Source organism: Moschus berezovskii, chromosome 6 (assembly GCF_049115385.1).
Source record: "Moschus berezovskii isolate FMDL1 chromosome 6, NW_MosBer_1.0, whole genome shotgun sequence".
Taxonomy (NCBI): Eukaryota; Metazoa; Chordata; class Mammalia; order Artiodactyla; family Moschidae; genus Moschus; species Moschus berezovskii.
In genome coordinates, this window is record NC_142465.1 from 114,330,213 (window position 1) to 114,391,160 (window position 60,948).

Below are 60,948 nucleotides of genomic sequence, written 5' to 3' on the forward strand. Positions count from 1 at the left end.
TAGTCCGTCTGTCTGGCCCCAATCTGGGCTCCCCCAGCATCTGGCCTGTTCCCAGTTTTCCTGGTGGTGGAACTGGACAAAACCTTCTCCTGCTAGGGAGCTCACGCTCCTCGCACGCACCCACCCCTCTCTGGGGGGACCGAGGTTCTGCCTTCCCTTCTGGAACCTCCCCACACTCGGGTGGAGATCTCCAGCAGTGTGGGGAATGTTCCCACGTTTTCACTCTATGTGACAGAGGCGGACATCGAGGAGGGGCTGTCGTGCCCCCGAAAGGACAGGACGTCTTTTCTTCCCTCTTCTCTCCTCATGGAGGTGAGCTGCACACTTTCATCTCATCATCACATCAGTGGTGTTGGGAGCTATTTTGGGCCCGGATGTTCGTCACCAGGTTCTACTAAGGCCTTTACCAAGCCAGCATCTCCCTGACCTCAGGGAGATGGCGAGGGGGTGCACTGGTCCCAGGGCTCCTGCTGCCCTGAGGGCCTTGGGCTCCAGGGAGAGCATGGGGAGGGTGATGGGGGTGCAGGGGGAGAAGACGGGGTGAGGCCCACCCAGATCTGAGCTGATAGCTCCTCATCCTCTTATCCCTTCTCTCTGCGACTTGGGTGACTCAAGACTTAAAACGTTGGCAAGAAGGTCAAACACTGCCACCTCTGATATCCCTCCAACCTTCACCAAACATGGATCCTCTCAGCTGCCTGTGCTGTGTGCTGGCCGGTCACTGGCACATGGACCCCTCTCCCCCGCCCCCCAGATGTGGAAACAAGCTAGGTTGGCTTATCTGCATTGGAGAGGGCAGCCAGGCCTCAGCAGGGAACAGAGGGTCCAGGGGTACCTGGCCAGGCTTGGGTATGGAGGGTGAGGAAGGAGGCGGTGTTGGAGAACATTCTAGAAAAAGAGACCTCAGAGCTACTGGATGAGGAGCTACACTGGCCAGGAGACCTCCTCTGGGGATGTGGGAGCCAGGTGCCTTCCCTGCAATGGACCCCTGCCTTGGTCTCCCCACGAGATGCTCCTGCCCAGCCTTGAGGGGCAATTGATGCTGGGCTGAGCTCAGAGAGATCCTGGCGCTCTGGCTGCTGGAGCCACCTGGGAAGGGGTGGGGCAGATTTGGGGGCTCAGTCCTCTGAGGGTACTCCAGGGCACAGGGGCTTAGCAATAAGAGCCCCAGACTCTTCAGGTCATCCTCTGCCCCCAGCACCAGGTTTCAGGCACCAGAGACCCTCCCTCAGAAACCTATGGGGGTGAAGGTGGGGGAGCCAGGAGGTGGGTTAAGTGATGGGAGGAGACACTGGGGATGCGAGAGCAGGGCTTGGTTTGAATCACGACATCTTCCGTCCCTGGAAGGCAAGAACTGGGGCATGGCGGTGGGGAGATTCTCAGGGACCCAGCCTGGTCTCTGCAACACAGGTCCTCGTACAGATGCCATCTCCTACTCAGAAGTGTCCCTCACTGCCTGCCTGATTGGCCGCTGCTTCCCAGATGACCTCCCAGACACCCTCCCAGACCACGCTGGTCCATGGTCAGTCCCGGTGGCATCCAGGTAGGGCCTTTATCAGAACAGGGAATTGGAAACTGAAGCTCCCCACGAGGGTGTGACATTTGGGTGGGGAAGTTCATGGGTGGCGTGAGTGGCCCAAGTTCAGGAAGGGGTGAGGCCCAACTCTGCTGACACAACAGCTTCCAGGCACTCTGATGATATATAAGGCTCCTGCTGCTTGAGCAACTTCAAGGAGGAGGCCACAGGCTGTGACTGAGCATAGAATCAGAGGACTCGGAGCCAGGGACGGTAAAGAAGTTGATTCATGGGGCCCAGCAGAGTGGGGCCAGATACCACACGACAGGGGACCCAGGATGGGGGCAGAGTGGCACGGAGAGGCCGTGTCCAGTCGGACTCCAGGCAGAGGATTGGGTCTTCTTCATCGAGGCTCTGAGCACCCTGCATTGCTTCTGCGGGGAGACCCTGACTCAGCGGGGGTCAGAGAGGGAGGTCTAGTGGCTCCAGCAGAGATGTGGGGTGCAGGAGGAAGGGGTGTGGCAGAGAGGGGAGCCCTGGGTGGTCCCAGAAGGAGCCCCGTGTCTTCTGGCCTCTCCCACCTCTGTCCTCAGACACCTGATGGACGAACACACCTTCATTGAGAACTTCAGCAATCAAGAATGGCCTTCCAAGACCTACCTCTGCTACAAGGTGGATAGGCTGGATGGCAACGCTACGATCCCTTTGGATGGGTACCAGGGCTTTGTGCGCAACAAGGTGACCGACCCAGCCTGCCTGCAGCGGGCAGGCCCTCCCCTTGGAGGGACATTCAGGGTGGAAGGTTCTCAGTTGCACACGGGCTGTCCCACAAGCTCTCTCACCAGGTCCCTGTAGCTGCTGCCGCTGCTCTGCCAGGAATCAGGTGGGGACACTTTCTGTGTCATTGACAGCTTTGAGCCACATGTCAGAAGCCAGTCACAGCCACCCAGGGCCTGGCACCTCCAGTCCAGTGTCACCCCGGAGTTTCATGACTTGGTTACCCCTCTCCTGCTCCACCTCTGGGGAGGGGTTGGGACAGAGGGTGACGCATGTGGACAAGGGGCCGGGTTCTTCCCTGGACTCTGCCCAGGGCAGGCTCTTGCCAGAGAGCCAGATCCTCTCTCAATCACCACGGGCTTGGGCGGCTGGGCAAGACATCCGCCCACTGCTTGAGAGATTCTGGCAAGGTTACTGATCCCCACAGCCCTGCTGCTGCCAGCTGTATTTAGTCCAGGAGTGCACTGGACTCAGCACAGGGTGATGCCCAGAGTAGAAGCTTGTAAAAGTTTTGGCACACACGTGGGTTAGTGGGGTAGGTTCGTGGAGGAGTTGGAGAGCAGAGTGAATCGCTCCAGGGAGGAAATGCCCACTTCCATGGCAGGGGTCCAGTGTCGGAGCTCCCTTGGCCTCCTCCCTCCCGGCACAGCTGGACTAGGTGAGGCTCCTGAAGGCCCTATCACAGGCACAAGATAAGAGACTCCAGCAAACTCAGAAATCGAGATGAGGCATACTTAATAGTTTAAAAATCAAAATTAACGCAATTCTGTGATGCAGGAAACTGCAACATCTGCCTAAAGACTGATCAGTTTCAGAGCTGTGCAGAGCCATAGGGATACTGTGTCTATCAAGGGGTTTGGCATTCCTTTGGATCGTGTCAATCCTCCATTGAAATAGCATTTCACTGGGTGCTGAGGCTTGCCCCCACTCTAACTTCGTGCTGGGGGCCAGCGCCTCACCTGCCTTCCTTCCATGGTCTTTCCCTCCGTGCTAGCCCGTACACAACAAAGGACAGGATGCTTGTCTTCCTCTTCTCTGTAGGGTTTTGATCAACTGGAGGAACCCCGCCATGCGGAGTTCTACTTCCTGGAACAGATCCGTTCTTGGAATCTGGACAAGAATCAGCGCTACAGGCTCACCTGTTTCATCTCCTGGAGTCCCTGTTATACTTGTGCCCAGAACCTGACTACATTCCTGAAGGAGAACCACCACATAAGCCTGCACATCTTTGCCTCCCGCATCTATACCCGCGACTGTTTTGGGTGCCATCAGAGCGGCCTGTGCGCACTGCAAGCGGCTGGGGCCCGAATCACCATCATGACCTTTGAGGGTCGGCAGGGGTCTCCTGGGGGTGGGGCAGTGGCAGGGAGAGGCCTGTGGGAAGTTGCTAGAAAGAGGTGGGCAGGGTGGGAATCCCTGGTGCAGAGGCCTTGGTGTGCTGCCTGGGAAGGGAGGGAGGCTAGACTCTGGAAAGAGCCTATGGAAAGAGAGAGTTCAGAGGGGCAAAGGTGGTTCAGGAGGGGAGGGTGGGGAGGTGAATATGCATGGACTAGGGGGCTTCCAGAAAGAAGGAGAACGGACTGGCTCAGATTCCAGAAACAAGAAAGGACCTGAGGGCTTGCTTCAGCTGCACATACTCTAACACTGGGACGATACAGGGAAGACTAGCATGGCCTCTGGGCAAGGGCGACACGCAAACTCGTGAAGCGTTCCATATTTTCCTCGGCTAAAAATAGGAATGTGTTGACTCAGTTCTAGGACCTATTATACAGAGTGAAGTAAGTCAGAGAGAGAAAGACAAATATCGTATATTAATGCATACATATGGAATCTAGAAAGATGGTACCGATGAACCTGTTTGCACGGTAGCAAAGGAGATGCAGATGGAGAGGACAGAATTTTGGACACAGAGGAGGAAGGAGAGGGTGGGATGATTTGAGAGAGTAGCCTTGAAACATGTACAATACATGGGAAATAGATAGCCACTGGAAATTTGCTGTGTGACGCAAGGGACCCAAAGCCAGGACTCCGTGACAACCAAGGAGGGTGGGATTGGGGAGGGAGATGGGAGGAAAGGTCAAGAGGGAGGGGACATGTGTTACCTATGGCTGATTCATGTTGATGTATGGCAGAACACTGTAAAGCAATTACCCTTCAATTAAAAATTTAAAAAAAATTTAAAGAAGAAAAAATTTGAGGGGTAAGCTAAGTCCCTGAAAGGAAAGAGAGAGGGGGCAGTGAAATGATGACGGGAAAAGCCCATCCCCAGACTGGAGCTCACCTTTCTTTCCCTGGCTCCATTTCAGACTTTGAGCGCTGCTGGGAAACCTTCGTGGACCACCAGGGAAAACCCTTTCAGCCCTGGGAGGGGCTGGAGGTAAAGAGTCAGGAGTTCTGTGAGGAACTGCAGGCCATTCTCACGGTGAGGGTTCCTCCCGGCTGCTTCCCTGGACCTCCCCCGTCCTCTCCTCTCCTCTGCCGGGGCCTTTATCTATGTTTGGGCCGCACGAGGTCTTCGTTGCAGCATGCAGGGGCTTCTCTCCACTTTCCGTGCACAGGCTTCTCTTGTTGCAGAGCAAGGGCTCCAGGGCAGGCTGTGCACTTTTCTGGTTGCGACGTGGGCTTAACTGCCCTGAGGCCCATGGGATCTTCATTCCCAGACCAGCAGTGGGACCCATGTCCCCTGCCTTGGGAGACAGTTTCTTAAGCCACCAGGGGAGTCCCTGCCTGGGCCTTCCTCCTCTTTTTAGAGCCACCTTTAGGGTGATCTGTTCCCTGCTGGGACACCGGCTCCGTCCCTTCTTCCCTTTCCCGAGGGGTCCCTCCACTTCCTCACGTGCTTCTGTCCCTCCTCCCTTCCCCATCTTTGTGACACTTCCCAGACCGCCTCTCTGTTTTTGTTTCATCTTCCAACTCTCTCATTCCCTGCTTCATCCTAGACTCAGCAAAACTGAAGGATGGATGCCAGCCTCTCGAAAGAAGGCTGCTGCTGCTGCTAAGTCGCTTCAGTTGTGTCCGACTCTGTGTGACCCCATAGACGGAAGCCCACCAGGCTCCGCCGTCCCTGGGATTCTCCAGGCAAGAACACTGGAGTGGGTTGCCATTTCCTTCTCCAATGCGTGAAAGTGAAAAGTGAAAGTGAAGTCGCTCAGTCATGTCCGACCCTTAGCGACCCCACGGACTGCAGCCTACCAGGCTCCTCCATCCATGGGATTTTCTAGGCAAGAGTACTGGAGTGGCTTGCCATTGCCTTCTCCGTCTAAAGAAGGCAGGAGACCTCTACTGAACAGCAGAACAAAACACCTTCTTTTAAGAAATATAAACATGCCATTTGCTACTGTCTCCAGACTGATCCAAATAGACCAGCAAAAAGCAAATGCCTCAGAAGAAACAGTTTTTTTAAAATAAAAATCTGAGTAGATTTACTTTTCATTCAAACCTATGTTGTGTTTCAAATCTACATCATTAAGATTCTATTCAATACTATCAGAATAGTTTCTGATTTTTAGATAAATGAATATTTTAATTGATTTTAAATGCAAAGCAATAAAATGAAATATTAAGAATCTCTCATTTGGTTTTTTCCCTTAGTAAATGTATCATGAACTATAAATAGTTTATTAAAAGTTGCAAAGATGCAGATGCCTTTTTCTTTTGCAGTGGATCTGATTCATGGCGGGGTGGAGGTATAGTGGTCACACTAATTCCTGCTGCTCTGAGTAAAAACCAGCTAAATCTTGTAGGAGGGAAACCTAGGATTCAAAAATCTGCAGCCATCAACAACCTATCACACTGCTAACACTACTGTTTTTGAAACGACAGACCATGCGGTAAGAGAAGAGAAAGAATGAGTCTCAATATTGAAAGAGAACTTTCAAATCTGCAGCCAGATAACTCCGGGAATTACTCCAGTCCCCACACCACTGCTCCTTCTACTGCCCTAGAGAGGAAGCCAGAGGGAGAGGCTGTTGTGCACAGGTGATGAACTGGCCCCTGCACAGTACGCGGACCCGAGCAGGACCATCTCAGGCACTAGACTGCTCTCCTGCCACTGACTCCGCAGGGACTGAATTGAGCTGAGTCAGCCTTGCACAAGGCGTCCAGACAGCAAAGTCTCCCAGGTCTCTCCTCTCAGACTTCTGCTCATGTGGCACGGGCCCCAAATGTGTCACAACCTCACACAAACATGTGACTTCAAGAAGCTGGAAGCAGAACCATTCAGTGATAGAATATTAGGGACAGATGATGATGCTGGTCGAGAAGGCAGGAAGGGACTGAATCAGGGAGGGCCGGTGCATCTGAGGGAAGGAAGCACAGGTAGAAGAAGGTAACCTGGGAGGGAGGGAGGAAGGGAGAGGTGAGGAGAGGGGAGGAGCAGGGCTGAGACCCAACAGTGGGAAGACAAGGCATCTAAGGAAAGGATGCTGGGATGAAGGCGGGTGGACAGGGTCAGAGCTGTCTGGAAAAGCTGAAAGTAAGGCTCGTTTCATAAAATAAACCATGTGGGGCGGGTGGGTTGGTCCAGGTGTGGCTTGGCTGCTCAGTGATGCTGTCAAGACATGGCCCACTACTGCTGTTCCCTCAGCTCAGCTCTCAGTACTGTCTCCTCAGGGTCTTGAATGGCTGCATGACTCCAGACATCACACCTCACTCCAGAGGGGAAGAAAGAAGATAGGACAAACCCCAGAATTTCAGAGCCCATATGTTCTTTTAATGGACACTAGCAGTGTCTTACCATGCATGAGAGGGGGCTGGTGGGAAAATCTCTGTTGGTGTTTCACTTGACCCAGTTTGGGCCGCAGAGGGAACAAGATTGGCTCTTGAGCTCCTCACCTGTAAGATATGGAGAATAATAGTGACTGGCTGAGGGCCGTTGGGCAGTTAAGCGTCAAGTACTTAGGAAGATGTTGACATAGTTATTCTTCAACAGATGATGATGGTACTATTTAAAAAAGGGGGAGAAATCGCCCATTTAAAAAATCACTCAATCTACAATAAACCATCAGCCCTCCAGCTCACTCTGGCTCACACCGTGCGCAGCCAGGTGCCAGGGAAGACGTGGGCGACAAGCAGCATCTGGGGCCTTGGCAGCAGAGTCATTACGGCCCAGACCCAGGCCAGGCCTGTTCCCCTCCCCTCAGTGCTGCTGATGGGCCTCACCTCCTGCCTCCTAGGGGCTCCTTCTCTGACCCCTGGGGGCTCCTCCTGCACTCCTGACTCTGGGCCTGACCTCTTCCCATGGGTCCCAACCATGTTCTCCGCCGATGCCTTCATTTCTGTGTCCCCTCCCCTCCTGCTGCATGCGTGTCAGGGAGTCTGCAAGTCCCCAGAGACGATGGAGTCATGCCCACGGGAGGGAAGATGGACCAAGAGGCGGTCCCTTTCACTTGTCTTCAACACCCACCTTTGGTTGCAAACTCACCAAGTCTCCCAGCTTTGACCAAGCCCTTTTCACACCCAAGCTCATAGTGGCTTTACCAAATCTCAGGGAATTACTGCTTAGCACCACTTGGCTATGAAGCCAAGTCCTCTTTCCCTCTTCCCAAGGTCTCACAGGTAGGTAGAGGCCACATTCACACCTGGGCCCCTCCGGCCAACCCTGAGAGACCTTCCTAAGGACTGTGAGTTATATCAGGATACACACAGGGAGGCTGAAGAAGGCTGCAAGCAAAGCCGGGGTTTCCAGCGCTGGAGTCTGGAGTTGACCTGGTCAGGCCTGTGAGCACACGTGGGAGACTTCAGAGCACAGGGGAGGGATTGAGACAGGACCCGATCCCTGGGGGGATCTGGGGAGAGGGTGAAGGAGGGGCAGGGCTGCGGCCTGGAGGAGGCCCGGGGTGAGGAGACAGGGCCATTTGCCACCTAGGGAGCCGGAGGGGTGCTCTCTTCCTCACCTGGGCCCCCGTGAAGGTGCGCGGCTCTGTGCTGTGTCCAAGGGTCCAGACACGGCACCGTACCAGAGGACTGCCAGTGGCTGACCACACGCCCGGTTTACTTTGAATTTCAGACGAACGATAAATAATTTGGAATTTACTTAACCAAAAACGTATTCACATTTCACTGGGGTCCTATATTTTTGTTTGCTAAATCTGGCTGCTCTTTTTATTTTTGGCTGTGCTGGGTCTTCATTGCTGCGAGGGCTTTTTCTCTAGTGGCAGCAAGTGGGGGCTACTCTCTGGTTGCGGCGTGTGGCTTTTCTTATTGGGGAGCACAGGCTCGAGGGTGCTTGGGTTTTGGTAGTTGCAGCTCGTGGGCTCAGTAGTTGTGGCTTCCGGGCTCTAGAGCACAGGCTCAGTAGTTGCGGTGCCCAGGCTTAGTGACTCTGCGACATGAGGGATCTTCCAGGACTAGAGATCGGTCTTGAGTCTCCTTCATTGGTGGTCGGATTCTTTACCACTGAGCCCCCAGGGAAGCCCGGGCTGCTCTTTTCATGCAGGAGACATTTACAGGAACTCCCATTCTGGTCGAAGCCCCTCTTGGGCTGAGTGGGTCCTGCACCCTCGCTGGGGGTCCTTTGGCTCCAATCTTCCCTCCCATGAGCTCCCTGGAGCACCCTGCCCTTCCCCCACAGTGGTTGCTGACAGGCTCCAAACACGATGCCAGTTAACAAGGGCATGCCTCCTGCCTGGTTGTGGGATATCGAAAGGGGGAAACCCTTTGGACGTGACACTGAGACTTTCCTTTGTGATGCACAAGCATCATTGCAACACTATGGAAGGAAGGATAACTGTTCATTCAGCAACAAATATTTGCACACTTTTTTCTTTGTTAAATGTTACTACGGGAGTATAATTGCTTTATAAAGTTGTGCGAGTTTCTGCTGTGTAACAAAGTGAATCAGATCCTGTGTGCACAGATACCCCTTTCCTCTTGAGCCTCCCTCTCGCCCACCCATCTAAGTCATCCCAGAGCACAGCACTGGGCTCCCTGTGCTACACAGCTGTTTCCCACCAGCCACCTATTTTACACATAGATGTCGTATGTCTCAGTGTTACTCTCCCAGTTCGCCACACTCCCCCTTCCCCACTGTGTCCGCATGTCCATTCTCTACGTCTGTGTCTCTATTCCTGTCCTGCAAAGAGGTTCACCTATCCTTTTTCTATATTCCGTATATATTTGTTAAGATATTTGTTTTTCTTTTTCTGACTTACTTCACTCTATATAACAGACTCTAGGTCCACTCACATCACTGTAGATGGTACAATTTCATTCCTTTTTCTGGCTGAGTAATATTCCACTGTACACTGCAGGAAGTGGTGGGTGTTTAAACAGCAGAATATTTGCTCTGAAATCTAAAATGAAAATCTGGAGCTTCAGGGCAGGTGGCCTGGCAGGGAGAAACATGGGGGAGGTTGAGTCCTCCCTTTATAAACATGGGAGCCAAGGGAGATATTCATGGTTGGCAGAATGAAAAAGGGAGTTACAGCTGAAGGTGGGGATGAGTTGAGAGTCTGAAAACAGGGATATCACTTCCAAGGCAGAGAAGAGTGATGGGAAGATCGAGCCGTGTATATTCTCCCTGATCAGAACTGATGTCAAAAGATGATGGATCAAGACCCAGAGCACAAGCATATCATGAAACCGTAAGAAACGATGGTGGAAGTTAGAGAGGTGGCTAAAAGCCATGGAGTCTGGCAGGCCTGGAGTCGACAGGAATGACACAACTTTGCTTTTGGTTTGGTGTTTCCTTGTCATTTTGATTTTGTCATGCTGTGTGTCCTTACATGTATATCTTCTGATTTCATTCGCAGCAGGGACAAAACCTGTAGAAAATGCTTTGTAATAAATTTAATAATAAATGAATAAGACTAAAGTAATATGCAAATTTAATAGAAGTCCACAGAAAAACACAATATTGCTTTTGCCTCCTTTTGGACTTGAAAATCTACTACTCAGGTAAAAATAGTAAAAGAAAGAAGTTAGATTTAGAAAGCATGTGATGGAGGGTGATACAGCCAAAAATCTCATGGGCCTCATGGGCCCGAAAGCACAGCAGGGGTCCAACCATGAGACCACTGGGAAGGGAGCTTGAACTTGCTCTGGGTCTATTGCTCTGGGTAAAACAGGCGATCAGAAAGCCCCAAGAAACCATGGCTGAAATCATCTAGCTCCTGGCCTTTCTCCTGGTCTGCAAGAGGCTCAGGTTAAGAATCTGCATGTCTTGGGGCTTTCCTGGTGGCTCAGTTGTGGACATACATTAGACCCTGGTCTGGGGAGATCCCATGTGCTGCAGAACAACTGAGCCTGTGCGCCACAACTACTGAAGCCTGAACGCCCTGGAGCCCTTGCTCCTCAGCAAGAGAAGCCACCATAATGAGAGGCCTGTGCAGCACGACTCGAGAGCAGCCCCTGCTCCCTGCAACTGGAGAGGTGAACTGCAGCTTCACGAACAGTAATGAAGACCCAGTGCAGCCACAAAAAAATAAACAACACAAATAAATCTTCGAAAAAATGCACACTGTTATTAAAAAAAAAAAGGATTAGTGTGTCTGTAAAGTTCATCTTGGGTTGTTGGTGCAAAGGAAGGTGAATTCCAAGCTGGATGTGAATCCCACACTAACCTCATTAACGCCAAGCATTTGCATGGATACTGATGGGAAATTTGTACTGAACCTGATGGCCAATTGGGAACTGACAGTTCTTGGAGGGTACTTAGCTCTCATTCATTTGTAGCTAAAATGTTTTTCTTCTGTATTATTAGATGTCCAGCATGCTCTCCCTACACTGTCTGGACAGTCAGCTGTTGGAGAAGGAAATGGCAACCCACTCCAGTGTTCTTGCCTGGAGAATCCCAGGGACGGGGGAGCCTGGTGGGCTTCCATCTATGGGGTCACACAGAGTCGGACACGACTGAAGTGACTTAGCAGCAGCAGTAGCAGCAGGCACACTGCATATCATTTGAAGAATATACTTTTGTTATCCCTTTCAAATTACTGATGAATTCTTCACAGAACTAGAATAAATAATCCTAATATGTATATGGAATCACAAAAGACCCAGAATTGCCAAAGGAATCCAGAAGAAAAAAAGAAAAAGCTGGAGGCATAACTCTCCCAGACTTCAGATAAGACTGCAAAGCTACAAGAATCAAAACAGCATGGTACTGGCACAAAAACAGACATATAGATCTATGGAACAGAATAGAGAGCCAGAAATGAACCCACACACCTATGGTTAATTAATCTTTGACAAAGGAGGCAAGAATAAACAATGGAGAAAAAGTCTCTTCAGCAAGTGGAGTTGGGAAAGCTGGACAGTGGCATGTAAATCACTGAAGTTAGAACACTTACACTCCACACACACAAAAATTTTAAATGGCTTAAAAACTTAATTATAAGACATGAAACAGAAACTCTAGAAAAGAACATAAGCAAGACATTCTCTGACATAAATCATACCAATGTTTTCTTAAGTTAGTCTCCCAAGACAATAGAAGTTTTTGCTTTTGCAAAAATAAGCAAATGGGACCTCATCAAACTTATAAACTCTTGCATAGGAAAGAAAATAAACAAAATAAAAAGACAACCTACAGACTGTGAGAATATATTTGCAAATGAGGGGACCAAAAAAGGCTTAATTTCCGAAACATATAAACAGCTCATACAACTCAATAACAACAACAAAAACCCCAAACAACCCAATAAAAAATGGGCAGAAGACCTAAATAGACATTTCTCCAAAGAAGACACACAGATGGCCAAAAAGAACATGAAAAGATGCTCAACATTGCTAATTATCAGAGAAATGCAAATCAAAACTACAGTAGGGTATCATTTCACACCAGTCAGAATGACCATCGTTTAAAAATAGAAACAATGAATACTGGAGAGAGTGTGGAGAAAAGGGAGCCCTCCTGCGCTGTTGGTGGGAATGTGAATTGGTGCAGCTATTGTAGAGGCTCCTTAAAAAGTGATACGATACAGCTACATGATCCACCATATGATCCAGCAATCCCACTCCTGGGAGAAAACTCTAACTCAGATTAGATACATGCACCCCAGTGTTCATAGCAGCACTATTTACAATAGCCAAAGCGTGGAAACACCCTAAATGTACCATTTCCAAGAGCCAAAGCATGGAAACAATCTAAATGGACAGATAAAAGGATAATACACACACACACACACTGCTGCTGCTGCTGCTGCTAAGTCACTTCAGTCGTGTCCAACTCTGTGTGACCCCATAGACGGAAGCCCACCAGGCTGCCCCATCCGTGGGATTCTCCAGGCAAGAACACTGGAGTGGGTTGCCATTTCCTTCTCCCAATGGAATACTACTCAGCCATAAAAATAAATGAAACAATACCACTTGCAGCAACATGGATGGACCTATAGATTATTATACTATGAAAGTGAAAGAGGAGAGTGAAAAAGTTGGCTTGAAGCTCAACATTCAGAAAACTAAGATCATGGCATCTGGTCCCATCACTCCATGGGAAATAGATGGGGTAACAGTGGAAACAGTGTCAGACTTCATTTTTTTGGGCTCCAAAATCACCGCGGATGCTGATTGCAGCCATGAAATTAAAAGACGCTTACTCCTTGGAAGGAAAGTTATGACCAACCTAGATAGTATATTAAAAAGCAGAGACATTACTTTGTCAACAAAGTTCCGTCTAGTCAAGGCTATGGTTTTTCCAGTGGTCATGTATGGATGTGAGAGTTGGACTGTGAAGAAAGCTGATCACCGAAGAATGTATGCTTTTGAACTGTGGTGTTGGAGAAGACTCTTGAGAGTCCCTTGGACTGCAAGGAGATCCAACCAGTCCATTGTAAAGGAGATCAATCCTGGGTGTTCATTGGAAGGACTGATGATGAAGCTGAAACTCCAATCCTTTGGCCACCTCATGCGACGAGTTGACTCACTGGAAAAGACTCTGATGCTGGGAGGGATTGGGGGTGGGAGGAGACAGGGACGACAGAGAATGAGATGGCTGGATGGCATCACCGACTCGATGGACATGAGTTTGAGTGAACTCCGGGAGTTGGTGATGGACAGGGAGGCCTGGCGTGCTGTGATTCATGGGGTCGCAAAGAGTGTGACACGACTGAGCGACTGAAATGAACTGAACTGAACTGAAGTGAAGTAAGTCAGACAGAGAAAGACAAACAGCATATGAGATCACTTATATGTGGAATATAAAATAAGATACAAATGACCTAATTTTCAAAATAGAAACAGACTCACTGACACAGACAAGAAACTTACGGCTACCAAAGGGGGAAAGGGGGAGGGAGGAATAAACAAAGAGTTTGGGATTAGCAGATACAAACTACCGCATCTAAAATAGATAAACAAGAAGATCTTACTGTATAGCACAGAGAACTGTATTTAAAAAAAGATATATTTTTAAAAATTGTAGTATAATACGCATATAAAATTTACTCAAGATTACACTTTCATTTCTCATCTCTGAATAATGTCCCTTGAATGTCTCATTTGCTCATATTAGATGGCTCTCTGCATGGGTTTGGGTAGACTCTGAAAGTTGGTGATGGACAGGGAGGCCTGGTGTGCTGCAATTCATGAGGTCGCAAAGAGTTGGACATGACTGAGCGACTGAAATGAACTGAACTGAACTGCTATTTTTTAATTTGATATTTAATATGTCAAATGTGCCCGAATATTTGTGAGTCCAGAACTCTAGATGGGGGTCCCAGACCCCCAGCAGTTGTGCCCCCACCTTGGTCAACAGGGCTCCATGTACAGGAAACAGGCGTGACTCACACATATATTCAGATGTTACTGGGTCTATGTATGAACACACCAGGCTGTTGTGGGATTTTTAATTGTCATTTTCATCAATATCATTAGATATAATCTCATTTATATTATTAAAACTAAATTTCAAATTAAAGAAAAAAGAAGAGAGCAGCCATACCTGAGAGGTGTCACCCAGGTCCTCGGGCTTTCATTCCCCTGCTATATGACGGCCCAGTTCAGCTGGATGCCTGCAGTCCCTTGGGCTGGACCCTGCGGTCACCCTTGACTCTCTCGTCCCCTCCTCCAGTTTCTGCCTTTGGTTTTCGTCTTTGGTGTTGTTGGCCCTTGAGTGTGCGCAACCACACATCCTGGGAAGTGACCCCTGGTCCTCACGACACTCTCGTGCTATAAACTAAGGACTTAAACTGAAGCAAAAATACTGAAAATAAGCAACACTTACTGCATGTTGAATGTCCACCACATTCTCATCCTCATGTCTGAATCAGAGTGAGTGGCTCACTTAAACCTCCGCCCAGCCCAGCAGTGAGGATCAATCCTTTACCTCCACTGCACGGGTGAGGAAACTGAGGCTCTCGGGGTCAGAGGTCGCAAAGCAGAGCTAGTCTGAGCCAGTCAGCACCTCTCATCCACGTGGTCTTTGAACCCTTTGCCTGGGATGATTGAAGAAGGTATGATATTAATAGCCAAGATTTTTTTTTAATGTAAAGGTTTACAAAATTTTATAAGCAAACTCCTAATATAGATACAATTGAACAACAACAAAAAAAGCTTCCTGGTAGAGGAAGAAGTGGTTATGTAGTTTCCTATCAGGAAACTATTACTTTTCAGAAAGGAAGTCAACTTGTCCTTCAATGGCACGGAGAAAATGTTCCCAGATCTACAGTCAAAATCACTCCTGTTGCAAAGTGTAAGTGCACCACTAAATTTTATTTTTTTTTAATGTCCGTCATTTTTTAAAAGTCTTTATTGAATTTGTTACAATTTTGCTTCTGTTTTATGTTTTGTTTCTTTGGCCCTGAGGCATGTGGGATCTTAGCTTCCAGACCAGGGATTGAACCTGCACTCCCTGCATTGGAAGGCAAAATCTTAACCACTGGTTCACCAGGAAAGTCTCAATATTTTAAATAAGTTTAATTACATATTCAATACAGATATTCTTTTCTTTGTAAGACTTAAATATGAGACTGTGTGAACACCAAGTATTCGCTTCACTCTCCAGCTTAAGAAACAGACAGGAAACAGCACGTCAGGGCTCTCCCCCACCCCCATCTCCCTTCAACTCTTAAGATTCAGGAAAAATAATCATGCCTGACTTCTAGCTCAGAAGTAAGTCTAGGAACAGTCTCATATTTCTTCTGCCTGATTTTTTTTTTTCTGCCCAATATGTTCACAAGAAAGACGACAGAATGTAGCCATGCTCTGTGGGTATAGATTTCTGAGTTTCAACTCCTGGCAACTCTTCCTCCTACCTGTGTAACCTCCGCTGAGTGACTAACCCTTTTTGTGCCTCCAGAGTAAGTGCAGGATAGAAAAAGGATTAAATGGATGAGGACAGACACAGCCCTGGGAACAGGGCAGGCCTCCAGGTCATGAACTGCATTGCACTTGACACCAAACAGCGCCCTCAAGTTGCAGTCCTGCTTTTCCTTCAGAGCACATCATAAACACTTCCTCAAGCCGTAAAGATTTATTATACGTGGATAGCAATCAAATATAGAAATGAATGCATCATTACTCAAAAGGCCGTATGTTGTTCTATGTCTGGGTATTTCCTGATTTGTTTGATCCAAGTAATCCCCCAGTGGAGCGCATTTAGGTAGTTTGCAAATTTTCAGCATTGTCAATAAGGCAGTGACACTGAGTTTTATAAATCGCTGGCATTTTGGACAAATGGGGCTAGGAAATTTCCTAAGATCTGGCCACCGAGCGTTTGGTGCACTTAGACATACTTTCCTATGAAAATCTTCTTGGAGCTCCTCTCCCAGCAGGAAAGCATAAGAGGGCCCTGTGGGACCACCGTCTCCTGGCTCCTCTGCGTCTGGGGTTGTCTCTGGTCAGGTGAAGAATAGGAGTCAACCTACAGGCTGAGAGGAGCTCAGCCCCAAACCAGGTCCCACCCACGATCCTGGAACAAAGTCCCAGCGTTGCTGCGATTCCATCACTCTGAATAAAGGCTAGACCTTACACACCTGGGCTCCGCATTCACCCAGTTAGAGCCCCATGTCAGCTGACCACTGTCCCCTAAAAGAGGAGAGGTCCAGGGGGACCTGTAGGGACAGAGGTGCCTGTAGGGTGGGCAGGGGGAAAACCCAGTGAACAGGAGGCCAGAGAGTCAGTGGGAGAGGCCATCACACAGACAGGGCAGCCGTGGGTCTCTGGGGTGACCATGACCCCAGTGACATAGAGCAAAGGATGAGACGTGACCACATGTTTTTGCCGTTTAGTTGCTCAGTCGTGTCTGACTCTTTGCAACACCGTGGACTGTAGCCCGCCAGGCCCCTCTGTCCATGGGATTCTCCAGGCAAGGATACTGGAGTGGGTTGCCAAGCCCTCCTCCAAGGGATCATCCTAATCCATAAGGTTGCAAGGAGTTGGAAATGACTTAACGGCTGAACAACAATTCTTGTGTATTAAAAAAAAATATTTTATACAGATAAACCAAATTATGGGTTTCTAGTAAAACACTCAAGCACTTATTTTTTACAAATATTTTTATCTATTTATTTTCTTGGCCGTGCCTGGTCTTAGTTGCAATGCGGGATCTTTAGTTGCAGCACGTGGGATCTAGTTCCCCGAGCAGGGATTGAACCCCTGACCCCGTGCATTGGGAGCACGGAGTCTCAGCCACTGGACCACGAGGGAACGCCCTCAAACAACTTATGATCAAGAGAATTAGAAAGAAAATCTCCTCTTCCTCCATTCCTGGTGCTTTCCCTACCCAGACACATGCTCTGGTATGTCTGAGTGTGCCTGTCCAGACCTTTCTCCATGAACGAAGGACAGATGTGCATGCAAACACATCGATAGTGGTGCTCTGCATGCATCTACCATGTTATAATGTTGTTGCTGTTGTAGTTCGGGTGCCCAACTGAACAGTCCATGTTGTTCAGCCATGTCCAACTCTTTGCAACCCTATGGACTGAAACATGCCAAGGTTTACGTTCTTTGCATCAGTGATGCTGTCCGGCCATCTCATGCCCTCTTCTCCTTCTGCCCTCAATCTTTCCCAGCACTGGGGACTTTCCCAATGTGTCGTCTGTTCACATCAGATGACCAAAATACTGGAGCTCAGCGTCAGCATCAGTCCTTCCAGTGAATACTCAGGGTTGATCTCCCTTAAGATTGACTGGTTTGATCTCCTTGCAGTCCAAGGGACTTTCAGGAGCCTTCTCCAGCACCAAAGTCCAAAGGCATCAATTCTTTGTCATTCTGCCTTCTTTATGGTCCAACTCTCACAACCGTACATGACCACTGGGAAGACCATAGCCTTGACTACACGGACCTTTATCAACAGAGTAATGTCTCTGCTTTCAGCACACTGTCTAGGTTTGTCATAGCTTTCCTTCCAAGAAGCAAACCGTGTTCTGATTTCATGGCTGCAGTCACCGTCTGCAGTGATTTTTGGAGCCCAAGAAAAAAAATTTCTCACTATTTCCACCTTTTCCTCTTCTATTTGCCATGAAGTAATGGAACCAGATGCCATGATCTTAGCTTTCCTAATATTAAATCTTAAGCTGACTCTTTGACTTTCCTCCCTCAGATTGATCCAACCAGGAGATCCAACCAGTCCATCCTAAAGGAGATCAGTCCTGGGTGTTCTTTGGAAGGACTGATGTTGAAGCTGAAACTCCAATACTTTGGCCACCTGATGCGAAAAGCTGACTCATTGGAAAAGACCCTGATGCTGGGAAAGATTGAGGGCAGGAGAAGAAAGGGACGACAGAGGATGATATGGTTGGATGGGAACCATCAATGGACATGGGTTTGGGTGGACTCCAGGAGTTGGTGATGGACAGGGAGGCCTGGCGTGCTGCGGTTCATGGCGTTGCAAAGAGTCGGACACGACTGAGCGACTGAACTGAACTTCACCCTCAACAAGAGGCTGTTTAGTTCCTCTTCACTTTCTGCCATTAGAGTGGTGTCATCCACATATCTGAGGCTGTTGATGTTTTCTCCTGCCTACCTTGATTCTGGCTTGTAACTCATCCAGCCCCGTATTTCTCATGACGTGCTCTGTAGATGAAACAAACCAGGTGACAGCAGACAGCCCTGTCGTACTCCTTTCTCGGTCTTGAACCAATCAGTATCTGATGGACTGTGCTATAATACCATGCATTATTTCTGAAATGTGGGACTGTAAGGAAATTTCTAATTACGGTGTGACATACAGTTTCCCCAAATGAATGCCCCAGGTAGATCATAAAAGAAAAGTCCGGCCGCCTTGGGGGCCCCCTCTGTCCCATCTTACTACCTCTCCTTGTCTCCCCGAGGATAACCACTCTCCTGATTTCTAACACAAGTTAGTTCATCTTGTTTTGCTATTTGTTTTTGTTCCAAACTAGTTTAAGAGTTCCACTTTCACTCCTCGATAGATTTTGTGTATTTCCCATTTGCTTCTTCACTCATTATTTCATCTAGTTCTGAAGGGTTATTGAGCGTCATCTTGATCAGCCAACCATCTTCATACCAAGATCTGTTGACAAGTCCTGGATTTTCTGCTAGAGTTTCATTCATTTCAGTTACTTCTCCTGCGAGAGGAGAACAGAGTTCACTAGCAGCTTTCACACTTGTCAAAGCACTGAATTCCTCTTGTTTGTCCAATTCCAATTTGGTCTCAACTTCAAGCAGACTATAGTAAAAAAAAAAAATCTCTCAAAGCTTCCTGTGCAAAATTGCTGATTCCCCCTGTGGGGAAAGAACACAGTTCTGATGAATCTGGGCTCAGGCATTCTCTGTTCCCCTCGGGCTCTTCATGGTCTCCTAAGCTCTGCCACGGTCACTGTGCCCCTAGCCAATGTCCGTCAACTGCACAGATGATGAAGAGCCTGGTGGGATTCTCTCCAGCAATGAGAACTGACGGTAAGCAGAACGGATGAACCTCAAACATAATTGAGTGACAGAAGCCAGACTCCAAAGGTTCTGGGGGAGGAGTGTGTTTTCAGTTCTTACCCATTCACGCTTGTCTGTGAATGTACACACCCAACAGCAGAGAGGTGTCTCATGGCAGCCGCTCGTTGCCCGCAGAGCCACCGTGGGCTGGGCGCGTTGGGTGCGGAGCTGATGCCATGGCCGCAGACCCTGGCCTGCCAGCTCCGCGCCGCTCACAGCACCACCTGTTGGTGTTATTCAGTTGCTAAGTCACGTCGGACCCTTTGCGACCCCCATGGACAGCAGCACACCAGGCTTCCCTGTCCTTCACTATCTAGTTCGTCTTCTTTCTGTGCTTTGTATAAACACACTCCTCCCCCAGAACCTTTGGAGTCTGGCTTCTGTCACTCAATTATGTTTGAGGTTCATCCGTTCTGCTTACCATCAGTTCTCATTGCTGGAGAGAATCCCACCAGGCTCTTCATCATCTATGCAGTTGACGGACATTGGCTAGGGGCACAGTGACCGTGGCAGAGCTTAGGAGACCATGAAGAGCCCGAGGGGAACAGAGAATGCCCGAGCCCAGATTCATCAGAACTGTGTTTTTTCCCCACAGAACATTGCTCATGTGTCTGTACAACCAATCCCATCAATCCTTTCCAATCCTATGTGGGGATAAGCTCTCGTATTGGTCCTAATTTGTATTTTCCTGGTGTTACTGAAGCAAACTTGGGTCCACAAGCCCACACTCAGTGAAGCCAATCTACTGACCCCAGGCTGTGATGAAGGAAAGAGCAGCACTTATTGCAGATGCTAAGCAAGGAGTCCAGACAGCCAGTGCTCAGAACACTCCAACTCTCTGATGACTTTCAAAGAAAAATTTTTCAGAGACAGGGTGAGGGAGTGGGTCATGAAGTGTGTGATCAGCTCGTGGACATTCTTCTGAATGGTGGGTGGTGAGGTAACTGGGAGTCAACATCATCGGCCTTCTGGTTCCAGTTGATCTGGGGTCTATGTGCTTGTGGGCAACATACAGTTAACTTCCTCCATTTGCTGGGAGTTTCAGTATCTGCAAAACAGCTCAGAGGACATGGCTCAGAATATTATCCATAGCCCTTGGGGAGACTCTAAATGCCCTTGATTTTGTTTAATGGCTAAACTATTACATTATTTTGTCTTGCTTGACTGTTGTCCTTTGTTTCTGCATTTTCTCACTTCTCCAGTTAAATTTATTCTTTGGAACTCAGGGAAGACCTCGGAGGCTAAAGTTTTTTTACAGACAAGAAAGAGGCGGGTGGAGGGCACTGGGCAGGGGCTGGGGGATCCTGCTTGCTTACACTAAGGACAAGATGAAAACTGTGTGTTTGTTTACTCTCTTGAAGGGAAATCCTATCCCTCTCACTCTCTTTCTTCCTGTAAAATTTGACTTGACCAGCTTGCTACTGGCTTTCCTATTACAGATGAAGTTCCATGGACTTGCTCGAAAATATTTGCTAATCTTCCTAAACACAGAATAACGTAAGACAGAGATGAGGGTCCCCTCGCCCCACAGCAGTTATGAGAGACCTTGCTGTGTCATAGAAGTAGTTCAAAGCACCAGTTCAATGACTCTAAATGTCAGATGGAATCTTAAATTCACAGAGCGTCAGTGTTGATTTCAGGGCTGTTGGACTCTTGTGTGAACGCTGGTAGCTACTACCAAGTAGAACAGGGTAATATTAGGAGTAGCTGGAGTCAGCTGTCTGGGTTCCAATCCCGTCTCCGCCACCTGCTGGATTATAACACTTAACAAGTTACTTGCTTCCCTGGTAGCTCAGCTGGTAAAGATCCGCCTCCAGTGCAGGAGATTGCTGGGTCGGGAAGGTCTGCTGGAGAAGGGGCCCCGCTGTGCTTCAGTCCTGTCTTGCAACATGGAGACAGTAATAGAACTTCCTCATAGGTGGCTGTGAGGCTTAAATGCCTTTGTTTATATTTATAGCTACACATATTATGAAGAGTGCCTGACCCATTGTAAGTGGTATACATGTGTTTGCTGTTATCCATTACTAGAAATCTGTCTCTGAAAACAGAGCATTAAATACTGTCACAAAAATGTTGTGTAAGACCCATACCCCGAGAGCATCTCTAAGAGAAGGTATGTGTATGTGTGTCTGACTCTCTGCAGCCCCTTGGACTGTAGCCTGACAGGCTGTTCTGTCTGTGGAATTTTCCAGGCAAGAATACTGGAGCAGGTTGCCATTTGCTACTCCGGGATATCCTCCTGACCCAGGGATTGAACTGAGTCTCTCGTGTCTCCTACGTTGGCAAGCAGATTCTTTACCACTAGCACCACCTGGGAAGCCCCAAGAGAGAGTCAGTGAAAGTTGCTCAGTCGTGTCTGACTCTTTGCGAGCCCATGGTCTATACCGTCCATGGAATTCTCCAGGCCAGAATACTGGAGTGGGTAGCCTTTCCCTTCTCCAGGGGTTCTTCCCAACCCAGGGGTCAAACCCAGGTCTCCTGCATTGCAGGTGGATATTTTACTATCTCAGCCACCAGAGAGGCCCAAGAGAAGGTAAAGGAGACCTAAATACATAGAGAGAGGTACCATGTTTGTGAATGGGAGGGTTCACTATTGTTCGCTAGTGTCAATGCTATAGGTTCCATGCAATCCCAATCCTGCCCCCTTGTGGTAGCTTTGCAATGTGCGGGCTTGGCCAGGCCAAATGACATTTCCCAGAGGTCCATTCCCAGTGGTTTTGGCCCAGGCCCTGAGAGGACTATCCTGGCTGGTTTCCAGGGAGGACGTGAAGTAGCACCTCTTCAAGGTGCTCACTTGTTGATGTGCTGACCAGACTCAGCACCCTGGTGTGAAGCAGAAACTGTGCCGACATCTGCCAGGACTTTCCCACGTCCCCCTGGCCTCGTCTTTATCTCGCTGAAGAAGGGCCCCAGCAGGACACCCAGACCACTAAAGTCAGAAGCAAGAATGATTGCAGGGGCTTCTGTTCACCCTCGTGTGCCCCACAGCTCATACTGAGGGTCCCAGCTTGTTCTCGTTCACCCATACTTACATCCGTCTTCACTTGCCAGCTGTGTTCTTGCAGACTTCAGCATTAGACACGAAGACAGCATCTTACAAAGACTACTCGACCAGCCCCCACAATTCCAGAAAGTAGGTGTTCTGTGGGAAACCCTTATTTGTGCCACGTGTATACACCTCTGGGTATACAATGGAAGGAAATGAAATCAGTGTGTCTGAGAGATAGCTTTGTGAGGCATTCCATGTTTACTGCACCATTGCTCACAATAGCCAAGGCAAGGAAACAACCAAAGTGCCCATCAGTGGGTGAGTGGATGAAGGAGATACTGCAAACACACACACACATATCATGAAATATTCAGTCATAAAAAGAAGAAAGTCCTGCCATTTGTGACAATCTGGGCGAAACTGGATGACATTATACTACATGAAATAAGCCAGAGAAAGACAGAACAAAGTATGTTATCATCTATATGTGAAACTTTTTAAAAGTCAGACTCATAGAGTCAGAGTATAATGGCGGTTGCCAGGGGAGGTGGGGGAAATGGGGAGATGCTGGTCATCGGGTACAAATTTTCAGCTATGAGCAAGTTCTGAGGATCTAATATACAGAATGGTGACTACAGTTAATAATCCTGTATTAGAAACTTATAATTTGTTAGAAGTATATCTTAAGAGTTTTCACCATACAAAAGGTGACTCTGGATGTGTTAATTTGAATGTAGTCATCATTTTACAATGTATATGTGTATCAAATCACCATGTTGTATATTCTAAATACATACCATTGTGTTTGTCAATTATACCTCAATAAAGCTGGAAAAAAAGAGAAGTCCTTACATGAAATGTATACATCACAGATGTTCTGACTCTTGGTTGAACCTTGACTAATGAATACATCCTGAAATGTTACCCTCCTCCATTAACTATCCAAGAACATTGGTAAAACTTTAATGCTTATTCTACTTTTTGTGAGATGTATTTGCTTCTTGGGGGATGTGATGAAGGCTGAGCCCTGAGTGTCCCTGGTACCAAAGGACAGTTGGATATTGATTTCCAATGGGTTCAAGCTAGGGCATCAGGATCTGAATTGGATCCCTTCTTCCACCTAAATCAGCACATTGCTAAATAATTCATGTGTTAAAGACATATTTAGAACTCATCAATCATTTAAAACAATAGGGAGCAAATTTGTGGAATATAATTGAACAGTACTTAAGATAAAATTTATCAGGTGTATAAATTAGCCTGGGATAGAACCTGCATGCTGAATTTACTAATTAAGAAATGAGAAACCAGAACTATAAAGGTGGCATAGAAATACAAGAAACTATTCTTAAGTAATCTTTTAAAACTTTGAACAGAGTTACAGATTTAATATTTGTTATAAACTGGTATATATAATTTAACCAGAACCATAAGAAAATTAGTATTGTGTGAATTCTGAAGCACTTTCAACATGTTGTAGGAATAATGTGGACCTTCTTGAGTTTTACACATTCATAAGTAAATGGTCTGTATCTCGTGCCTTTGTTGGCTTTCTGTGAGCTGTAGTTTCTGGGAGGTGAGCAGCTCTCATTCCTGTAACTCCTGTAATTCAGTCATTCGTGTGCCTCCTTCATGAGGATTCAGTACGGCTGTGGTGCTGTTGTCCCTCTGATAGGAACTCTAACTCAGTGTAAAGCCCCAAAGTTCTGTTACTTATTTTTATTTTATATTGTACTATATTTTATTTACAGTGTTTTGTTTGTATAATTTTTAAATTAAAAAAATTTATCTCATAATATGCATGTATCAGAAAAGAAAAAAATTGATATTTGAAGCTTAAGTGATCAGTTCAAGAAAAGGGAATAGCAAAAGGATTAATATTAAAACCTAGTACACTGAAGCAGACAAAACTGAAAAATCTCTTCAAAAATGAAAGAAAGCAAAAATAAACTATATTATGAGTAAAATGGAGTCATAGTTATAGACACCATAAAAAGTCTCTGTACCTTTTATAGAAGTATATGTCAGAAGAGAATACTACGAACACACACCAAGAGATCTGAAAAATGAGGCAGAATGAACAACTTTCTAGAAAAAGATGATAGAAATTATGCCAAAAGAAAAAGAACACATGACTCAACCCTAAACCATTTAAAGAAATGTAATTATTAGTTAAAAAGGTCACAAAAGCAATCATATCATGTTACCAGCCCAGAAAGTTTTATGCTGAGTTCAATCAATCCTGCAAGTATCAGAACTAAACTGTCTTAAGAAATAAGAAAAAAAAGTTAAACCTCCCCCAACTGATTTTGAGCAGTTACAATAATCTTGATTTTAAAACTTAGAAGAATGTGAGAAAGAAAAGCTATAACCATATTTATTTATAAACATAGATGTGAAAAGTCATAATTAAACTGTTAACAAATATTCATGCCAAGGAAGACTTTAAGAATATAGGACTTACGGATTTCCCTGGTGGCTCAGTGGTTAAGAATCTGCCTGATAATGGAGGGGATACAGGTTTGATCCCTGATCCGGGAAGATCCCACATACCTCAGAGCAGCTAAGCCCATGTACCACAACTCTTGACTGAGCCTGTGCTCTAGAGTCTGGCAGTTGCAACTACGGAGCCCACGTGCTGCAACTGCTGAAGCCTGCATGCCTTAGAGCCTGTGCTCTGCAACCAGAGGACCCACCACCTTGTGAAGCCCTTGCAATGCAGGTAGGGAGGAGCCCCTACCCCCCACTACTAGAAAAAAGCCCGTACATCAACGAAGAACCAGCACAGCCCCAAATAAAGAATACAGGACGTGTAATGTTTATTTCCCTATCTTAGAAGAATTTTCTTGGGAATTCTCTGGCAGTCCAGAGGTTAAAACTCCGAGCTTCCAATGCGTGAGGGCACAGGTTTGAGCCCTGGTCAGGGAATTAAGATCCTGCATGCCTTGCAGCATGGCCAAGAAATGAAATTTTTTTTAAAAAATGAGATATGTGCCTCATATCATACACATGCATGGAAAAACGGATACATTTGAAAACATTAAAAATTAAAACATCTCCCTATGGAAAGACTTCATGAACTAACAGCCGAGTCACAGATTGCAAGAGGATCTGCAATGTGCACAACTGACTAAGGATTACTATGTAGAGTAATAAAAGATTCTGACAGCGCAGTAAGGAGAGACAGACTTCCCACTAGAAAACAGACAAAGGGTGCAGCCAGCTATTCTAGAAAGGGGCAGAAAATTATGAAAAGACACTTGGTCTCCCTAGAAATCTGGAAAATATAAAATAAAACCTCAGTGAGATAGCTTTTCACATTCCATCAGGTTGGGGAAATGAGAGGTCTCATAACACCGGTATTGGGGAAAATATGGGGCATTGAAAGACTGTTGGTGACCCACGAAAAGACTCCGGGATTCTTGGCCTCCGGAAGAGAAGAATTCAATCCGGGGCCAGAGACGAGGCTTGATCGCTCAGAGCTTTTGTGCAATAGAGTTTTATTAAAGTGTAAAAGGGATAGAGAAAGCGTCTGACATACACATCAGAAGTGGGCAGAAAGAGTACCCCCTTGCTAGTGTTAGCAATGGAGTTGTATAACTTCTAATTAGTTATTACAATGAATCAAAGGAATGTCTCAAGTTTGTGAAAATTTTACCAGACCGACTCCCACAATTTACATTTTAGGATAACGAGATTAGAATTTAACAATAGAAAGATCCTCCAGACCCACTCCCATAATATACATTCTAAAATATCAGGATTAGTCAGAAAGTTTTCAGGAAGGAGAAACTGTCCTCCAACCGGATACATTGTTGTATAATCCCTAGGGAAAAGCAAGAGACTTCCAGAAAAACATCTATTTCTGCTTTATTGACTATGCCAAAGCCTTTGACTGTGTCGATCACAATAAACTGTGGAAACTTCTGAAAGAGATGGGAATATCAGATCACCTGACCTGCCTCTTGAGAAACCTGTATGCAGGTGAGGAAGCAACAGTTAGAACTGGACATGGAACACCAGACTGGTTCCAAACAGGAAAAGGAGTGCGTCAAGGCTGTATATTGTCACCCTGCTTATTTAACTTATATGCAGAGTACATCATGAGGAACGCTGGGCTGGAAGAAACACAAGCTGGAATCAAATATCAATAACCTCAGATATGCAGATGACACCACCCTTATGGCAGAAAATGAAGAGGAACTAAAAAGCCTCTTGATGAAAGTGAAAGAGGAGAGTGAAAAAGTTGGCTTAAAGCTTAACATTCAGAAAACTAAGATCATGGCATCTGGTCCCATCACTTCATGGCAAATAGATGGGGAAACAGTGGAAACAGTGTCAGACTTTATTTCTGGTGGTTCCAAAATCACTGCGGATGCTGATTGCAGCCATGAAATTAAAAGACGCTTACTCCTTGGAAGGAAAGTTATGACCAATCTAGACAGCATATTAAAAAGCAGAGACATTACTTTGTCAACAAAGGTCCATCTAGTCAAGGCTATGGTTTTCCAAGTGGTAATGTATGGATGTGAGAGTTGGACTGTGAAGAAGGCTGAGCGCCAAAGAATTGATGCTTTTGAACTGTGGTGTTGGAGAAGACTCTTGAGAGTCCCTTGGACTGCAAGGAGATCCAACCAGTCCATTCTAAAGGAGATCAGTCCTGGGTGTTCATTGGAAAGACTGATACTAAAGCTGAAACTCCAATACTTTGGCCACCTCATGTGAAGAGCTGACTCACTGGAAAAGACTCTGATGCTGGGAGGGATTGGGGGCAGGAGGAGAAGGGGACAACAGAGGATGAGATGGCTGGATGGCATCACCGACTCGATGGACATGAGTTTGAGTGAACTCTGGGAGTTGGTGATGGACAGGGAGGCCTGGCATGCTGCAATTCATAGGGTCGCAAAGAGTCGGACATGACTGAGCGACTGAACTGAGCTGAACTGAAGGAATGTAGAGGAAAAAAAAGTTAGTCTTTTTCTCCTCCTTGAGAATTTCAGACCCCCAATCTCTACTTCGAGAGCCACAGACCCCTTTCTCCTCCTTGGGGACCCTGGACTTCTTATCAATCTGCCTTCAAAACTAACTCTCTCAGAATGGTAACATTTTTTATCATTTCTATTACCATTTTTTACTGTTTCTCCTGGAGGTGTCTGCTGGCATGAGAGCTTTAGAAAACAACTTGGGAACTTCCCTGGTGGTCCAGTGGTTAAGACTCTGAGCTTCCAAGGCAGGGGGCCCAAGTTCGATCTCTGGTTGGGGAACTAGATCCCGCATGCTGCAACTAAGACCTAACCCAGCCAAATAAATAGATAAACCTTTAAAGCAATTTGGCAGTGAGTGCCAAGTAAGGCATTTTATTCCCACAAGAAGATGTCGATCCTCTAAGGGCAGCAAGAGCCCAGCTAAAACGAGCCGTGTTCCAGGCCTCCGGGTGAGGTGTTGTAGCAATGAACATGACCTCTGGGAAGGCAGGTGCACTGCAATTTCAGCTCTGGGTGTAAAGCAGCCACTAGCATACTGAGAGCAACATTGCACCATCATTGTCCAGAAGGCAACCCAAGCAATCCTGTGGGTCACGGGCTGGTCTGGGCTAAAAGTCTGTGTCACACAGTGAACATCTGTGTGCAAATTTGTATGTTGAAACCCTGTTTTGGAGTCCAAACTCATACTTCTCTCCATGGTACATGCCAATAAACCGAGAGAAGAGGTGCCAGGGCGAGGAATAGTGACTGTCTTAGGAAACCCAGCGGACCAAGAACACGGTGGACCAGTGTCCCGAAGAGCCACCTTATCCGAGTTAGAACTCAGGCTCTTTGATTCTAAAGGGGAGGGGGTGTTTCTGGTTGTCGTGAGAATCCTTCGTTCTTGCAGCTGTCCCGGTAAATCTGGCCACCATGTCCCTGTAAACCTCCAACAAGACAGCTGTTACTTTCTGTTCTGCAACTTTTAATCTCTATGTGAATGGGAAAGTGCCTTTAAAGGTCAGAGGCTGGCTGGAGACTGGTCTGTCACATATATTCCTGACTCTAGGCAGCATTCTTGTGTGTGTGTGTGTGTGTGTGTGTGTGTGTGTTTGGAGTAATCTTTATTGATTAATTTTCCCTTTTCTTAGTTTTGACTGTGCTGCAAGGCATGTGAAGATCTTAGATTCCCGATCACGGATTGAACCCTACCATGGTGGTGAAAGTGCCAAATCCTAACTCCTAGACCACCAGGGAGCTCCTTGATTTCCCCCTTTTTCAAAGTGCCAATAAATTGCTATTTACAAAAAATCATGTGGCTAGCCTGGGGCCAGCGTCTACCACCCCTGCTTTAGAGTAGGACCCAGAACCTGAATCCATGGGAAATTCCAAGCAACATTGTTTTATAAGGCTGCAGAGCCAGCGTGGCTGAGCACAGGCCACAGAGCACAAGGGTTAGAGCTAAAGGAACAGATTCAAAGTGGAGACAGGTTTGTTCTTCTCTGTTACAGCCTGAATGCCAAGCAGGCTGGAACTTGGAGGTAGGAATGATTTCAGATGTGGTCAGGAGCAAACGGCAGCAACGGGCAACTGGAAGCAAGATCTTCGTTTCCCAGACCAGGAGTCCTAACCACTGGACCACAGGAGTCAGCAGGTAAGGCTAAGGTTCCTACTCTTGCCTGCCTAGTCAAGAATGAATTCAGGCAAGGAGGCAGAAGGTAAAGAGTAAAGTAAAAAGTTTATTGAAAAGAAAAACTACATTCAGAAAGGCACAGGGGAGAGCTCAGAGAGAAAGTCGCACCTTTGGGAAGTGGAAATCCTTTATAATACATCCTTCATAAAAGGGCAGTTTTCCGGGTCTATGGCTTCCCTCAAGCCAATCACCTTGCTTTGTCGTCCCTGGTTAATTTGTCTCGGGACCCTCCCCTGGGGTGCACACACACACCCTAGCCAAGTTGGATCTTGAAGTGAAGGCTTCTGGGAGGAGCAAGACTCATTATGTCCTGGAATTATCCTCTAACTTTTGATTCCAAGGCTTCCCTGATGGCCCTGGGTCGGGAAGATCTCCTGGCGAAGGAAATGACAAATCACTCCAGTATTCTTGCCTGGAGAATTCCATGGACAGAGGAACCTGGCGGGCTACAGTCCTTGGGGTCGCTAAGAGTCAGGCATGACTGAGCGACTAATAGTTTTCTACTTTCTTTTTTGACTCCAAGGAGAATTTCTGAGCATGTGTAGGGTCTCCTCTGTCAGACAGGGTTTTTCCTTTCATTGTCCTTGCCGCGATTATTCCCTTGAGGTAAGAGACAAAGATTGGCTATTGACCCCATAAAAAGTTCCTTAACTGGAGCCCACCTACCTCTTATCTCAGGAAATGCAAGCGGAAGGGTGGCTTATTGTAAATTTCCAACCTGGAGCCCACCTGTCTCCTACCTCATAAGGGCCATACTCCCTCATGGCGTCCATTCATTCAACAGGCAGGTGTAGAGCTAGGTGCAGATTTGGGCTGGGTGAGGGGGTGGGGTGGAGAGGGATCCAGCCTGCCCTCCCCCAGTGGGAGCGGGCCGCGGTCTGCTTCTCTTCAGCCAGGGTCTGGCCCATCCCCCTCTCAGGCATCTTTACTTTCTCTTTCCCTTTGCAGTAACGTCAGGTCCTACCCCATGGAGGGGCCTGGCCCCATCAGAGGCTGAGCTCAGCCAAGAGGGAGGGCCCAGGGGAAAGTGGGTCTGAGTCTGAGGAAGCAAACCACCCCGGGGCCCTCCCACCCAGGGCCCTCCTCCCACCCCCGGTGCCAAAGCAGGAAGGAGGGCAGGCTTCCGCAGAGCCGGCCTGGGAGGTCACTCGCAGATAAGGGGTTTTTCTACCCGAGAGTCCCGAGAGAGGAAACAGAGCTCCCGCACTCAAGACAAAGGCCAGGGCTGCAACCAGTCTACCGAGGCTACAGCCAGATGCCCCGGACCAGGTACTGCTGCCCGCCCACTCTGTCCACCGGGCCCCCTCTCCCGAGGTCTCTAGGGCTGTGTCTCATCCCTCAGCCTCCTTCTCCCTGAAGTCTCTGCAGCCCAGCCCCGTTCTTTCCCCGCCTCTGGCACCTTTTCTGAAAGGACCCTCTCCCACTTGGGAGTCTTTGCCCTGTTGCGGGGAGGGGGCGCCCACTCTTGCTTCTGAACTGGCCCCTCCCACACCTCCACGCCTCTCTGAGGGTCCTCTGGCCCAGCTCTCAGTCTGAAATGCTGTCGGGCCAGTTCCCTTCCTGCCTGTGCTGGGCTGCACCCTCTATGAACACTTAGAATTTGGCCAAAGGATGGCTGAAGCAGCTGGTGGATTGTGTTTCCAGCACTCCGATTCATTTTCTTTACCATTTAGACCACTGTAAGCGCAATGTGAGAATGCTTCTCTGAGGCAAGTAGAGACATCGCCTCTTCCAAGGATTCCTCAGCTCTAAGCAGAAAAATAAATGGTTTCATTTATAACCACTGGTTTAAATAAAACCATTAAATGGTTTACAACCCGGCCACACCTTAGGTGACCACGCTTCACGTTTATAACTGTACCACGAGCCTAGAATTGGGGAAAGATCAAGGAGAGTTCAGTCTCTACTTGATGCTCCTGGAACCTCATACAAGATGGCAGTTGACATCCCACCAGGCTTTGTTTAGAGTCTGCCGGTGGTGGGTCTCTGAGCTGTCATCGAGCTTGGCCTTTAGCTTTGGAAGAAAGCACGTGGGCTTCCCTGGTGGCTTGGTGGTAAAGAATCCGCCTGCCAGTGGAGGAGATGCAAGAGACATGGGTTCCATCCCTGAGTCAGGAAGATCCCCTGGAGAAGGGAATGGCAACCCACTCCTGTTTTAAAAGTGAGTAGGAAAGAAAGCCACATCCAAGACTTCACACAGCTGCAAGGTCACAGAATGTCACAGCTGGAAATGGCCTGGTCTGGTCGGGGCCCGGCTCCATCACTTACTGCTATGTGACTTGGGCGGGCTACTTGCCCCCTCTGCGTCCCTGCTTCCTCCTCTATAAAATGGGCTTGTCTCCTGTGGGATTTGGGGGAGGAGTCGATGAGTTCAGAAAGCACTTGAAACAGTAGCCTGAGCCTGTGAATTTAGGTGTTAACCTCACATTAAAAAACTGAAACAACTATTGATACCATGTATAAAATAGACAACGAATGAAAACCTACGCTATAGCTCAGGGAACTCTACTCAGTACTCTGTGATGACCTAAATGGGAAGGAAATCCAAAAAAGAGGGGGTGCGTGTTTTTGTATAGCTGATTCACTTTGCTGGACCGTAGGAACTAACACAACATTGTAAAATGACTTTACTCCAACAAAAATTAATACAAGCAAACAAACGCACAAGTGAAAAGTCAAGAATGAATGGAACTGAGTCAAAGGCTATTATTTTGTAGTGGAGAGGTTTTTATTACTCTTTTATGTTTTACTAATGGTAGGCAGGAAAACTGGAGCGGGGATTAGGGTGCTGTAGGAAGGAGCAGAGCCTGGGCCCCAGAGGGAGACATCTCCCACCCTGCTGACCCAGCACCATCTCCTCTTTCCCAGTCTCCCTTCCTGCCTGCAAAGGCAGCAGGAAATTCCCAAGGCCCAGGAGGGTTGCTGGGAAGCAGAGCACCAAGAGCGGCCAGGGCATTGCGCTCAGGAGAAACCGGCTGGGAGGAATCCCCGGGTTGGGGGTGGGGGCGCTTTCTGCATTTTCTCTTTTCTCTCTTTTGCTACAGCGACCACGTGGTGAGGGTAGCTCCTGGCACCTTCAGCTTCCAGTTTCGCAACCTACTCTATGCTAACAGGCGGAACTGCTCCTACATCTGCTACGAGGTGGAAAGAAGGAAACACCGCTCATGTGTCTCCTTCGACTCGGGGGTCTTTCATAACCAGGTACGGGCCCCAGGAAACTCTCATCACATTTATTTGGTGCCTTAGAATTGCAGTGTGGGCAGCACAGATTCAGGTGCGACCGGCATTGTGTCCCGCCAAGGGAGAAAAAGCCCAGGAGCAGGGAGTGGATGGGCAAACTATTGAAGTTTTAGAATCCTTGCACAGGTCATTTTCCCAAAGTTATGACTGGGGGATATAATTACAACTGCCATTCATTGATTTTCAGACTGTGTTATGTCAGATACTGGGAAAATTCCTTTTGCAGTGCGTCCAGTTTTTATAAAAAATGGAGTTATAAGGACTTCCCTGGTGGTCCAATGGTTAAGACTCAGTGCTCCCAGTGCAGGGGGCATGGAAAACTAAGATCCTGCAAGCAGTTTGATGGGGACTAGATAAATAAAAGAATGCAGACACAGCAGTGATGGGGCTTCCTGGATGGCTCAAGCAGTGAAGAATCTGCCTGCAGTGCGGAAGATGCGGGACACACGGTTCTTTCCTGGGTCGGGAAGATCCCCTGGAGAAGGATATGGCAACCCACTGCAGTACTCTTGCCTGGAGACCCCATGGACAGAGGAGCCTGGCGGGCTGCAGTCCTTGGGGTCGCAAGCACATGCGCGTGGCTGTGATAGTGTCCGATGTCTTTGCCCAGGGTGATGGTTCAAATCTAGTTCCTGTTTCAAAAGCGGGAAGAAATTTTAGCCCCCAAATGGTGTCCCTCTGTCACAGGTATTACAAAGGTTCATAAGCCAGGTGATAATGTGGAAAAAATTGTCATCAGTCCTATGCCATTTGGGGGCTCTCAGGGAATTCTGTGTCTTCCCATACGTTTTCCTAAGTCCTTGGCCTGTGAAGTCTCTACTTGACGATGGAACCTCATACAAGATGGCAGTTGACATCCCACCAGGCTTTGTTTAGAGTCTGCCGGTGGTGGGTCTCTGAGTTGTCATCAAGCTTGGCCTTTAGCTTTGGAAGAAAGCACGTGGGCTTCCCTGGTGGCTTGGTGGTAAAGAATCCGCCTGCCAGTGGAGGAGATGCAAGAGACATGGGTTCCATCCCTGAGTCAGGAAGATCCCCTGGAGAAGGGAATGGCAACCCACTCCAGTATTCTTGCCTGGGAAATCCCATGGACAGAGAAGCCTGGTGGGCTACAGTCCATGGAGTCACAAAAGAGTCAGACAAGACTTGGTGACTTAACAACAATGATGTGTTTAGAAGTCTGGTCTATTGTGTTCCAGTGCCGATGAGACCCTAGTAACTGCTCTGCTGGTTGGGTCTTCGCCTGCCGCACCCATGCCTCTTTTGTGCCTAGGGCTTGGGATCTCACAGAGGAGACCCAAACCTTCATCCTGTCTGTCCCCCAGCTGGCTCTGAGCACATGGCCAGATCTCCTGGATGACCACTGCAGCATCAGCAGTGCCTAATAAGTCCACTGCCCTGTGGCTCCTGTGTCAACATCTTACCACTCCTGCAAAATGTCCCCCATCTGCCTGCAGCCTTTTCAGAACCTACCTGGGGAAGGCAGCTGTCATGGGCTGGGTTGGGTAGGAGTGTGCACTGCAGCAATATTACCCCATCAAAATATAATCCAAGTCACACGTGTCATCTGACTTTTTCTACTACCCAGGATTCAAAAAGTTAAGAGAGACCGATGAAATTAATATTGATAAGGTATTGGGCAATGCAGTCATCCCTCTGTATGGAGCGGGAGGTTGGTTCCAAGACCCCTGCTAACACCAAAATCAGAAGACACTGGATTCCATATGTAAGATGGCATAGCATTTGCATATAACCTACCCACATTCTCACATATACTTTAGATCATCTCTAGCTTACTTGTGATGTCTGTTACAATGTAAATGCTACATAAACATTCGTAAATACAATGTAGATGTAAGTCAAAGAGGAGAGTGAGAAAGCTGGCTTAAAACTCAACTTTCAAAAAACTAAGATCATGGCATCCAGTCCCATCTATTTGCCAGTTGATTGCAAATAGATGGGGAAAAAGTGGAAACAATGACAGGTTTTATTTTCCTGGGCTCCCAAACCAGTGTGGATGGCGACTGCAGCCAGGAAATTAAAAGACGCTTGCTGCTTGGAAGAAAGCACATGACAAACCTAGACAGTGTATTAAAAAGCAGACATCACTTTGCTAACAAAGGTCCGTATAGTCAAAGATACGGTTTTTCCTGTAGTCATGTACAGATGTGAGAGCTGGACTATAAAGAAGGCTGAGCACCAAAGAACTGATGCTTTCGAATTGTGCTGGAGAAGACTCTTGAGAGTCCCCTGGACTGCAAGGAGATCCAACCAGTCAATCCTAAAGGAAATCAAGCCTGAATATTCATTGGAAGGACTGAGGCTGACGCTGAAGCTCCAATACTTTGGCCACCTGATGCAAACGACCGACTCACTGGAAAAGACCCTGATGCTGAGAAAGATTGAGGGCAGGAGGAGAAGGGGACAATAGAGGATGAGATGGTTAGATGGCATCATCAACACAATGGACATGAGTCTGAGCAAACTCCAGGAGATGGTGAAGGACAGGGAAGCCTGGAGTGCTGTAGTCCATGGGGTCATAAAGAGTCAGATACAACTTAGCGAATGAACAAGATGTTATGTAAATTGTTGCCAGCCGGGCAAATTCAAGTTTTGCCTTTTGAAACTTTCTGGAATTTCTTTTTTCTGAATAGTTTCAATAGGTGGTTGGTTGAATCCACAGATGAGCAGCCCTCAGATACAGAGAATTGACTGTATATCTAAGCTATACACTTATATGTATTTTCTCATGCATAAGTAATATAAAACTTCATGAGATAGTTTGCATTCTTTTTTGTTCATACTAAGTCACTGAAACGAACTGTGTTTTTATTTTTAATATTTATTTATTTGGCTGCTCCAGGCCTTAGTTGAGGCATGTTCTTTTAGCGGCAGCATATGGGATCTGTTTTAGTTGCTGCCAGTGAGGTCTAGTTCCCTGACCAGGGATCGAACCCCGGCCCCCTGCATTGAGAGCACGGAGTCTTAGCCACTGGACCACCAGGGAAGTCCCCGAACTGTGTATTTTCACACCTGCCGCAAATCTCCCTTCACTCGAGCCACATATCAGGTGCTCTGTAGAGGTGTGAGGCTGGTGGGTTCCCTGAGGTGCAGGGCAGCTCTGTGAGCCTCCTAGCAGACAGCACCCAGGGAACCAACCTGGACCCCAGAGGGCCTGGCATGAAGCCAGACTCAGGATACTTGTAGGATGAATGCTTGAGAGGACGGACGTTGGAATGAATGGGTGAGTGGATGACTGTGGGCAGGGACAACTGAGGGAGAAAAGAAGGGAGGGGGCGGATGGAAAGAAGGGGTAACTAGTAAGCCACCCGCCTCTGGGACACCAGCCCCTGACCCCTCCTCCCTCCACCCGCCCCGGCCACACGGCCCGCTCTGCCGCCGGGAATAACCCCGCTTTCCTCCTCCGTCTCTCCCAGGTCTATGCTGGGACTCGCTGCCACACCGAGCTCCGCTTCCTGTCTTGGTTCTGCGCCAGGAAGCTGCGCCCTGATGAGCATTACCGCATCACCTGGTTCATGTCGTGGAGCCCCTGCATGCAGTGCGCAGAATGGGTGGCTGACTTCCTGGAGAGGTACCGGAACGTGACGCTGAGCATCTTTGCCGCCCGCCTCTACTACTTCCAGCACGAGGGGACCAGGCAGGGGCTGCTCAGGCTGAGCGACCAGGGAGCCCGTGTGGACATTATGTCCTACCAAGGTGAGAGCAGAGTGGGCTGGGAGCCTGGGTGAGGGGAGGGATGCCGGGGGCACCTAGAGTCCTAGAATCCCCCCTGAGGAAGGGAGGAGTGGCAGGGGAGCCTGGGAGCGGGGAGGAGGGCCCAGGGCACAGGGAGAGGGTCCGCAGAGGATGGGCCCAGCTCTGACAGCTCTGCTTTCCTCTTTATCTCAGAATTTGAATACTGTTGGGAAAAGTTTGTATATTGTCAGAGGAGGCCCTTCAAGCCTTGGAAGAAACTGAAAACAAATTATCAGCTGTTGGTTGCAGAGCTTGAGGACATTCTCGGGTGAGGGCTTCCTTAGCCTCCCCCTTGCCCCGACCCACGGCCTTCCCCGCCCCTCCACCCGCCGTCGCCTCCCTTCTCAGCCCCTCTTTCCCCCGGCCTGCCGGGCCCCTGCCCTTGAACCGTCCTGACTTTCCTCGGTTCCTCTCTCCTTTCTCCCCCAGCATCTCCCTCTCCCCCAGCAAGGGGGCCCCGGCCTCCTCCCATCCCACGCGCTGACCCAACCTTGTTCCTGAACTGAACATAAGTGGGTATGAACATGTATACGTGTGAAAATGAGATTTGAAAAAACGACCTTGAAGACTGACTTGACTAATCAGAGGATTCCTGATGGGAGTGACTATATTCGTTCGCTAGGGCGTCAGCAACGAAACTCTGCAGACTAGGTGACTTAACAAGAGGCGTTTATTTTTCTCACTGTCATGGAGGCTAGAAGTCCGAAACCAAGGTGATGGCAGGCTGGGTTTTCCTGCGGCCTCTCTCCTCGGCTGCAGGTTGCGGCCTTCTCGCTGTGTCCTCAGATGGTCTTTCTTCTGTGCATGACCCTGGTGTCCCTCTGTGTGTCCCAGTCTCCTCTTCTTATAAGGACGTTGGGGCTTCCCAGGTGGCGCTAGTGGTAAAGAACCCGTCTGCCAATGCAGGAGATGTTAGAGATGCAGGTTCAATCCCTGGGTCAGGAAGATCCCCTGGAGAAGGGCGTGAACCCATTCCAGTATTCTTGCCTAAAGAATCCTATGGCCAGAGGAGCCTGGCAGGCTACAGACCATACGGTTGTAAAGAGTCAGACATGACTGAAGCAACTTAGCATGCATAAGGACATCAGTCAGATTGGATTAAGAGTCACCCTGAGACAGTGGTCCCCAGCCTTTTTGGCACCAGGAACCAGTTTCATGGAAGACAATGTTTTTCCACGGACTGGAGGGTTGAGAAGAGGATGGTTTGGGGATGATTCTCATAAAGAGCATGCAACCTAGGTCCCTTGATTGCACAGTTCACAGTAGGGTTTGCACTCCTGTATGTGCGAGCTAAGTTGCTTCAGTCATTTCGAACTCTTTGCCACCCCATGGACAGTAGCCCGCTGGGCTCCTCTGTCCACGGGATTCTCCAGGCAAGAATACTGGAGTGCATTGCCAAGTCCTCCTGCAGGAGATCTTCCCAACTCAGGGATTGAACCCGAGTCTCTTCTGGCTCCTGAATTGGCAGGCGGGTTCTTTACCACTAATGCCACCTGGGAAGCCCTATTTGTGCTTCTATGAGAATCTAATGCCGCCCCTGACCTGCTGGGAGGCAGAGCTCAGGCAGTAATGTGAGCGATGGGAAGTGGCTGTAAATACAGGTAAAGCTTTGTTTGCTTGCCCACCGCTCACCTCCTGCTGTGTAGCCCAGCTGCTAACAGACCACAGACAGGTACCAGTCCATGGCCTGGAGGTTGGGGACCCCTGCCCTAAGAGCTTGCTCTTAATTCAATCATTACCTTCAAGGTCCTATCTCAGTTATGGTCATGTTCTGAGGAAGTGGAGGTGGGGACTTCAGAATATGGATTTGGGGCTCACAGTTCAGCCCCTACAATGACCAAGGGCATCTTTGAGCTGAGCGGGTGCAGTGACAGCAGGATCCTGGTCCTGTGCGTCTCTCTTCAGGTTATGCCCCCACCCCTTGACCCTGGCTCGTCTGCTTCCATTCTAGACCTTGGTGCCCCCACAACCCCATCCTCACCCCACCGTCACTCTGACATCATCGCGGCCCGCGCTCACTTGGCTCATTCCTGGTCCCGTTCCCACGTTGTTGCCAGCAATGGAGCTCTGAGGATGGTGATGGAGAGAGAGCGGGGTGAGGGGGAAGCTAGCGGTTAGGTTTACATTTAAATAAGCCTTTAGGGGAAAAAGTAGGATTGGGCATGTGAGGATTGAGATGATCAGAGATCTTCCCAAAGCAGAACAGAAAGTGGAAGGGCCGCCAGGAGTCAGGTCAGAGGCCACAGTTCAGCTGCTCAAGGTAGATCAGAACGCACGTGTCTGGCCCTGTGATTGCGGAGCCAGCAGCCACATAAACGCACCAAGGAGGAGGAACTCAGTGGAGATTCCAGAAAGGGTGGCGGGAACTGTGGCAAGGGGTAACGGGAGTAAGCCCCTGATGAGCTGGGTTTCTGAGCCACCAGAGGCACAGGAAGCACCAGCAAGTGGGAAGCCGTCGGTTTGGAATCTGTCATCAGGTCCTCGGGGAGAAGGCCGGGGGTCCCACTCCTCCTGGCGTCTGGCTGTGAATTGTCAGTGGCAGCAGACGCTTGTCCGTTTGCTCTCCCCTCCTGTCCGCGCTGCTGCCTGGGGGTCCTGAGCAGAGTCCCGGGGGGTCCCTGGCTGCTTCAGCTCATCTGCCTCGATGCCCTCCCTGTCGGCGTTTCCTTCACGGAGGAAGGCACAGAGGGACACACCTGTGGATGATACACTTGCTGACTGTCCCCAGCATTAAAAGGGCCACAGTGGCCAGCTCAAAATGTCCCGCTCCCGGCACACCTGCATCTCGGCCCTTCTCAGGCAGCTCGCGGGGATCTCTGGGGCCGGGGCTGGAGGATTGCTGTCATTAGGGAAAGGCCAGCAAAGGGTTTCAGCCTTCTTGTCCATCCTTCCTGCTTCTCAGGCCAGGGGTGACTTAGCTCTCTGAGTCTGACCAACACTTCAGTGTGCAGATCTGATCAGTCTTCCCAGAAGGACCCAGATCATTCTAGAATTTTCCATGGGCTGTGATCCTGGACATTAGGACAAAGGGAGGTAAAGAGGATACTATTCTTATAGATCCTCTAACTTCCTGCCCAAGCTCTTGTTACCCCCCGAGGCCACACCAGGGCCTGTGGGGCAGAAGGGAGTGTATGCAGGGTCCGAGAGCAGTGATATGACTAGCTGGGAAAAGTTAACTTGGGAGTCGCATCTGTGTGCAGTCTGGACCAAGGTGGCCGTGACTGCTCTAAGACCTCCTCCCTAGGTTTCCTCTTTCCCCAGAGCTACTTTTTCATCTGGAGGTCTTGACAGGACAAGGTACGCAGGCAGCTTACCCCTTCCTTCGTACCCACTCTCCGCCCACTCCTTTTCCTGGAACAATGGGGACACAGGAGTAGTGAGCCAGGCCAGGCTGCCTGGACAGCTTTCCAGTTCTTTCGTTTATTTGCTGTGTGACTTCAAGAGAGTGTCTTAGCCTCTCTGTGCGAGGACCTCATCTACAATGTCAGGATAACAATCCTCCCTGCTTGAGGCTTGTTGGGGTGCTGGGGTGGCTGATGGTGCACAGATCTGCCCAACACAGGGCTGGAGATGAAGATCTGGAGTGCTGACCCCCAGCCTTCCTTTTCCATCCTGCCCAGAGTCTTGCCAGGGTACTAAATGACAACAAAGTGCCAAGCCGGGGTGGGGTGGCAAGAGCTCCAGCCTGCCTCTGCCCCAGGGGGAGCAGCCTCTGTCCTGCTCCCCACAGCCAGGGTCTGGCCCATCCCCCTCGCTGGCATCTTTACTTTCTGTTTCCCCTTCGCGGTAATGTCGGTCCTGCCTGTCCATCAGAGGCTGAGCTCTGCCAAGAGGGAGGGCCCCAGAGAAGGTGGGTCTGAGCCCAAGGAAGCAAAGCACCCTGGGGCCCTCCCACCCCTGGTGCCAAAACAGGAAGGGGGCGGGGCCTCGGCTGAGATGGCTGGGAGGTCGCTTTCAGATCAGGGGCTGTCCTAAAAGCAAGGGTCCTGGGAGTGTCTATGACAGAGGGCTGGGCTGGGTCAGGCCTTCCTGGGCAAGGAGGTTGCGTTTGGACTCCTGCAACCAGGTAAGTCAAGAGCCCGGGAGGAGGAAGAGGATGGAGAAAAAGAAAACCAGCCTAGGACCTCCCACCCCCAGGCCAGAAGGGAATCTGCCACTCAGAAAGCTGTGGGGGAACATTCTCAGATAAGGGACTCTCCCAAGGCCAAGGGCAGCCTGCTGAGAGGGAGGTGGAGCCAGAGAGCCCAGTGCCAGGGCAAGCTGAGACTGTCAAGGGGGCTGAAGCCAGGCTGTGGGGACCAGGTATCGATGCCAGTTCTCCTCTCAGCCTCGGGCTTGGCCACCATATACTCACAGCCCTGGGTTCTCTCTCTGGCTCCTTCCCTGCAGGGCTCCACTTCTGTTGCTACTCTTGCCTCAGGCCTCCCAGCCCCGCCTCTGCCACAGCTTGTCTGTCTGTGTCCCTGGCCATCTCTCCATCTGTCCCTGGCCATATCCCATAGACATAGCCCCCAGGTCTTCCTGAGGCTTTCTGTGCACCCTCAATCCTAGACTTTAGGTTCAAGGATGATTGAAACAATGTCTGGAGTCAGCTACAAAAGCATTTTTGTAAAACTTCATTTTAAAGGCACAATTTTGCAAAAGAATACTCTCATTTCTGCTCTGTGGAGGGAAAACTCTCCAAGATAAGAAGATAACTCATTTCCCGTGAAGACACTACCAAGTGTGAAAAATTCAGTTGGTCTTTAACTTAAAGGTTGTTTCTGCCACACCTACAGTTTTAGCTATTCAAGGTCAAGGCGCAACATATGCTCTTTGAAGATAAGTCCTCTTGTCTGAGATGCGAAGGGTCTCAGCCTGGAGTTGTCTGGGTGTCCCCAGGACTGGGGAGTTTCCCAGAACACGGGGACTTCAAGGCTAATATCAGGAAGACTCTGGGCAGACGGGGCTGTGGTTGTCTTAGATGTGCTGGAAATGGGATTTCCCTTCTGATCTGGCCGCCAGTTCCCCTCGCCGGGAGAATGAACTTCAGGGGAGGTCAGTGGCGGGTAATGAAAGGTCACAGTTCAGAGATGGTCTCTTTAGCAGTTGTTCTCCAAATCCACCTAAAGTTTTACTGATTAACACGAGGGATGTTAGGTTTCCATCGATGAGATAGGTTTCCACTGGTGAAATCTGTGGCTTTGCTAATTAGCATGACAGATACCAGAAATGGTTTTTCATTGGTGGAACTGGTGGTATTTCAGTGAGTCAGCTGGAAATATGGCAAAGCTTTTCCGGCCTTGTAGGCACAAAGTGTTGCAACCCGGGGTCCAGGCTGTGAGGGCATCCTTGGTTTGGTTCCTGTGTTCAGATGCCAGTTCCAATGCTCTGAGGTCACCTGTGTCTGACGCTATGATAGGCCAAGTGACATTACCTTGGGTGGAGGGTCCAAAATGATGGTGGTCTGAGGTCATCAAGCCTCCCAAGCTTGTTCAGGCTGGCATCTGCTTGGCCTTGAGTGTCCACATGCGGTGGGGCTCTGGCCAGAGTGTGCCTTCATGCACCTCCCTGGGGTCTGGCAGGAAGGCTCCTGGTTGTATCCACCTACTTCAATTTGTGCAAAGCATTTATTGAAAAAAAATGGGATTTATGGAAATCCCATGGACAGAGGAGCCTGGCAGGCTACAGTCCATGGGGTCACAAAGAGTCAGACTCGACTTAGTGACTAAACAACTACGAAGCCCTGGGGGTGTCTGGTCTACAACCCCTCTCCTCTGGCCTCAGGAGCCCTGATCGGAATCTGATCAAGATACAGATGCTTGAGGAGTGTGGGGTTGATGGACGAGTGAGTGAGGGAAGGAATACATAATGAAGGAAAGAAGGTTCTTTCCTTGTGCTATGGGCAAGCTCACATACTAGAACCTGTTGGTTCTGCATTTCCACATGGGCCGGGCTGCTTTGCAATGTGTTTCATGAAAGAAAGCAAGATACAAAATGAAATACTCTACAGAGAACAAGCGTAATGTGTGGGGGAGAAAAAGCTCAGTGAGTGCTTCCACCAAAAGCGTCTGTTGCAACACACCCTTGGTGACAGCAGTTTTTCCTGGTCATGTGCCTCTGTGCACTTTCTGCAGACAGAAGTGTGATACACTCACCTCAGCCAGGAGCACAAAGAGTTAAAGGAAAAACACCAGCTTCCATCCCCCTACTCCTCCCCAAAGAGAAGGGGTTCTGACATGAGACACAGGATTGAGGTGCTTGTGGGACCTATACAGAGGGCTCTGGGGCTCAGGACAAAGATGTGAGAGCCGAGGAAGGACATGCTGTGTTCAGTTCCCGGGGGGCCCCGGCCCCACCCCAGCCCATGTGTCCTGCCTGCAGTGTCCTCTAGCATGGGCTGAGTAGCGGGGGTCTCTTTCAGGCTAGAGGTGGGAGGTGGTCTCTGAGGTGGGAGAACTTGCACTCTTCTGTCTCCCTCCCCGGTCCCCCTGGTCAGCCAAGAAGGAAGAAACCCTCCCAAACCTCCCCTTAAGGGCCCAGTTGAGCCCAAGGAATTGGGCTCAGAATGTAACAGAGCCTAAGGTGACGCCAGAGAAAGAACGCTCTCTGCATCTTGGATTTTCTCCTTCCTTGTTGCACAGAAACACGATGAATCTGCTAAGAGAAACTCTGTTCAAGCAGCAGTTTGGCAACCAGCCCCGGGTCCCAGCACCTTACTACCGGAGGAAGACCTACCTGTGCTATCAGCTGAGGCAGCTTGACGACTTGACGCTTGACAGAGGCTGCTTCCGAAACAAGGTGCCAAATGGGTCCTCCGGGTACAGGGCAGGCAGGGGCTAACCTCATCCATGCAGGGGAAATCCCGAGGCTTAGCAGAGTCTGAGTTAACCCAGCTTCCCAGGAACTCTCCACCTTCTTCCCCATCCCCAGGCCATCACAGAAGCCCTTCCCTCCAGCACAAATTCTTCCTGCTCCTCTTTGAGAAGTTCATGTTTTCTCATCCTCCAGGTCTCCGCTCAGTCATCACTCCGGGAAGCCAAGCGCTCTTCCAAGGACTGAGCACCTAAACTCACCCGCAAGATCTCCATCACATTTCTGCCTTTCTGCTCATCTTTCTACCTGTCTGTTCTTCCTCTCTCCCTCCCTGACCTGCTTCTTGGTACCCTCAGGTTCAAACATCTCCAGAGAACCTTCTGATTGTGTCCAAACACCAGCTTACACTCTACCTGGTGGCTCAGTGGTAAAGAATCCACCTGCCAATAAGATGCGGGTTTGATCCCTGGGTCGGGGAGACCCCCTGAAGAAGAGAATGTCAACCCACTCCAGTATCATTGCCTGGGGGAGATAACAGAAGGGGGAGAGCACCGAGGACAAGGAGCCAGAGCAAGCACAGAACTCTGAGGAGGGGCTGGGGGTTGGCTCGTCTGAAGACCTGTCACACAATGACACCGTGAGGGAAGGCCCCGACCTGGATGGGCCCGGGAAGGACTGGCTGGACCGAGAGCGGCTGCAGATGGACTCGGAGTCCCTGGACGAGGAGGAGAGCTGAGCTGGGCAGCCTGTGGCCAGGCCCCGCCATCCTGAGCAGCTGCCCAGTGGCCGGCCTGGCGCCCAGAGAGCGGAGGACTGTTGGGGAGACGCTGTGCTGTTCGTTTGTATTTGTCCCCCTGGGTTTTTTTTTTTTTTTTTTTTTGCCTGGGAAATCCCATGGACAGAGGCGACTGGTGGGCTATAGTCCATGGGGTCGCAAAGACTTAGACATGACTTAGTGACTAAATGACTACGAAGCCCTGGGGGTGTCTGGTCTACAACCCATCTCCTCTGGTTACAAGGACCCTGATCAGATTCTGATCAAGATACAGACGTGTGGAATTAATGGATGAGTGATTGAGTGAAGGAATACATAATGAACAAAAGGAAGTTCTTTCCTCATGCTATAGGCAAGCTCACATACTGGAAAGTTCACAGGATAGAGCCCCTCATCCCCAGCTTCACCCTCCACGTGTGACCTCTGACCTCTGCCTTCTAACCAGCCCTTCCTGCTCTCTGTCTGATACCCTCTCCAGAAGCAGCGGCATGCAGAAATTCGCTTTATTGATAAGATCAACTCACTGAATCTGAACCCGAGCCAGAGCTACAAAATCATCTGCTATATCACATGGAGCCCTTGCCCGAACTGTGCCTATGAGCTGGTCAATTTCATCACCAGGAATGACCACCTGAACCTGCAGATCTTTGCCTCCCGCCTGTACTTCCACTGGATCAAGCCGTATCGGAAGGGGCTGCAGCAGCTGCAGGAAGCTGGGATCTCAGTGACTGTCATGACCCACACAGGTGGGAAGAAAGACAGAGCTGTCAGTGGCCTGGAGGTTCTGCAGGTTCCAAGAGCGGAAGCCACTGAGTGGGAGAGGGGAAGAGGGGAGGCTGGGCAGGAAGGATGCAGGCCCTGCTGGGGCTCAAGGTGTGACACCACCTGGAAGGGGGGATTCCAGGGAGAGGGAGAGAAAGAAGCGGGAAGGAAGGAGGGAGCCTGGTTGCTTGTTGCTCCTCTGCCCTTGGGGCCTGACTCTGTTTCTCTCTCTCGTATCTCAAGAGTTTGAAGACTGCTGGGAACAGTTTGTGGACAACCAGTCGAGGCCCTTCCAGCCCTGGGACAAGCTGGAGCAATACAGTGCGAGCATAAAACGAAGGCTCTGGAGGATCCTGACGGTGAGAAGCTGGCCCCGAGGCAGGTGCCTGGCCTCCCCCGCCACTCCCTCCCCAGCTGCAGCCTCCCCACTTCTGTCATCTGCCCTCTCCTTGCTGTCTCCCACCCCCCACTCATTTCTCTTTTCTCATGATACCTCCTTTTGGCCCCCTCTCCCAGATGTTTGCAGTTCCTTCCATGTCTCTCTTGATAGGTCCTTTTTGCTTATTTGTTTGTTTGCTTCAGGTCTTTTTTGTGGCTTCCCTGATGGCTCAGATAGTAAAGAATCTGCTTGCAATGCAGAAGATCTGGATTTGATCCCTGGGTCAGGAAGATCCCCTGGAGAAGGGAATGGCTAGCCACTCCCATGTTCTTTCCTGGAGAAGTCCATGGACAGAGGAGCCTGGCGGGCTACTGTGGACTACAGTCCATGGGGCTACAAAGAGTCAGACACGACTGAACGACTGACACTTCTTTGTGGCACGCAGCCTCTTAGATGCCCTGCAGCATGTGGGATATTAGTCCCTCTACCAGGGTTCGAACTCGAGTCCGCTACATTGGAAGGCAGACTCTTTATCACTGGCCCACCAGGGAAGTCCCTTAGTGAATTCTCGTTAGCTCGATTTCTCTCCAGGCCTCCATGGCACACCTCGACTCAGTTCTTCTCCTCTGCGTTTCTGGTCCCTGCGTTTTCAGCGTCACCTCTCCTCCCCTCACAGTTTCCTGCCAATCAGAGCTTTCTCATTCCTCTCTCAACAGGCCCCAACTTAGAAAAGATCTTCAGAGGCATGAGCATCAGACTCTCATCCCCTTTGTTATTAAGAAGTGACTCAAGGTGACAGTTCCTGGGGCATCTCAATGCTTCATAAACTGCTGACTCTCAGGCTCGAGTAACAAGCTCCTTGGGCATGCCTGACCCTCACCCAAGTCCAAAGGCCCTTCTTCTGTTTTCTAAGTGGGAAAAATTTTTTTAATTGAAAAATAAATAAATAAATAAAGACAATTTGAAAGTCTGTAAAACTTTCCTTTCTAAAAGGGTTAGATTAGGATTAGTCTTTCCTTCATTAAAAGATGAATACAAAGAACTTCAGTGCTATAGCACTGAGGGAAATTTGCTTTAGAATTCCTAGTAGAGCCTGGAATAGTGGGATCACTTTGTGGTTCAACTCTGCTCTATTCTTTCTCTGTCTCTAACATTTGTCTAAATAAATAAGTACTTCCCTGGCGGTCCAGTGGCTAAGACTCCTTGCTCCCAATGCAAGGGGCCAGGGTTTGAGCCCTGATCAGGGGACAGCGCGATCCCACATGCCACAACTAAAGATCCTGCATGCCGAAACCAGAAGACCCCACGTGTTACAACTACAACCTGGCACAGCCAAGTAAAATAATAAATCAAATATTGTTAATAAGTAAAGTAAAACTTTATCGCATGAAGTTGACCACAGACTTGACTAGGGAAAGAACACACTTGAAACTGTGTTTTCCAGTGTTCTTGGTTGAAGCAACAGGCATTTTCGGCTAATTGAAACAGAAAAAATATTTAATAGAAAGCTGTTAGACGGTTCACGGAATCTCCAGGAAAGAGAGATTTCACTGCCACAAAGCCTCCAAACTATGCTGCTAGCTGGTCTAGTGACCAGGACTGCTGGTGACGGTATGCTTTACCCACAGCAGCTGGGCACTAGCAAAGAATCCCTGCTTCGACTGCCCCCACTGCCAACAGTCCCATCAGGATGGAGGAAACAGACAGGAAACAGTTACAATAAATAATGAACACAGCATAAGATGAGACGGGTAAAATCTAATGTATTACACTGAATGTGAACAGAGGGGCTTCCCTGATGGCTCAGATGGTCGAGAATTTGCCCGTAATGCGGGAGACCTGGGTTGGGAAGATCCCCTGAAGAAGGGAATGGCAACCTGCTTCCAGTATTCTTGCCTGGCAAATTTCATGAACAGAGGAGCCTGGTGGGCTACATACAGTCCATGGGGTCTTAAGGAATCCGACATGTTTGAGCGACTAACACAACACAAAATGTGAACAGAATCAATATTTCCCCGCTGCTTACAAAAAAAAAAAATACTCTTTAAGTAATAGAGCTTGGAAATAAAGGAATGAACAAAGAGACAAAGGGATGAACAAAAAGATATCAGGCAAATTAATTTTTTATACAATTAAATTTTTTAAAAAAATAACAGCTAAAAAGAAAGCTGAGCGCTGGAGAATTGCATGCTTTTGAATTGTGGTATTGGAGAAGACTCTTGAGAGTCCCTTGGACTGCAAGGAGATCCAATCAGTCAATCCTAAAGGAAATCAGTCCTGAATATTCATTAGAAGGACTGATGCTGAAACTCTAATACTTTGGCTGCCATCTGATGCAAAGAACTGACTCACTGGAAAAGACCCTGATGCTGGGAAAGATTGAAGGAGGGAGGAGAAGGGGACGACAGAGGATGAGATGGTTGGATGGCATCACTGATGCAATGGACATGAGTTTGAGTAAGCTCCAGGAGTTGGTGATGGACAGGGAAGCCTGGCGTGCGGCAGTCCATGGGGTCGCAAAGAGTTGGACACGACTGAGTGACTGAACCGACTGAATCTTTATTAGAAATTAATCAGGGCAGAGTTCTGTTCTTGGAGAACAGATCTTTACTTTTTTAAAAAAAATTAGTTTGGTTTTCGGTCCTTAGTTGTGACAGAATTTTTTTATTTGCGGCATGTGAACTCTTAGTTGCAGCATGTGGAATCTAGTTCTCCAACCAAGGATCAAACCCGGGCCCCCTGCATTGGGAATGTGAAGTCTTAGCCACTGGATCGAGGAAGTCCCCAGTTTAAAATTTTTTGATTAGTTAATTGTTGGCTGCATTGGGTCTTCATGCTGCAGGCGGGCTTTCTTTAGTAGAGCAGCAAGCGGATGCTGCTCTTCACTGTGGTCCAGGTTTCTCTTTGCAGTGATCTTCTGTTGCGGAGCACAGACATAGTTGCACAGGCTTCAGTAAATGCAGCTCGCAGGCTTAGTTGCTCTGAGGCAAGTGGGATCTTCCTGGACCAGGGATGGAACCTGTGCCCCTGTATTGGCAGGTGGATTCTTAACTTCTGGAACTCTAAGTTCAAGAAAGTGAAGTTGCTCAGTCATGTCCGACTCTTTGCAACACTGTGGACTGTAGCCTGCCAGGCTCCTCTGTCCATGGGATTCTCCAGGCATAATACTGGAGTGGGTTGCCATTTCCTTCTCCAAGGGATCTTCCCAACCCAGGGATCCAACCTGGGTCTCCTGCATTGCAGGCAGACGCTTTATCCTCTGAGCCACCAGGGAAGCCCCCTGGACCTCTAGGGAAGTCCCAAATTAAGTTTTAAAGGAAAGCAAGAGTGGCACTATTACACTAGGTGGGGTGTAAGACTCAGCTGGTTAAAGAGGGACTAAACACAATAACAAAGGAACAATGAAAGAAGAAAATGCAACAATCATAAACTTGTATGTACCAAATAACATAGCTGCCAGCTCCATAAAGGAAAAATAATTGTGAACCCTAGCTGAGTTGGAGTGGCAATGCTTATACCCCAGGGGATGGATCATGGTTGGGCTAAGTCTGTTCAACAGCACATGAACCATGAACTCCCAGATGGTTCCCCCTCAGTCAGCCTCTCCCATCTGAAAGCTTCCATAAGCCTCTTATCCTTCTCCATCAGAGGGCAGGCAGACTGAAAACCACAATCACAGAAAACTAACCAATCTAATCACATGGACCACAGCCTTGTCCAACTTGATGAAACTATGAGCCATGCCATGTGGAGCCACCCAAGACAGGCAGGTCCTGGTGGGGAGGTCTGACAGAATGTGGTCCCCTGGAGAAGGGAATGGCAAACCACTTCAGTATTCTTGCCTTGAGAACCTCATAAACAGTATGAAAAGGCAAAAAAATAGGACACTGAAAGATGAACTCCCCAAGTCAGTAGGTGCCCAATATGCTACTGGAGATCAGTGGAGAAATAACTCCAGAAAGAATGAAGAGACGGAGCCAAAGCAAAAACAACACCCAGTTGTGGATGTGACTGGTGATGGAAGCAAGGTCTGATGCTGTAAAGAGCAATATTGCATAGGAACCTGGAATGTTAGGTCCATGAATCAAGGCAAATTGGCAGTGGTCAAACAGGAGATGGCAAGAGTGAAGATTGATATTTTAGGAATCAGTGAATTAAAATGGACTGGAATGGGTGAATTTAACTCAGATGACCATTATATCTACTACTGTGGGCAGGAATCCCTTAGAAGAAATGGAGTAACCCTCATAGCCAACAAAAGAGTCCAAAATGCAGTACTTGGATGCAATCTCAAAAACAACAGAATAATCTCTGTTCCTTTTCAAGGCAAACCATTCAATATCACAGTAATCCAAGTCTATGCCCCAAGCAGTAATGCTGAAGAAGCTGAAGTTGAAAGGTTTTATGAATACCTATAAGACCTTCTAGAATTAACACCCAAAAAAGATGTCCTTTTCATTATAGGGGACTGGAATGCAAAAGAAGGAAACCAAGAAATACCTGGGGTAACAGGAAAATTTGGCCTTGGAATACGGAATGAAGCAGGGCAAAGGCTAATAGAGTTTTGCCAAGAGAACACACTGGTCATAGCAAAAACCCTCTTCCAACCACACAAGAGAAGACTCTACACAGGGACATCACCAGATGGTCAACACCGAAATCAGATTGATTATATTCTTTGCAGCCAAAAATGGAGAAGCTCTACACAGTCAGCAAAAACAAGACTGGGAGCTGATTGTGGCTCAGATCACAAACTCCTTATTGCCAAATTCAATAACTTAAATTGAAGAAAGTAGGGAAAACCACTAGACCATTCAGGTGTGACCCAAATCAAATCCCTAATGATTATACAGTGGGAGTAAGAAACAGATTTAACGGACTAGATCTGATACAGTGCCTGATGAACTATGGACCGAGGTTCATGACATTGTACAGGAGACAGGGACCAAGACCATCCCCATGGAAAAGAAATGCAAAAAAGCAAAATGGCTGTCTGAGGAGGCCTTACGAATAGCTGTGAAAAGAAGAGAAGCAAAAAGCAAAGGAGAAAAGGAAAGATATACCCATTTGAATGCAGAGTTCCAAAGAATAGCAAGGAGAGATAAGAAAACCTTCCTCAGCGATCAGTGCAAAGAAATAGAGGAAAACAATAGAATGGGAAAGACTAGAGATCTCTTCAAGAAAATTAGAGATACTAAAGGACGATTTCATGCAAAGATGGGCTCAATAAAGGACAGAAATGGGATGGACCTAACAGAAGCAGAAGATATTAAGAAGAGGTGGCAAGAATACACAGAAGAACTGTACAAAAAAGATCTTCATGATCCAGATAATCACAATGGTGTGATCACTCACCTAGAGCCAGACATCCTGGAATGTGAAGCCAAGTGGACCTAAGCTAGTGGAGGTGATGGAATTCCAGCTGAGCTGTTTCAAATCCTAAAAGATGATGCTGTGAAAGTGCTGCACTCAAGATGCCAGCAAATTTGGAAAACTCAGAAGTGGCCACAGGACTGGAAAAGGTCAGTTTTCATCCCAATCCCTAAGAAAAGCAATGCCAAAGAATGCTCAAACTACCGCACAATTGCACTCATCTCAGTTCAGTCGCTCAGTTATCTCTAACTCTTGGCGACCCTATGAACCACAGCACGCCAGGCCTCCCTGTCCATCACCAACTCCCAGAGTTCACCCAAACTCATGTCCATTGAGCTGGTGATGCCATCCAACCATCTCATCCTCTGTCGACCCTTCTCCTCCTGCCCTCAATCTCTCCCAGCTTCAGGGTTTTTTCACATGAGTCAGCTCTTTGCCTCAGGTGGCCAAAGTATTGGAGTTTCAGTTTCAACATCAGTCCTTCCAATGAACACCCAGGACTGATCTTCTTTAGAATGGACTGGTTGGATCTCCTTGCAGTTCAAGGGACTCTCAAGAGTCTTCTCCAACACCACAGTTCAAAAGCATCAATTCTTCAGTGCTCAGCTTTCTTTATAGTCCAGCTCTCACATCCATACATGACTACTGGAAAAACCATAGCCTTGACTAGACAGATCTTTGTTGACAAAGTAATGTCTCTGCTTTTTAATATGTTGTCTAGATTGGTCATAACTTTCCTTCCAAGGAGTAAGCGTCTTTTATTTCATGGCTGCAATCACCATCTGCAGTGATTTTGGAGCCCCCAAAAATAAACTCAGCCACTATTTCCACTGTTTCCCCATCTATTTGCCATGAAGTGATGGGACCAGATGCCATGATCTTAGTTTCCTGAATGCTGAGCTTTAAGCCAACTTTTTCACTCTCCTCTTTCACTTTCATCAAGAGGCTCTTTAGTTCTTCTTCACTTTCTGCCATAAGGGTGGTGTCATCTGCATATCTGAGGTTATTGATATTTCTCCTGGCAATCTTGATCCCAGCTTGTGCTTCTTCCAGCCCAGCGTTCCTCATGATGTACTCTGCATATAAGTTAAATAAGCAGGGAGACAATATACAGCCTTGATGTACTCCTTTTCTTATTTGGAACCAGTCTGTTCCATGTCCAATTCTAACCGTTGCTTCCTGACCTGCATACAGGTTTCTCAAGAGGCAGGTCAGATGGTCTGGTATTCCCATCTCTTTCAGAATTTTCCAATGCAGGGGGCCAGGTTTTGGTCCCTGGTCAGGGAACTGGTTCCCACAGGCTACAACTAAAGATCCCACATGCTGCAACTAAGACTCAATGCAGCCAAATAAATAATTTTTTTAAAAAAAGAAACAGAAATTAAGGAAACAATCCCATTCACCATAACATCAAAAAGAATAAAATACTTAGGAATGAATCTACCTAAGGAGGCAAAAGACATATACGTGGAAAACTGTAAGACACTGACTGAAGCTGAAACTCCAATACTTCAGCCACCTGATGTGAAGAGCTGACTCATGTGAAAAGACCCTGATGCTGGGAGAGATTGAGGGCAGGAGGAGAAGGGGACGACAGAGGATGAGATGGTTGGATGGCATCACCAACTCAATGGACATGAGTTTGGGTAAACTCCAGGAGTTGGTGATGGACAGGGAGGCCTGGTGTGCTGCAGTCCATGGGGTCACAAAGAGTTGGAGACATCTGAGTGACTGAACTGAACTGAACTGAAGACACTGATAAAAGAACCTGAAGATGACACAGGTGGAAAAACATATAGTGTTCTTGGTAATATTGTTAAAATGACCACACTACTCAAGGCAATCTACAGATTCAATGCAATCACTATCAAAATAGCATGGGAATTTTTTTTTTTACAGAAATACAATGAATAATTTTAAAATTTGTGTGGAAATACAAAAGATTCTGAATAGCCTAAACAAGAGTCTGCCTTCCAATGCAGGGTTCAATCCTTGGTCAAGGAACTAAGATCCTACATGCTTTGGGGCAACTAAACCTGCACAACAACTCAAGAAGTCAGTGAGTCTGCATTCACTGAAGTCTGTGCTCCACAACTAGAGAAGGCCTTGCACTGCAACGAGAGAAGCCTGGGTGCCTCAACAAAAACCCAGGACAGCCAAAATTTAGAGAAATAAGACCGAGAGAGACAAAAAGCTTTTAATAATAAATGTGAAATACGTGTGCATCAAGTTGAGCAGTATCCGCCCAAATTAATACTCTTCCCAGGACCTCAGAACGTTGTCCTTATTTGGAAATAGAGTCATTGCAGAGACAATTATGTATGGACAGGTGACACCGAAGCAGGGTGGACCCTTCATCTAACACAACTGGTAATCCTTTAGGAGGAGGAAAGACACAGACTCGCACGGAGACGTTCATGTGGGTACAGAGGTGGAGGCCGGAGCAGTGATCTACAAGCCCGGAATGCCAAGGGGTATCAGCACACCATGAGGGAGAGGCCCCACCTCGAGAGGACATGGGAAGGAGTCTTCCCTAGCGTCTTCATCGGATTCATTACCACTGCGCCACCTGGGAAGCCCAGTCACTAGCTTCAGTTCAGTTCAGTTTAGTCGCTCAGTCGTGTCCGACTCTGCGACCCCATGAATCACAGCACGCCAGGCCTCCCTGTCCATCACCAACTCCCAGAGTTCACTCAAACTCATGTCCATTGAGTCGGTGATGCCATCCAGCCATCTCATCCTCTGTCGTCCCCTTCTCCTCCCGCCCCCAATCCCTCCCAACATCAGAGTCTTTTCCAGTGAGTCAACTCTTTGCATGAGGTGGCCAAAGGATTGGAGTTTCAGCTTTAGCATCAGTCCTTCCAACGAACACCCAGGATTGATCTCCTTTACAATGGACTGGTTGGATCTCCTTGCAGTACAAGGGACTCTCAGGAGTCTTCTCCAACACACAGTTCAAAAGCATCAATTCTTTGGCGATCAGCTTTCTTCACAGTCCAACTCTCACATCCATACATGACCACTGGAAAAACCATAGCTTTGACTAGACGGACCTTTGTTGGCAAAGTCAAGTCTCTGCTTTTTAATATTTAATGATATCTAGGTTTGTCATAACTTTCCTTCCAAGGAGTAAGCGTCTTTTAATTTCATGGCTGCAATCAGCATCTGCCCTGATTTTGGAGCCCCCAAAAATAAAGTCTGCCACTGTTTCCACTGTTCACTAGCTTATCAGACCACTATTTGTAGATACTTACATTGGACTGGTTTCCAAGGCTGCCATGATAAAGTACCGCCAATGGGGTGACTTTCATCAACAGAAGTGTATCCTCTTACACTTCTAGAGAGTGGAAGTCTGGAATCAAGGTGTGGGCACAAATTAGTGATAACTAATTTAAAAATATTTGTGTGTGTCTGGTATGGGGGATACTATTCACAACTGTAATAAAATTTATGAAATGCCTAGGATGAGTCCGAAGATGAAATATGTGGTGGTTTAGTTGCTAACTTGGGTCTGTTTCTTGTGACTCCATGGACTGTAACCCACCAGGCTCCTCTGTCCATGAGATTTCCCAGGCAAGAAGACTGGAGTGAGTTGCCATTTCCTACTCCAGGGGATCTTCCCGACCCAGGCATGGAACCCTCGTTTTCTGCATTGCAACTGGATTCTTTACCACTAAGCCACCAGGGAAGCTCAAGAAGAAATATGTACACTTTACGAATAGAATTGCAAAAATATAATAAAGGACATAAAATAGAGCTACATGAAGTGAAGAAACATTTAATGTTCCAGAGAAAATATTTTACTTTTCCTTCTCTTCTATGAATTCGGAAGAGTATTAACAAAGATTTCATTTGAAATTCTTACATAATTTGACAAATCCAATTCTAAACTCAATATGGAAAGAGAAAAATCTGCAAGAATAGCCAAAATAATTCTGAAAAAGAATAGCAATGTTATGGAAAGGGGAATTGCTTTGTCAGATATTTAAAAACTTCGAACATATTAAATGTCAAATGTACCCTAAACTATAGTAGCCAACTAGGTTAAAACTGGCCAAAACTGAGAAATTTTGAACTTTCAAGCAAGTCGTGATAATAATGGATGACAGTCATTGAATAAAATAGGGAACCAGGTATCCATACTATTATAAATAAATATTAATAACCACATTGACTGTGTGATGAGGAATTGGATTTTACGTAGTTTCAAATTATGGGCAGACTTCATTTAATCGCATTCCACTTTTTTGTGTTTCACAGGCACTGTATGTTTGACAAACTGAAGGTTTGTGGTAACTTGCATGGAGCACGTCTACTAGCAGTGATTTTCTTACAATATTTGCTCACTTCATGTCTCTGTGTCACATGTTAGCAGTACTTTCAACATTTTCATTATTATTCTGTTTGTTATGGTGAACTGTGATCTTTTTTCTTATTATTTTTAAAATCTATTTTTAATTGGAGGATAATTGCTTTACCATGTTGTGTTGGTTTCTGATCAGTGATCTTTGACATTACCATTTTAATTTTTGTTTTGTTTTGTATTTTTAAGCTAAAGTGTGTACTTAAAAAAAATATTTTTTTGGCAGCACCATGCAGCATGCAGGATCTTAGGTCGGAGCCCCCTGCAAGTGGACGTGCAGTCTTAGCCACTTGACTGCCAGGGAATTCCCAAGGTATGTACATTCTTAAAAAACGTAATGTTATGGCACACTTAGTAGCCTGCAGTATAGTGTAAACAAAACCCTTATATGGGCTAGGAAACCAAAATATTCTTGTGACTTGCTTTATTTCAGTATTCATTTTATTGTGGTAGTCTGAAACCAAATCTGTACTATCTCCAAGGCATGCGTGAACCTTTTCCAGAAATGGTTATTAGTTTCACAGCAAAAGAAGTAACTTGACGGTGGAGAAGCCTGTCAGGCACCTTCTTAATTAAATAAACTGGACAACGTGAGGAATGGGACCCAGATGGACTCCCATGACAACACAGCGTCACTTTTGTGATGTTCCTGCTGGAGAGGCAAGACCCGAACCTAACCACAAGCGATGAAATAAAATTTGTATGATAGGGTGGGACAAGAAAAATTAAACATAACATTTTCTATGTGTTTGTTTGGGCCTCCGCCTTCCCTCTCTAACTTGCAATATGCATCTGCACTACACATTAACCAGAGTTTCTCCAAGAAAGGCCTGCCTGCTCAACCAAAAGTATCAACTTTTCCCTTTCTTCAGACGCTGGCAATGTAACTTCTTAAAGAACAGCCCTCTTTCCCCGCTCTGCGGGGGGTCATGGTGACTCACTGCTCACTTTGTCCAGGCTTCCCTGGACTAAGTATCCTCGGTGACCTTTATGTGAAATAGCAGTGTGTCACTTTGACTTAGGATCCTTTGTCTTAAAAATGTAAACAACTCTGCCCTTAACTTCTAATTAACAGGCAGAACAATTCAAAGAACTTTCTGAGACTCTGCTCCCAGGGTTAAAATCCTCAGTTTGGCTCGATTAAAATTCCCCCCTTTTCTTCTTGAGGGTTAACTGAATTTTCGTAGACACGGGCGAAAATCGCTCAGTCATGTCTGACTCTTTGCGACCCCATGGATTATACAGTCCATGGGATTCTCCAGGCCAGAATACTGGAGTGCGTAGCCTTTCCCTTCTCCAGGGGATCGTCCCAACCCAGGGATCAAACCCAGGTCTCCCGCATTGCAGGTGGATTCTTTACCAGTTGAGTCACCAGGGAAACCCCGAGGAAACATCAGAGGAGCCCAGATTAAGGGACACCCTTCAGAGCTCTCACTGACTTGTCATAGGTCATACAGCACCTCTTGAGGTGGACAGCTGGGGAGGGGAACTGGGGAAATGAACTTTTTGTTGCTTAATTGCCATTTCCTCTAATCCAAAATGATGAAGGTTCTATTAGCAGGAAGATAATTTGGGTGTCCATAGGCAACTCTTCATGGGAAATAGATGGGGAAACAGTGGAAACAGTGTCAGACTTTATTTTGAGGGGCTCCAACTGCAGATGCTGATTGCAGCCATGAAATTAAAAGATACTTACTCCTTGGAAGGAAAGTTATGACCAACCTAGATAGCATATTAAAAAGCAGAGACATTACTTTGCCAACCAAGATCTGTCTAGTCAAGGCTATGATTTTTCCTGTGGTCATGTATGGATGTGAGTTGAACTGTGAAGAAGGCTGATCGCCAAAGAATTAATGCTTTTGAACTGTGGTGCTGGAGAAGACTCTTGAGAGTCCCTTGGACTGCAAGGAGATCCAACCAGTCCATTCTAAAGGAGATTAGTCCTGGGTGTTCATTGGAAGGACTGATGCTAAAGCTGAAACTCCAATCCTCTGGCCACCTCATGCAACAAGTTGACTCACTGGAAAAGAGCCTGATGCTGGGAGGGATTGGGGGTGGGAGGAGACGGGGACGACAGAGAATGAGATGGCTGGATGGCATCACCGACTCAATGGACATGAGTTTGAGTGAACTCCATGAGTTGGTGGTGGACAGGGAGGCCTGGCGTGCTGTGATTCATGGGGTTGCAGAGAGTCAGACACGACTGAGTGACTGAACTGAACTGAACTGAGGCAACACTTATGAACTGATTTATGTCCCCCCTTAATATTCATGTTGGAACTGCTATATTTAAAATGGATAACCAACAAGGGCCTGTTGTATACCACGTGGAACTCTGCTCAATGTTATGTGGCAGCCTAGATGGGAGAGGAGTTTGGGAGAGAATGGATACATGTATATGTATGGACCAGAGATCAAATTGCCAATATCCGTTGGATCACTGAAAAAGCAAGAGAGTTCCAGAAAAACATCAACTTCTGCTTCATTGACTATGCCAAAGCCTTTGACTGTGTGCATGACAACAAACTGTGGGAAATTCTGAAAGAGATGGGAATACCAGACCACCTGACCTGCCTCTTGAGAAACCTGTATGCAGGTCAGGAAGCAACAGTCAGAACTGGACATGAAACAACAGACTGGTTCCATTTGGGAAAGGCCTATGTCCAGGTTTTATATTGTCACCCTGCTTAAATTACATGCAGAGTACATCATGAGAAACGCTGGGCTGGATGAAGCACAAGCTGGAATCAAGACTGCAGGGAGAAATATCAATAACCTCAGATATGCAGATGACACCATCCTTATGGCAGAAAGTGAAGAAGAACTAAAGAGCCTCTTGATGAAAGTGAAAGAGGAGAGTGAAAAAGTTGGCTTAAAATTCAACATTCAGAAAACTAAGATCATGACATCTGGTTGCATCAGTTCATGGCAAATAGATGGGCAAACTGGAAACAGTGAGAGACTTTATTTTTTGGGGCTCCAAAATCACTGCGGTAGCCGTGAAATTAAAAGACGCTTGCTCCTTAGAAGAAAAGCTATCCTAGACAGCATATTAAAAAGCAGAGACATTACTTTGCCAACAAAGGTCTGTCTAGTCAAGGCTCTGGTTTTTCCAGTGGTCATATATAGGTGTGAGAGACTGTGAAGAAAGCTGAGCACTGAAGAATTGATGCTTTTGAACTGTGGTGCTGGAGAAGAGTCTTAAGAGTCCCTTGGACAGCAAGGAGACCCAACCAGTCCATTCTGAAGGAGATTGATCCTGGGTGTTCATTGGAAGCACTGATGCTGAAGCTGAAACTCCAATACTTTGGCCATCTGATGCAAAGAACTGACCCACTGGAAAAGACCCTGATGGTGGGAAATATTGAAGGCAGGAGGAGAAGGGGATGACAGAGGATGAGACAGTTGGACAGCATCATCAACTTGATGGACGTGAGTTTGAGTGAATTTCAGGAATTGGTGATGGACAGGGAAGTCTGGCGTGCTGCAGTCCATGGGGTTGCAAAGAGTTGGACACGACTGAGTGACTGAAGTGAACTGATAGGTATGGCTGAGTCCCTTCATTGTTCACCTGAAGCTATCACAACACTGTCAATCAGTTATGCTCCAATACAAAAGAGAAAGTTTTTTTAAAAAAATAAAATACAAATTAAAAAATTTATGTGGAGATCTAACCCCCAGGATCTCAGAACGTGACTGACTTTGGAGCAAGAATCTTTAAAGGGGAGATTAAGTTAAATGAGGTCATAGGGGTAAACCCTACTTCAGTATGAGTCCTTTTAAGAGGGGACAGACACACACAGAAGGAAGGCCACATGAAAACGCGGGGAGAAGATGGGCATCTACAAGCCAAAGAGAAAAGCCTCGGGAGAAACAGCTCTTCCAACTCCGAGACCTCAAACTCCTAGCCTCTAGAAGCGTGAGGACGTAAGTTCCTCCTCTTCAGTCCCTACCTCACCCCCGCCTGTGGTCCTTTGTTCTGGTGGCCCTGGGACACTGATACAGCGTCTAGGAGTGTCAGCTTCAGCGTGGTGCGAGGTTGTGGTGGGCAGAGTCTTGAGAGACTCAGCCCCGCCAGGCCGGTCTTCAGCAAGAAGTGGGTACAGGGCTTCCCTGGTGGCTCAGTGGTAAAGAATCTGCCTGCTAATGCAGGAGACACAGGTTCGAGCCTTGATTCGGGAAGATCCCACGTATCGAAGAGTAACTAAACCCATGGGTCACAACTCTTGAGCCTGTGCTGTAGAGCCGGGGAACTGCAACTACTGAAGGCCTTGCACCCTAGATACAGCCCCCACTCAACAAGAGAAGCCACCGCAACGAGAAACTCAGGCACCGAAACTAGAGAGAAGCCCACACAGCGACATAGGCCCCAGCACAGCTAATAAATAAATCCATTAATTAACTAAAAAAAAAAGAAGTGGGTAGAAGCTCCAGAAGGTGAGGGTGGCGGTGGGGGGCTTTAAGGCTGTTGTTGTTGTTCCGTAGCTAGGTTGTGTCCAACTCTTTTCGACCCCACAGACTGCAGCATGCCAGGCCTCCCTGTCCCTCACTATCTCCCGGAGTTTGCCCAAGTTCATGTCCATTGAATCTGTGATGCCTCCCAACCATCTCTTCCTGTGTCACGCTCTTCTCCTTCTGCCTTCAGTCTTTCCCAGCATCAGGGTCTTTTCCAATGAGTCGGCTCTTTGCCTTAGGTGGCCAAAGTATTGGAGAGGGAAATAAGATTGGAGTTTCAGCTTCAGGATCAGTCCTTCTAATGAATATTCATGCTTGATTTCCTTTAGGATGGACTGGTTTGATCTCCTTGCTGTCCAAGGGACTCTCAAGAGTCTTCTCCAGCACCACAGTTCCAAAGCATCGATTCTTCAACCATCAGCCTTCTTCACAGTCCAACTCTCACATCCATACATGACTACACCGAAGCCTCTAACGCTGGGAGCTGATCTTTATTCCTGATCTTCTTTCAAGGACAGCTGTGACCTTCAGAAAGTCGGGAAGGCTGCTGGTTGCCCGTTCCCCGGCCAGGGCTCTCCCTCCTCACCTCCTGGGGGTCCTCTTCTCTTTCTGTGGCAGCTGGCCTCTGGGTCTCCACGAGGCTTCTCGCGGTCAGTGGCCTCCTCTGCTGTCTTCTCCCCTCCTGTTCCTGGCTCCATCGGACCCTCGCCTTTCCTCCCACTTGCTTTAAACCCTTCCTCTCTTGTCCAGGTTTTGTCTTCCTTCTCGACTTGCCTTCTTTCTTGTTCTTCAGCTTTTCCTTTTTAACTTGGTTTTTTTTTTTCATTTTTGGCTGAGGCATATAGGATCCTACTTCCTTAACCAGGGAGGGATTCAACCCATGCCCCCTGCAGTGTGCTAAGTCACTCGTGTCTGACTCTTTGTGACCCCATGGACAGTAGTCCACCAGGCTCCTCTGTCCATGGGATTCTCCAGGCAAGAATAGTGGAGTGGGTTTCTATGCCCTCCTCTAGGGGATCTTCCCAACCCAGGTATAGAACCAGCATCTGTCTCCTGCATTGGCAGGCAGGTTCTTAACCACTAGTGCCACCTGGGAAGCCCATTGGTAGTGAGACACAGCTCTCTATGACCTGGCTAGGTGCACCTGAATAGCTAACCACACTCTCTCTGTTTGTCCCACTCATGAAAATGAACACAGTAATGATGCCACTGCAGCAGACTGTATTTAGGTAACACACCTGAGTGTCAGGCTGCGAGTTCATACCAGAGTCCTATGCGACTTTTCTTGGGGACCCATAATCAGAGTCAAGGCATGGAGCTGAGGGCAGAGCCTGCTAAGTCCCCTACGCTCTAACTGGAGTTTTCAAGGAGCTGCCAGGGCAGAGGCCAGACTCCCCCCGGTCAGGAACTAAGAGGTAGCTGGAACTCACCCACATGCTGCCTTCTCGCCTCCTCCAAACCAACCCTGACCTTGGCCCCTCTCCATCACCCCCGTGGCTTTATCTACTATTGAGGCAATCTGAGCGTGGGTTGGAAAAGAATTTCCAGACACAGAGTACAGCAGAAAAGAGTGAGTTTATTAAGAACAAAGAGCAGAGATAAAGTGGGCACTGAGAGCGTGGGGGACAACTCCTGACAGGGAGAGTTGACCGTGTTCGTTGGTCAGTAGCCAATTTTTATAGCCTCAAGACAAAGAAAATTCCTGCTGGAAGGCTGGCGTTAGATGACCAGTTGGGGGCGCTATAGGGTGTTTACTGGGTTGGGCATCTTTGCCTAATTGGGAGTCAGGAAGCTTGTTGGTGATGATGAGGGGTTTGGGGCAGCAGTTACAAAGGGGCTCAGTCAGCTTCAGGGGTGTCCTTGGTTCTGGGCCCCGCTTCTGTGGCCTTGATGCAAGGCCTCGCACCTGTGGCCTGGGGGCAGGGCCTCAACATCTACCACTTATGTGCCCACGGCCATCTGAAACTCAGAACGAAAAGCTGGCTAGATCATCTTCCTTCTGGCTGCTCACCTCCTGTCCTCTCGTCCTCATCGATGATTTCAGCCACGGGAGGATGGACGGGTCATCTTCACTTTCTGCCCCATGGACTCTCCTGATACCCTTGGCCTCTAGGTACAAGGGAGTCAGCGCCCTAGCACCCTTGCCAATGACAGACAGGAGGCTTCAGATAAACATTCCCATCTCCGGTCCTCCAGGTGGTGGGGGACTTGGAGGGGACCACTTGGAGGGGGCACTGGAATGCTTCTCACAAAGTCCAGCTGGAATCAACCCCTCCTGCCA

At 48.0% G+C, this 60,948-nt stretch overlaps 2 protein-coding genes and 1 non-coding gene across 4 annotated transcripts; all 3 read left to right on the forward strand.

Moving 5' to 3' along the window:
• Nucleotides 1–1,414: 1,414 nt before the first annotated feature.
• LOC129535846 (DNA dC->dU-editing enzyme APOBEC-3G-like) lies at nt 1,415–5,497 on the forward strand. 2 transcript variants are annotated; one of them, XM_088837496.1, is made up of 5 exons: nt 1,415–1,543; nt 2,110–2,254; nt 3,335–3,623; nt 4,600–4,715; nt 5,233–5,497. In XM_088837496.1, exons 2-5 carry the CDS (start codon nt 2,117–2,119, stop codon nt 5,245–5,247), a joined length of 558 nt encoding a protein of 185 aa, XP_088693622.1. In that variant the 5' UTR covers nt 1,415–1,543; nt 2,110–2,116; the 3' UTR covers nt 5,248–5,497. The 2 variants fall into 2 exon arrangements, with proteins under 2 accessions (XP_088693622.1, XP_055250483.1); XM_055394508.2 differs by lacking the exon at nt 1,415–1,543 and adding an exon at nt 1,744–1,789.
• Nucleotides 3,908–4,014, forward strand: LOC129537293 (U6 spliceosomal RNA). Its single transcript, XR_008681967.2, has one exon. It is a non-coding gene; the product is annotated as a U6 spliceosomal RNA (small nuclear RNA).
• A 24,368-nt stretch (nt 5,498–29,865) lies between the features above and the next one.
• On the forward strand, nt 29,866–45,413 carry LOC129535844 (DNA dC->dU-editing enzyme APOBEC-3C-like). Its single transcript, XM_055394506.2, has 8 exons — nt 29,866–30,041; nt 31,817–31,973; nt 35,447–35,726; nt 35,919–36,033; nt 42,389–42,545; nt 43,814–44,081; nt 44,341–44,456; nt 45,193–45,413. The coding sequence occupies exons 1-8, from the start codon at nt 30,028–30,030 to the stop codon at nt 45,202–45,204; spliced, it is 1,119 nt and encodes a 372-aa protein (XP_055250481.2). The 5' UTR covers nt 29,866–30,027; the 3' UTR covers nt 45,205–45,413.
• The last annotated feature ends 15,535 nt before the right edge of the window (nt 45,414–60,948 follow it).

What these genes read in the sequence shown, in the direction of transcription:
- LOC129535844 (XM_055394506.2), top strand. An exon ending in GAGGCTGCTTCCGAAACAAG is followed by an intron (nt 42,546 to 43,813) that starts GTGCCAAATGGG and finishes TACCCTCTCCAG; the next exon opens with AAGCAGCGGCATGCAGAAAT. An exon ending in GACTGTCATGACCCACACAG is followed by an intron (nt 44,082 to 44,340) that starts GTGGGAAGAAAG and finishes TCGTATCTCAAG; the next exon opens with AGTTTGAAGACTGCTGGGAA.
- LOC129535846 (XM_088837496.1), top strand. Translation starts at nt 2,117, where the DNA reads ATGGACGAACACACCTTCATTGAGAACTTCAGCAATCAAGAATGGCCT. An exon ending in AGGGCTTTGTGCGCAACAAG is followed by an intron (nt 2,255 to 3,334) that starts GTGACCGACCCA and finishes TCTTCTCTGTAG; the next exon opens with GGTTTTGATCAACTGGAGGA. An exon ending in CACCATCATGACCTTTGAGG is followed by an intron (nt 3,624 to 4,599) that starts GTCGGCAGGGGT and finishes GCTCCATTTCAG; the next exon opens with ACTTTGAGCGCTGCTGGGAA.